Below are 72089 nucleotides of genomic sequence, written 5' to 3'. Positions count from 1 at the left end.
CCTAACTCTAAGGTACTACAGTGCTGAGAAGCATTCCGGAAAATTTCCTTTGCAATGAAGAGGTTACTCACCTCATAAATAATGGGGAGCAAAAATACTCCCAAGTCATATAAAACCCAGCAGCTTTGGTGTTTCACTACAAACACAAAACTCTTCAGGGTTTTTTTGAAATCATAATTTCAGTAGGACCGGTGTAAAAATTTTAAATATAACCAATGATTTGGGAGCCTAAGTCTCATTTAAAAAGAAAAGAACACTTGCCCTTGGAAGACAACTACTTGGCCATTGCTGGTACTAGGACTCATTCCCTATTGACTGGCTTCCCTATTGACATGGTGCTGGCCCAGCACCACAGGCCTAAGGACTGCTCTTCAGAGATGCCCGCTTTTGCATCTGTGTTATTCGCTGTGAAGTTTAGGTGCTGAATTTTTGTGGTCTTATGTTGACATGAGGCCAACTGCTTCACTTTCAGGTGTTCCAGTAACTATAGGAGGAGTCTAAAAAAGGTGTACTGGGTCTTGTACATACATACCTAAAAAGCAGATTTTTAAAAGACTGTGATGCCAGAACAAAATGATTTGGTTCAATAAGGCCTATTTTCAGGCTTTTAGGACCAAGGTCCCACTAACATCAGTGGAAACATCATAGGTTTCTAAGTGCCTAACTCACTTCTGAGTATGGAAATCAGATTCCTGTTACTTGGCTCTTTTGAAAAAATGTTTTCTCAGGAGAAATGTCCTTGTTTGGAAGATAAAATGAAATGATCCTGAAAGGAGCATTACTCTCAGGTGCATATGCTGCGTTCCACTGTGACGGGGCCCCAAATTGTTTTTAATGTAATGTTTTACATTATATTATAATGACACCATTCATGACAGTACAGCAGTGCTTGTATTCCTTTTCCCGTATAAACCCCCTGCAACTCAACATTTTGTTTTACTCAAGATCATGTAGTCCAAGCAGTGCAAAATAGAGAGGAAAACCACAGTCTCATCACAGTTTGTACAGACAAAGAAACAGTTTACTCCTTTGTAAAGAAAAAAGGTCAAAATGCATCACTTTCAGGAAAACACAAGAAGATGTATATATTATAGACGATAACCTTTAGCTAAGTTGTAAGCTTCATGCTTATTAAATAATTGATAGCACATCAGAGCTTCAGGATAGCCACGTTTAACATTCTGAGTTTAAATAAAAGAGCTTGTGATAATGATTTTTCATAAAACATAATATGAAACACAAATATTGACACGGAGACCAATAGCATGAAACATTCCCTTTTTTATTAAACAGATTATTATATCTAAAATAGCTCTGAAGCTCTCTAAAATCTCTGGAAGAGGAAAATTAACCACGTTATCACTGCGAAATATCACTTCAACGTTGTATTTGCATCAGAAAGCTTGTTGAGGGTTTCTTCTCTTAAAAAATGCAGCTTAGGTGCTCTGTAGAGTGCTCATAACCACAGAATGATATCAGTAGCTTTAAAGGAAATGATGAGCTGATTCTTAACTGATGTAAATCACCAGAGCTCTGCTAGGGTAAGTGGAAAACTAGTCACTGGACAATTTTAATTTCAAATAAGATGCAGACTGCAAATCAAACAAAATAGTTTCCATATACTTTCCTCAAACTGCAATGCAAAGAGGAAAATTCACTTTACACCCCTCCAGTTTCTGTAGGTGACTGTGAGATTACACATTCATTTGGCAGGAGGAAATGCAAAAACGCCCCTCATTTTCCTTTCTGCTTCACTCAGGTAAATCACTGGTAAAGTTAGAAAGGTTGCACTGTTGCAAAAAAATAGTTGGAAGGGAGCAAGTAGTCAAACTCGGAGATGCATCATCTCTGATTGATTTGTCTGCATCTTTTATGCCACGTAGGAGGAGCAGAGTAGTAGAAAAGCCACACTTCTGCCTAGAAAAAGACCACTGCCTGCTGCTGACACAAAAGCTGGCTTCCACCAAGCACTTTCTGAGTCCTTTCAGGGTGAAAGACAAGAAGGCAACATGGATATGCGGCCATGGTGTTAAGGCGAGTGCTGGCAGCTGGAGGCCCGTGAAAACCTGGGGAGGGCTGCTCTGCCGTTGGCTCCCCACGGGCTGTGCGCTACGCCGTGGGTTACCCACTGTGCCCCTCACCCTGTACAGCCCCATCGTTGGCACTCGCCCTCCCTGTGCCGTTCGGAGGCACCTGCAAATCCTGCAGACATCTTTTGGCTGCTCAAGTAATGTCAAAGAATAGTCTAGAAATAAAGCTGGCAAAGTTAGGTACTGATTTTTCCAAAATATGGAAAATCCTGAAGCAAGAATAACATCCAAGGTGTTTATTTACAATAAACGAAGGCTGATTGCAGCTACTTCTAAGATTATTTGCTGTTAGAAGCCTTAATCCAACTTCTTTTCTGTGCCCAAACCTGTCCTATCACCAAAGGTAGCCTGTTTTAAGCAGGCTCCTTGCAGTAGCTGAAAAACCCCAGCCGCCACCCAAGCACACGTTTTCCTTGTTCTTAAAATATTAACAATTTCTAATTTCAGACACAAAGCCATTTTGCACCCATTAGAGAGGCTTTGTGCCTTCCACGTGACGTCCCCGCACAACAAAGCCATAGGAAAAGGAGGCAGCCGCTGCAATTCCCTGCACCAAGCTGTAAAACAGCTCTCAGCACCAACATCTGACTACTTAGTGCATTTTAACTAGCTTAAGAGCGGGGTTTCCGGGCCATTGTGCCGTAATGAAATGTGCGCATGAGTTGGAGTCATTGACAAGCACATTTTTAAGTTGCCAGGTCTGGAGTGCTCTCTGCAGAGCAGAGATTCTTCTTCTAAAGCGGTGATATTCCTCCAGGGGCAAGAGAAAGAAAAAGCCATATTTTTGCATAATCACAGCTTTCAGTAGTACCAAATTCACCGCTCTATGGGAAATTATAAGACAGAAAGTCTTAGTAAGTATGAAGTCCTCGGCACTCTGACATGTTAATGCAGTGGAAAAATTGCCTTGCACAAAAGAAGGAACTAGGGCTATTTGGTGTTATTTTTCCATTGCCAAGCCTCTTTGTTCAGATTCTCATTGCGGTTGCAAAGCAGAGCACCTAGATTTGAAGAGCTCCTGAGCAGTGCGGCTGAAACAAGGCTTTCTGCTGCTGCTCAGCCCTCTGTCAGCAGAAGTCATGGTCAGGCCTGGGAAATCCTGCACCTTCTCTCCCAATCTGTGAGCTACAAACTGGTGTCTGTCTCCTTCTACCCAACTCATCGGCTGTGTCCGTGCTGCCTTTCAGGAGCGCTCCCCGGTGCAGGACGCAACGCCCCGACCGTGTGGCACAGTGGCTGCTGTGTGCACAAGCCGGCCGGAGTCTGCCCTGGAAAAGCCAGCCCCTGGCTCTGCAAGGTGAGGTGGGACCAGGGGGCAACCGCGTTTGAGGTTCCCACCCTGTGGTGCGGGCATGCATGGGGGGCAGGTCATGGAGCAAGCCGTGCTTGGCCCCACACATATAGTCACGGCACAGCGGTAACCACCATAATTCAGTTTCTCGTGTTGCCCATGCTCTTTGCAGAGCTGGCTTTCGGAGGGCTGCCTCCTTCCGCTCTAAAGAGGCAGCTGCCTCTTTCCTCCCAGAAACTACTTTAGAAGTTCTGCCTCTTTCTTCTACTTAGAGCATTAAATAAATTGATTTTCTAAACATCCTTTTTCCCTCTTTTCTCCATTTTTAAGGTTTAATTTCAGCATGTTAAGCCCTCAACCTACATTTCTGCCCTTGCATCTACACACCCACTATAATCTCTAGGAACCTCGTATTTGAAGAGAAGCAGCAAAATAACAGCTATATCCAGATATATCCCATTCACTCTTCACATACAGAATACATACAGCTGTTTTCTACAGCTTTAACTTGCCTTATGGTTTCTTACTAAGCTCCAGCTCCTAGAGTCAGGTGAGTATGTGAAAAATTTTGGGTTGTATTAAAAAAAAAGGGATGCTATTACATGAGGTTGTGGAGAAAAGCTTGAAAACTGGAGCGCTCACTGCAGGCAGAGAAACCAGAGTACAAATGAAAAAGAGCTGCCAGTTGTAAAAACAAAATCGCCAAATCTCATACCTGTTAGCATAATCTCAATATTTTTATAATCTGTTTATTCCTGCTTGCCTGCTTGAAGTTCACAATACAGATAAAAAGAACAAGAGAGAAGAAATGTATGTGGAAAAGCACTGAAGGAGGAAAGAACAATTTGCCATATGATCATAGAATCACACTGATAAGATCAAAATTATAGTCTTGATATAAAAACATCAGTTCTGTGAGTGCCAGGCCACTTAGGTACTTGATAGTCCTCTTCTTCCAGCCTTCACAGTAACTATTCTTCTCCTCTACAGGTTGCAATGGTCATTTTTTTGTTAAAACCTTTAACCCTCAGGCCTCGTTAGCCTAGCTCTTGCTCCCCCTCTGCTGAAAAGGAGGAACATGCAGGCATAACCATTTATATAAGAAGTAATTTTTAATGTTTGAAAATGTAAAAAGAAAACTGTGAAAAAAATATTTAAAAATTAGACCTCTTTTTTGCGCAATAGCAGAACAGTAGCATTCTGCCTCCAAGCTCTCAGATGACACACACAGTCTATTTATACTTGGGATGAAGGTTACAGCATGACGTGATTTTGTCCCTGCTGGCAGTCTGGGTATTGTTTAATTACCTTTTTCAAATTTATTGTGGCTTTTTGCAGATCCAGCCTTATTTCTGCCAGCATAAATGCTATGTCTTGGCGACTGAAAAGCTGACACTGAGAATTTTTGCACAAAAACTGCATGTATGTATTACCACTTACACAGTGCAAGTATTTTGCTTTTGTCCACTAGGATGTAAAATAAGGACTGGAATAGCAATTTTTTCATTTTCATGTCACTTGAATTTAGTGTCTGGTTTGTGCCTACCATAGATCTATTTCTACAGCAATATCTATATATCTATAAAACCCATATATTTAGCAAAATTAGCAAACAAAGTCAATAAATAGATAGGTAGAAAAGTGTCTGAGTGTGTGTCCAATCTTGCAATGGAGATTACAAGCAGAGAAGAGCTACATAAGACCTCTGTATTTGCCTAAGCTTCAATAATGAGGAATGTGAGAAAAAGAAACCTCAGCCAGGGATGAAGAGGCCACTGATCCCCCAAAAGAAAAAAAAAAAAAAGGCTGCTCATTTAAATAGGGCATCATTCAGATAACCAGGGCACCAGTGACCCAGGTGTTGTGCATGCAGTGCTAAACAGGCTGCCTTGCCTGGCCGGCGGCAGTTTGCTCCCTGATGCGGGTACGTGAGAGCTCCTAAGCGGGGCAGCAGCATTCAGTGCGCGTGGACGTTTCTGCAAGGCTCAGCAAGGCGTCTAGCCTTGCAAAAGACAAATCAGATCCGCATTAAAATAACACCACCGCACTGATAGCAAACACTTCGATATGCCAGTCTGAATTTTGCTGTCTTTCCTTTTTGCCCTCCTGAATTTACCCATATTTTCTACATCACTGCAAGAAACTTTGCCATTGACTTTTTTTTTTTTTTAAGTAAAAAGAGTTTGGTCTGGTTTCCCAAGCCAAGCAGGCCACATTTCTCTCAAGATGATGGGTCCCCAGGGAGCCAAGGGAAACGAAGCTAAATCAAGAGACTAGCAAAATTTACTATTTTGTAGAGCTTTGAAAGTTTTCTCTAATCTAATGAAACATATATTTATTTAATTTTTGTTAGCTCTTTCAATGGTGCCATAAGAAAGTAATTTATTTTATTTAGAGGCTTTGTAACCACTGCTGGATTTCATAAAAGGAGGATGAACTTGCATTTATTGAGGTTTAAACAGAAGAAAAGAAAGAACTTGAACTTGGTGAGAAATTCTGTCTTCTTATGTGTATTACATGTGGAGATACAGCTTTAGGCACTTTCTTTCATAACAGTGTGCAACATTTTAATGTAATAAATCCCAGTCACACACAAAAAAGATCACCCAGTTTTGTGTGTCCAAAAGAAGCATTCATTCATTCACTGCTGTCCTGCTTTCACAACAACAGATGATCTGTTTGATTTGGTTGATTAAGATTAACTTCCATTTGTATCAGTCTAATCAACTCAGCTGCAAACAGTGGTTAAAAAAAAAAGGGCACCTAACCCTTGCTGGCTGGAAGGACCTTCTCTCCAGCCAAGCTGGATACAGGGAACCTATCTTGAACTGTGCTGCTCAGCTGATTGGGGCAGAATCACTGGAGCCCACTAGTTGAATTACTGGATGAACAGTCACGAAACTTGAATCTTATTCCCAAATTAGGTATTGACCTTTTGGAAGGACAACCATACTCCCTAGGGCCTCTGTTTTCCTGTAATAATGCTTACTAACTTTTGTAGAGTGATTTGAAACCTTCAGGTGAGAAATACTATGCAAGTGCTATAATATCACTAAAAAAAGGAGGACTAATGATTCCTTTTGCAGCTTTTGTCTTTAAAGAGTTCCCACAGAGCCAGTGTTACCCATGGAGACTGTTCTTTGGTATTTTGCTGTTGTGTTTACCCTATGAATTTGTTGCAAGATGGGCTCCATTAAGGGCTTATCATTATAAACCTGGGCTGAAACTCGTGCACCTAAATACTGGTGAAAATCCAGTCACTACTGTAAATCTTATTACCTGTGCTCTAAACATTGCCAAGTAAGCTTTTGCCTTCTGGTTGCTGTGATGACATTTTTACAAGACACTGCCGCCTGTGAAACCAGATGACAATGTTAATGACCCATGTCCTTGTTCCCTGCTTCCCTTGCTTATGCCTCTTGTTTCTCCACACTCAATTAAGGAAGGGAATTGAGGTTAATATTCCTGTCCTTGAAATTAAATCTATCCTTGCCCCACAGTGCAATTGATGAAAACAATTTGGATACAGAGCCTGTCATCTCTAGGCCACTAGTTTATTTAGCACGCGTTGGTAATGACTCATACCATTAATTTGTCTGCTGGTGGCAAACACAAAGTGAATTGGCGACGTTAGCCTAGATTATAGACGTTCATCTTGCAAAACCACTGCCACAACTTAACACCCCTGCTGCTCTTTGAGAGGAAGAGCTGTGGTGACTACAAGACTTTTTGTTGCAGTTCCTCCTGCAGCCTGCCTGGACACAACAGGGGTAGACATGGTCTTTGCTGCTCTTGATGCAATTAATTCTAGGATAATTAGAAAAACCGGGCTATCGTATCTCAAAACTTTAGCCTTGTTGCTAATAACAGGGCAAGTTACCATGCTATGCACTCTTATCATGTAAACTGCATGTCAGTTATAGATGTAGCTATTAAGTGATTTTAAGGTCCTGGACATATTCAACATCACAAACACAGCAGACCCAGGTCAAATAGGTATATGCATCATCTCTGCTTTTTCTCATTCACAGATGCTGACAAATGGGGATTTTGGGGGGTATTCGCTAATGCTAACTTAAGGCATTTGAGGATAATCTCTCCCAGATCCATCTATACTCCATGGGGAGGCTGACTCCCAAGGGAGAGAGATGCATGTACTGCATCACCCACTTCAGGAGCCCAAATTAGGTTACCGCTTTGAATTATAATGGAGAAACACATCTCTCCCTTGCTTGTAGTGTGAGCCTCGTGGGAGACAGTGTCTTTGCTAATACCCCCTCCACCCCTTCAGTTACCTGCTCCAAGGCTGTGCTCTGAGAAAATGGCCAGTATGGGAAGACAAGTCATATACTAAGTAGAAATAACATCATCCCTCTATAACCCTGATCCATGTTCTGGAGAAAGCTGCATATATTAAAGCTCATAGCAATGGGACTTTCTTCCATTCACTACTGTCTTTGATATGCTTGGGTAGCCTTTCTGACCCTGACAAGCACATACAACTCCAGAAAATACAAAGAAAGCTGTAATTTATTTTCCTTGTCTCTTCAGAGCAAAACAAAAAAGATTTTCAGAGTTGTGGCTTGTTTTTAATCATGTTGAAAATTTCTGAACTTTGCTGTGCCTCAAAGAAAGTGGAGCCAGCATTAGTGCATTATCATCACCCATACAGCAACGATTAGGTCTGAGCAGATACCACTGGGAACATTAGCTCAAGTAAATACCAGACACTGGAGCATAAAGGTTCAAGAGAGCTCAAAGTGCTTAGTGTTCATCATCTGATTCTTAAGGGATTTGTATTTCTGCCAACTTAATAAGTGAACAGCATAGCCTGTGATTTGTTTGCCGTACTGTACAGCTATGTTTTCATGCAACTAACCACAGCAACACTGATGTTGCGTTCAAATTTTGACTTGCTTTTGGAGGCAGCTGCTTTTCTTCTCTTCCATTCGCAGCTTAACGCAATCAGGCTGGGCAGCAGGGCAAACAATGTGGCTGGTGACAACGATCCTTGCGAATCTGTTGTGATGATCTTGCAAATATCTTCCCAATGGAGAATGCTGTTGTGGTGGAGGCTTGAACTCAGATGTATAAGCGTCCTGCCCAAACACTTCCTGTACTTTAGGTATATTTTAGAGCTACTGCACATTTGTCCATTCCACAGCAGGAGGGACATTAAACCAGAATGTAACCACTCAGGATTTTTAAACTTCTCTTTAGGGCTTTTTAAAACATTCAGCTCCTTCAGAGTCATCCTGTAAGCAAAAAGGCTCTTGGGACCTGGCAAGACTGGCTGTCAGCAGGATACTCTGGGTAATTTTTATATTACACTGCCAGCTTGGAAAGCTCTTTTGATTTGTTTAATGAGAGATCTAAGCCTCAGATTTCTAAAATATTCATTTATGTACTATTTTTTAACTGATTCTAATACAAACAGGTATGTTTTATCTGTGTACGTGGGAATAAGTGATTAGGAAAAATACAGTCTTGGTGCAAGACACTAATTCAAACCAAGAAACCTTAAGATGCAAGTTGCATGTCACTATAAGAAACTTTCTCATTGCAGTTGCTGCTGCAAGATTAATTGGACTTTCCGGTAAGCACAGAGGAATGGGAAATGCATTGGACAGAAGAATGTAGTCTCCTCCCTATCCCTTCAGGCTCTGTTATGGATCAGGGGTTGCACCACCGCGGGAGCCTGGGATTTGTTAGTGCCTTGCAAAGAGCAGGTAGTTGCAATGGTGTGGTTGTGACAGTGAAAGGTTCTGAACCAGGTGACATTTACTGGAAGGGAATAACCTTTTGCAGACCAACTGATGAGAGCTGGAACAAAACAGACTTTTGGAGTTTTCTTTCATAATCCCCCTTCTGCAGGTATGAGGATAATACACCATTTGCTTCCCTGCCCAGACAGTTTTAGAAATTTGGATTAACATGCCAAATTGATTACAAATTCAGTTAATTTTTCTTGCTAGTATTTTTCCTCTCTTTCTTGCAAATTTTTGATATTTCAGCATTTTGTTTAATTTCAGAAAGGGACTTTGAAATCAACCACTCAGGCAAATGTTGCTTAAAAACTTGTAGCTTAAACACCCACCATTAGACTCTGATGTTCTCCCTACTGATGGTATTCTGAAAATAAGTCGCTTCATTGTTACAAAACTTGCTTCCTCCAAAAAAAACAAACAAAAAAACAAGTAAAGGCTAAACTTCTTTTCTAGAGCCATCCTCTTTGTAATCCGATTTTATTGCTTTCTTTACTAACTGTCTGAAGAATCTCTGTACAAGAGTCTCACTGGCATTGACTAAATTTGTAGGAGCTGAAAAGAATACAGAAAAGCTAAAGGTGCGCAATTGGCTATATCAACTAGCTTTTTCTTGGTTTGAAACTGGGCTCTGAGGAAGAAAAAAATGATTGAGCCCTTACACAATTAAAAAAATAGATTTTTAAAGTTCATCCTTTCATGCATCTTGCATTATTTGTCACAGTAGTATCATACTCTAAAGAAATTAATTTCTTAACCTGCCGTTCTGCTCCAAAAGTAGTTAGGTAGAAGGTTATGCTGGTGAATATATCTACCCCACCATCTTGCTTAGGTTGCTGACTTGGGGCCAAAGTTGTTTCTGCTGGTGGCTTTCACAGGAGCCCACTGGCTCCTTCCAGCCTGGGAAACAGCCTCTCTTGCTCTGCCTGCTCAAAGCTGGCAAAGGCTGAGGACTTGCCCAGGTGTTGCAGGAAACATGGTCCTAAAACAATAGAATTAAAGCAGCTGACACTGGAAACTCAGTTTGGCCTGCAGCACTTTTTTTTTGGCAGGTCATGATACGCGAAGTAAAGAATAAGCGAGTTAAGCTCAGCTCCCCAGCTGTTTGTAAGGCTTCTGATCTTTTTGCTTCTAGATTGGTGAAGTCAGAGCACTCGGGAAAGCAACCACGAAACAAATGTAAAACCTTCACTGTGCTACTTCTCATTTCACCATGTTGCTCCTTTGGTAGCGTGCTCAGAGCAGGCTCTGTGCAAAAATATACCAGTGCCTTTCCCTGATCTCCACACGTGGGATACATGGGATACACACCATGACCTCAGCCCTTTTTGTTGTTGTTGTGTTTTTTAAATAAAACAAAACCCTCCTCAGGCATCTCTTGGAGCACAGTGCTTTTGATGAGAGTGAAAAGATTGCCCTAAACCTTGAGCTTTTGATACAGCTTAAAGCTGGGAGCTTGAATGCTCCCAGCATTCAAGGATACCTTGGGAGTGGTGGCTAAGGACTTATCTCTAATGAAAACAACAACACAACCCTTACCAGCAGGCCTATTGACATTTGGTTATTGCACTATGCTCTTATTTAAAGTACAGCTGCACTAATCAAAATGGCTCCCTCTGTCTTTGGTCCTATCTGTTCACTTTACTGACAGAAATAATTTGTGACTAGCAGCCCTGCCATGCCCAAGCAGACCTCCAAGCAAGTTAAATTAGCTTCACCTCCTGCCTCAGGAACAATTTGCAGCCATGTCCTCTCCCCGTTGCTAATGATGATGTAAGAAACTTTAATAAGAGTCTGATTTTCACACGCTGGGTTTAACTTTTTGTAGACAGCTGTTCGAGGAGTCCTCTGGCGACTGGCAAACGTGGACTCTTCTGTGGCGTTGTGAGAGCAAAGACATCCACAGCACCAGTTCTGTGGTGGTGGTTTGGCAAATATAGATATCCTCAGATTGTGGGACAATTCATTCCCTCCATAAGCCCGAGGTCTATAGCTTTGCCTACTTTCTGAAGGGAAGCCGAGTAGTCTTAAATGTGTATTGTATTGACATCAGTTATGATGGGCAAAAGGCTTACTGGAAACAGCTCTCTTCCCTTCCTTCAGCAGCATGTTGTCTCTACCCCCCTTTTACACCCTGGCTGCTGCGAGGACTGCAGCGGCAGCTCTGCAGTTCTGCTCAAAGGCGGCCCAACACGTAAAATACACTTTGTCACTCCACATGAAAAGGGGAGGAACAGAGCTGGTTAGAGGTGCTCTAGGCACCTCTACCACATCACATCATGAACTTCAGTCCTCCTAGAATGCTAGGGATTTATTTTTTCTAATATTCTGCTATAAACTAAGATTGTGTCCTATCCTGTGTACTTACCCCATAGATAATATGAATACAAGTTGCTCCTTGATCCTCTCCCTAAATACCACAGGACAGCAGCCTCCACACAGCTGCTACACTCTTCCCTTCAACACTAGCAGGAGGGAAAAGAGCGGCTGGGGAAAGGGAAGGTCCTTGAATTTACACCAGTTTGCACGCTTGCGTTAGTGAATTTGGATTTATGCAGAGAACAGCAGCAGCTAAAGGGCAGGCAGCGGTCGGCTGTAAGGTGCAGCTCTGAGCTGCAGGCTACCCGCCACCGATTCCTATTTCGGCCTTTCCAGGGTCTTGCTTGATAATATGGCTTATGTTTTTAATGTCTCAATGCAACAATCTGCTCCTCTCCTTCCATCTGTAAAAAGCAACAATTCCCGAGTGTAAGAGTAGTTGGGCTGCCTTTAACTACCACCGCTAACCAAGGTAGAAAGGGGGCAATGACAAAACACATGTAATTACGGGAACAAACTCCAAAGGATAAAATAGGCTTATCTCAAGTTTTTAGCTACTTAGCGTAAAGCACACAGCTGTGAATAAAAAAAAAACAAAACTTTTTTTCATTAATGCTTGTTTAGGTTAAAGCCTTAGGCTTAGCTTTGTTTTTGAAGTATTTTAAGACAATATTTTATTATTATAAATTATATGAAAGTAGTTGGTCTAAGTTCAGTGTTGCTTTTTCATTAAATATCCCTCCATGACCAGAGTGAAGGCACAGGTTCAAGTCAAAACATTTGGAGCAGCTCTGTGAAAGCACAGTGGGAAATCTAAATTGTCTCTGTAAGAAGTTGAAAAGGGTTAAAAGTTCACGGGAAATAATCAATGCACTCTTGCAAACACACATCCGTATTCATCCTTCTTTTTGGAACTTCATCCTCCCAGTGTTAAACCACTACTTCATCAAGTGACATCTGCAGAGTAAATAAAGCTAACTTCAGAAAGCTCATCTGCCTCAGCTCAGCAGATTTTGGAATTAAAATTTTGTTATAAACTCTGATTTTATAGAAGGCATTTTTCTATACCTATACAAATAAATACACAATAGCGTGTGTATGTGTGCGTATACATACACATAGGCTTACTTTCATAAGATTCTCCTCTTCAATCAGTTCAGTATGGGGGAACTTCTGTTCTCAAAAGTCAGGTGTGCTGCACCCTGCTGTGCCCCTGTCCTTTCAAATTTGCCTGCAAGTTTGAACAGTGCACTGGAACTGCCTGATTTGGTCAAAGGAGCTCAGAACAGATTTGGAGTAAACGTTGTGTTCTTCATAGGCAGAGAGATAATTAACAGCTTATAACTGCCCTGAGTATTTCAATGGAAACTCTCAAACAATGGAATACATAAGGAATAAAACAGAGAAGTTGCAGGGAATGGAATTTGTCCCAACTGAACAATGAAAGAAGAGAACTTATTTTTTTGCAGGCCATCAGTACTAAAGATGAGGCATTCTTAACATGTCTTGATATCCAGTTATGACCAGGACTATTCACCCAGTGCTCTACTGGGGCGCACAGGAAGGGAAGAGCTAATAGGAGAAGAATTTTCTTTCGATGGTGGGAACAACTGCATGACAACGAGCCCCCACCCAAGGGGGGATTCCATCACCCATCAAGGATGCCCTGGCTCATGCTGGGGCATTACATGCTTGTTGAAATCTCTCAGCTTTTATTAATTCGATTCCTGATAAACGTAATAAAACCCTGTAGCAGAAAGCCACACTGCTGATTCCTGAATCATATGAAATCATTCACCATTTTATGTACAAGTTTTGAATTACAATCTTCAAGTTCTCATCACAAAAAAAAAAAAAAAAAGCCTAAAAAAGCCTTTATGGTAGAACTGCACAGTATACAGAAGCATACTTTTAATTACACATTATCTTACACAACACATACTTTAACAAAAAGCAGAGTCTGTTACCTTTTTGAGAAGGCAGTGCCCAGACAAAACGAGGTGTTTCACCTTGATGATCAGAGCAATGGCTTTAACTGGACATAAGAGGACATGAAAAACTTCCTGAACGCTATGAAATAATTTAACAGAAAAATAAAAGTACATTTGTAAACAACTTTAAAACAAGATCCTTATGGAAAATGATAAAAGTCACTAGAAAGATAAGCTCTAAACTCTGCTTAGCACAAATTGCTATATTCTACCTTTATAGCTTTTTATGATATACAAATTTGCTCACACAGAACACCTCACTGAGAAATCAGGACAAATAATTTAATTTTTGGTAGAATTAAGAAAGGGCTAATTTGAAGGCAAAAGGCCGAACTCCAAATTCCCTTTGTACATTGTAAGAACAGCAATACAACCTAACTATTGAATGGGGCTGAGTTCAACAGTGTATGGTAGTACAGTACTTATTTTACAATCTGAGACCCTTTTTAATGTAAACTTTCAAAAGTCGTAAGTGACTGTTAGAAATGACTTTTGTATTATGTACCATTAAGTTAGCATTGCATTCACTTCCATTATTCAAATTTGCCATTAAATGACTTTTCACACATAATACTGATTTACTTCAAGCAGTTACTTTATCTGTTTTATGAGAAGGCAAACCATAAAAACTGTCCTGGGAAATGATTTTGTGTATGTAATTATCAACCATGCATCTGCAATCAAGCATTAGTATTTACATTGCTCTGCTTCAAGCTTAACCATATGATAAGCAAGCTGCCAAACACTGACTGTGTCCATTTTGGTAGATGGACAGATGTATGCAAACAGCAATGCTTTGGATAACTTGTGCTATTCCTAATACTAGAGTTATTTTCTCTGCCAATTACATTTTGCTATAAATATGTGTGCCCTTAAGTTGATCCCGATATCAGTTTCAGCTAACTAATCAAATTATCTGCTAAGGTTTTGGGAATGATAACCCTTCCTTTATTTAAATGAAATGAGGGAAGGGTTTTTAACTCCCAAAGCTTTGCCAACAAAAGATTTATTTTCAAGACAGAATGACACTGTTCAGTAAACTATCCTTCATCCTTGTTGTTCACACATAAGCACAATATTATTAATGTTTATTATCAGGTAGGCAGGAAGGGGAAGAGAAAATACTGTGAGATTTTCCCATTAATATTTTACCAAGCTCTGCTCATGGGCTCCTATGAACAATCACTCATTTTACATAAGCATAAATCAAAATTTAGATTATCCCTATTTTGAGGATTCAGCAGCTAAATTTCAATTTTCTATTTTCCTTTTGCAAAAGAGTGTTAAAAACCCCACCCACAAATGAGTATGCCAAGAGCTTATGAAAGGAATAATTTCTCATTATAAGTGCCTCATTTTTGTACCAGCTAAAAGTTAATTCATAATCCAAATAATCAATCTGCAGTGTAAACAAGTAGTTATTTTCTCCCATGTTATAATGGTAAATGACAATACAAATCGTTACATATTCTGCTTCAGTTCATTAAATGCAATTCTTCAGTCACAAAGGCAGCAGGCATTCTGTGATGGGCTTGCTTTGAACTATGTTCAAATGAGTGGAATAACTGAGATTCCTGACGGATATCTAAGCCATTTCCCTCATTTTCTTAATAGCTTCTGCTATTTGCATACTCAAGTCCATTTCATAATTCGCTTTTTAAAATAAATGCATCTCCCCACACCCTTCTCTCCCTATCCAGAACAAACTTATTTACATTTATTGTAAATATTTTTCAGCAAATAAGTTGTAAGAAAAATCTAATAAATGATATTAAGACAATGAGTTTTAAAAACTTGCCTTTCTCAACTTCCTTCCAAAGATGCTAGAAGGACAAAAGCTTTAAAGGTTTAAAACACACTTTCACACATTTTTGACTCTTTCTCTCATTTATCCAAGAGACCAACTTTGCCCAGTGAATCACCTCCATAACTTTTGCCCAGTAACCAGACAAAACTACATTATTCCCCCAATAAAGTAAAGAAAATACAGCCTTTTACTTCAAATATTTTATGAATGCAAGATTACAAGAAACATATTAGTCAAAATGCAGGGCTATCAAGCACTGAACTAAGGATGCTGGCATCAGTTTGACTACCATTTTGCACGTGGAAAAAAATACACTACATCTACAGGTAAAAGGCATCACTAATGCATCATGAATTAATCTGGTCAGCCAACATCATCTCTGCAGCTTGGTGCATGTTTAAATCCCGAAAATAACTGCTATTGTACATCTGTTTGAGATGAGACACTAGAACAAAACCATTCTTAAACAGGAAAGTTTTTGTTTTGCTCTTATCGAGGTAACATCAAAAACTAAATACAAGATCTTACAATTTAGCAGCCACTTTAACACTTGTTAGGCTAGCCTTCACACAAGGAGCATGCATACAGCCACTGCTTACTGTACTTGCTTTAAATTGAGGGCTGTTGATTCAAGTCACTGTCACTGTTTTCTCACCTTATTTGATTAACCTGTTGAACTGAATGTCCACCATAGGAAAAGGAAAATTAAATGATGTTATAAGTGTAGCAGACAAATACAGACCACACCAAGAAGCTAACACTCATGAGTTGTCATAATAAGGGATAATAAAAAAAAGGTCAGTCTCTTCTGTGCATATTTTTCATTCAAAAGGTCCCAGGGAATCATGACGTGCCTGGCCGTTTCTGTTGCTGATTTCTGATGACCTCTAATTGTTTTTTGCATTGCTGATAGTAAGTTGAGAGACTTTTGTTTTCATCTAACAGCTTTTTATGTTCTTGTACCAGACGGGATGTATTTTGCTGGTCTTTTTCATCCTGGTCCAGTTCTGCTATTAGTTCTTGTCTATAGTGTAAAAAAATAAAATAAAATAAAATAAAATAAAAAATAAAAAAATCACATTTGCGTCCAGACAACTTCACATGTTTAAATCATTATTTGATTATCAGTCTGAATTCATGTCTGGTGATATTTTTGTGCAAAGAAATTAGTTCACAAAAAAAAAAAAAAATCTTATTCTTTTCTGTAGTCTGAAGAAAAGTGCTCTTTGAAATCAAATCCACATAATAAGCTTTAAAATAGCTGTAAACCACAGTCTCAATCTCTAAAATTATCCTTTTTATAATGGCTTTCAAATGCAATTTTACAGGTTACATTACAGCACCTAAGGATCCATGTAGAAATTCATAAATATACTCAACTCTAATTTTGCTTTAACCACATGTATATTTAAAAACTTAAAACTCCAACTTAAAAGGCAGAAATACAATGATTCTGCTAACTTTTCAGTGAAACACTTTTCTATTTGGAGCTGAACTTCTTAAAGTTCAGTGGAAAGCAGTATCAGGCACATTATTTTTACAACTGTAATTTCAGCTAATTTATGCAATAAATGTTCAATATGTTTTTAGTAGCTATTTTTAGGGAAACAAATTGTCTACTTCTGTATTTTTTAACTTCAATAAAGTGATAATGTTGCAGTTCTGTTTTTTCATAAATTGCTCTTTTCCAGCATATTAAGTATTTACAGACCGAACATTTAAAGAACGCTTTCGTACTTGCAGCTATCTCAAAAATTCTGTTATGATTTCAGCATGTAAATGTTCAAAGCTGCAGTAAAACGATTCTGCGCTGTACATACTCTCACAGCCTAAGTTCATAAGTTCTGCTAGAGCAGAAATTGTTTGACTCCTGGAAAGAGCACTGCAGGAATTTTGGTAACTTTTCGCTGAAACATTGTTTTGTATTTAGAGCTGTACTTTTTAAAGCAGTCAAAAGCAGAATGAGGCAGATTATTTCTAAAATGATCATTTCAGTTAATCTATGCAATAAGTGGTCAGTATGTTTTTAGTAACTATTCTAGAGGAACAAACACACTGATAAACTTGCTAAAAATTATCCTACAAAACTGTTGCAGCAAATAGAATGCAGTTTATTTTAACATTTGTTTATGAGGTGACAAGAAGGCAAGCTGCCAACAATGTTTTAGTAGAAAACTATAAAATAGTAGAAGAGAAAATTAATCATGTTAGTTAATTATTGCCATATGGTTTGTATTACTGTTAAGGAAGACTTACTAATTCAACCTTTAGAGAATAATTAATTATCTCAAACAGCATTAAATACACTAGTTACCATTTCAGATAATACTACTTTTTTGTTTAACACATAAGGGCAACTACATTCTGACTAAGGAAAAAAACTTGGGAGAAATGTGCACTCAGACTTTCTGGAAAGAAAGAAAAAGGAGGAACCTGAAGTTGGAGAAGTAACAGTACTGAAAAATAAACTCATTTTTACTTAACTTACTGATCCTTAGAACAACAGAAATAAAAACAAAACTATGAATTTCAGGCTAGCTTCAATATCTCCTAATGAATTTCTAAGAATTCTAATAATATTTGGGAAAAAAAGTGCTCTCAGAATGCTAAACAAAGTCAATAGATGATAGGAGGCTGACCATACAGTAACTCATTTTTTTCCTATTCTGTCTGCTCTTCCTACTGTACAAGCTAATCGGATGCACCTATTTTTCTCATTAGCTATTCCACAAACACCAAGATGAGCTCCTCATTAACAGTCTCTTGCCTGCAGTGCCTCAGACCACTGGTGGGCAACAAGCTGGTTCCTTTGTCTAGCATGCGAGTACATATGATCTCTCAGAACGGCTCCCCGACATCAGGAAGCAGAAATGAAGGGAAGCAGAACACAACAGACTGTACTGCAAACTGAACTTCTGATTCAGCAATAGCTTTGGCCCCTATCCAACAATACATGCAAGCATTCGCTTAACATATACATGTATACAGTCCTACTAAGATTAAAGAGATTATTTCTAGTGCACAGGGGTAAGAAGGTATGTAATGGCTTTTAAATATTAATGTCTAAACCCCTGGTAGAAAAACAGAGGATGCACATTGATATTACTGTTTTGTATGCAATCAACAAAAGCCAGATATAAGGTAAAGATTAACTGCCCAATAAGTGACACTGAGATATTAGCCACAATTCTATAATGTATCATCTAAACGATTATCTATAAATTACAATGGAAATCTTTTACTGGACAGTGTGTGAAATAAAATTACAAGGTTCTTTAACAGACATCTTTTACTTGAGATGATGTAAACATTACTGGTACATTACATACAAAGATGTGACACACTCTTTAAAGCAGGACTCATCCAAAAGGAAAATCCTGATGTTGATCAGGACTTTCAGTTACCTGCTCTGAATATATCTCATCCGTGGTGAGGAGCTCAGTTTTTCCAAGATTAAGTCTTCAAAACAACTATGGTCTATGAAATGTTACTTCAGAAAGCCAGAAAGGATGCTCTCAGATAAATAACTTAGGGTAAAAGAAACATACAGAAGAACAGAAAAGGTTCAAAACATTTCACTTACTTTCTCTGCAACAGCAATGCAATTTCTGTCTGAACTTTCATGTACTCTTGTGCCATTTTACAGTGCTGTTCAAACACAGCCATAGATTCTTTGGAGTTTGGGCATGGTGCTAGAGGCTGAAAATAAATCAGACATGTTAAAAACTAATCAACTGATATCCCAATACATAGTGTGTTAGAATGTGTCTGTAATATATTTGTATCAACTTTTAGAAACTAGTGAGCTTTTAAAAATAAGTGTTAAACCATACCCTGGAAAATTTTACAGCACTGATGTCAAAGTTCACTCAGACCTCAAATCTAAATCTCTCTTTGTTACAAGGAATAATAATCAGAGTAGTGTTTGATCACACACAAAACAAATAAAATGAATACAAAAGTTTGACCTAATAACACCCAAATAAACAATGTCTTATTTTGACAGTCAGACTTGGATTTCATTTGGTTTTAGGGATCGTATTTCCCAGGGCTTGTTTTTAATAGCTTGATCAAATCTGAGTCAACCAATCTCAGATTACATAATATATTCTTTTTAGCTTTGGTCAAAAATTAGACAGGATATAAACACAGGTAAACACATGGCACTCTATGTTGCAGCTCACAATGCATGCATTAAAATGTAATGCAAAAAAAAGTATCTAATAAAGCACATATTTCTTACCTGTAACTGATGATCTAATGTAAGATATGCCATTGGGATGGAGTTATCTGACCCATTGGTCTCTGTAACAATACCAAGAAAACGTTAATATAGTTTCAAAATGAGTTAATCTGATTTTTAAAGGGCACAAAAAAATACTGAAACATTTCACAAATATATACAATCTGAATGTGGAAAGGCAGATGGAAATATCAGTGTTCCAAATCCAAGGCAGATGACTTTATTTGTTTTTCTGATAATGTTAAATGAGAACTTCAAATGTATGGTCTATCACACCAAGAAGAAATAAAGATTAATGTTATCATTCTACGTTTCTAGAAGCCATGTAACAGTGCACAGATTTAAGAAAAGTACTATTTCTGTACAGTTTGCAATCTTGTTCTCTGTTTATATATAAAAAAAAATGCCATTCCATTCTTGTTTATGAAGGATCAGCCAGCCAGCCCGTGCATCTAATGATTTTAAATTAGAAGCTATGCAAACCAGCTCTGCCAAAATAAAATAAGCACAAACCCCTGCTCAGTTTGAAACCTACTCCCTGTGAGGATTGTAAATATCTTTCTCACAACATGCTCTAGGGCATCTTCTTTGCTCTGTAGAGACACTTTGTGGGTTGCAAGGAACCCAATAACCAATCCATCTCCTGGGCCTGGCTGCTCTCTTCTTACACTGCAGTTCCACTGGGTTTCTCTAGCTCTTTCATTCCAGATATAACATGTTTCTGAATTATAGATCTTATCTTTTGGTAACCCACAATCTGGGGGGCACAAGGTTACTGTTAAGCTTTAAGAAACACAGGAGTAAAGATACATTGAGAAACTACTGATTTCATAGCTGCATTACTTCCACCAGGGGATCATATGGAGGAGGGTAGGTGGGGAAAAAAAAGGGGCTGCTTACCCATACCCCAAAAGCACCTGCCACACAGTAGTTGTGGTAGAGAAACTAAGGTGTTGCCCTCAAAGACTATGCTATCTCCAAGAGCAGCTTCAAAAGGAAACAGAAATAAGAGGGTGGGAATGGAGAAACAGTGGTTAAGTGTATGTTTGTAAGGAAACTGGAAGGTGGTAGAGAAAAAAACCTAAAACCAGAGACTTAATCACCACATCTTAAATCAGAACAATATAAAAGTCCTTCCCTACATTAGACAATTGCCATATATGGCATACTGCTATAGGAAAGGAATTATTGCAATGTTTCAAATACACCAAGACATGCAAAATACTTTAGATTACATTCTTGAGCGTTTCAGGTCTGTATCACAGAACTGTAACTTTTCTTGTGATTGTCCAGATTTGACCTTGTCCTCCTTTTATCATTTTGCTTCATTAATTTAAGTGTTGTCCTTTTTACAAAAAACAGAAATTATTTCTCTGTTCAGAAATGAAAAACAATCCTTTGTTCATGAACTGCATAAACCTAATTTGAAAAAATACATGCATGCATGTTCTGCATTTATCTAGGTATAGGTGAGGCTTTTTTGCATGGAAGAAAGTTGCTACAGTAACAGACCTGACTTTTAATCTAGTTCTGTGCTGCATTTAAGGCCAAAGATTTGGGACATGCTGCCTTTGCAGTGGCACAGTATCAGCAGCTCTCAGTTCCCAATGAACTATTGATTCAAGTCATGTGTAAGAGCTTGCCTCTGTGTGAGGCAGCAATTCTTGTAAGTGCGCACTGCCTAAAGGAGCTCAGAACCTACGTTGCACAAATGAGGACCCAGGCTGGGCTGTAGCAGAGGGCAAGGGGTTTGGGAATTATGTGTTACAAGGCAGAGAGTGTGATTATGAAAAGTGATAATGGACAGAAAGAAGGAAGTGTGGAAGCAAAATACGAGAGGATGTTCTCCTTCTCCCACTGAAATGGGAAAAAAGAAAAACACGTATCTTACATACAGGATCACCTTGTATTTGCTTAAACATATGCTGGGGCAAAATCAGTTGATATGGAAGTTGTCATTTTGCAGTTGTTTTACAGGAAAAGAATGGCGGAGTCACATCAGCCCAAAGATGAAACAGATCACCAGCAAAAGACTTCAGAATTTAAGGCACTGTAAAGTACCAACTAGAGACTAACATACACATTTTCATAGCAAAAGTGTAATTCTTATTTATATTCTAAAAAGGAATTTGTAGGGATCCATTGCTTTAATGCGGTCCAATATCAATCCTTTTCATAATGATGTGCATTACGAGTTTTAAAATTGAATTCAACTATTAAATTACGTTCACTCAAGCATATTTCATAACATAACAGTGATGCGAATGTAAAAGTGTTTGTATTTACAACAATTTTGTAAACACACTATTTATATTAATTCATTTAAAAATAATGATTTGTGAGCATGTACTTTGCATAAGCAAAAATACAACACACATAAAAACAGAATTAATGTATTCTAGCTCATACTCACCTAAGTAGCACTTCATTCCAGAAGTCAGAGCAATGAAAGCTTTATCTGTGCATTCACAATACAAACGCACAAGACTAAAATGCTGCAAGATGTCTATTCCCCTCACTCCCAACAACACACTGTAGCCAAAAACTGTCGCTCAAAGATCTGCACTAAATAGTAGCATCACTGTATATGAACAATAATTTGTTATAGGCAAAACAGAAGCGTTTATATAATTTAATATAACCTACACTAAAAATTCTTATATTCAGTGTGCAAAACAAAGCAATAATTTTATAATTTAGTTTAAGCAGTACTAAAACAGCCTGGCACTTTCACTGCTTATTTTTATTACTGTCTACGTACACAACAAAATCAAAGAAATATTTCTTACTTTTTACAGACTAAAAGTGAACTAAAGAACAAAGTATTACCTGCATCATCAGGTGTCCATGGGTTACGAGTTGGCTTTTCAGAGGTTGGTCCCGAGGTAGTGATCATTCTCACACTAGGACTAGATGACCTGCTGCTGTTTCTACTCTCCTGAAAGGATAAAAGACGACAAACTAAAATGGCAATGAAAGTCAGAAGATTGTTCAAAGTGTTCATTTTACATAACAGCACTAAAATGACAAACTAACATGAGGAAACCTGAACCCATATTCCCCCCAATGTAGTGGAGGGGGGAGTAAAAAATCTAAAAGCCTTTTACCCTGAAAGCATTTCAAATAACTTGATAAACTTTACATACATTACAGGGATAATTTCACCTTCATTTCTACTCAACCTTTACCACAAAAAGAAATGGATGTGATTTTTCTATTCAGCATAAGGAAAAGCAATGTTGAACAACGACATTACATCCAATAATTTTCACAACTGTTCAGTAAAACCTATCAGTTCTGTAACATAAGAAAGGAATAAAGTTCATTTCCAATGCTAATCAATAAATGGCACTGCATTCAACTGAAGACAGTGCAGTTTTGTAATTCTGTACTAGGCTGCAATGTATAAAATCTACAGGTTTTGTTATGATTCCTATGTTGACTCGGAGGTTGTATGATTCATCTTCAGAAAACATAAAAAAGTGTTAAACCAAAAAGGAACAATGAATTAAAGCAGGGAAATTAGAAAATGAGGAAAAATTCTGCCTTTAATTAAAAACTAAAACAAAATTCTGTAGGAACTTCTTCAACATACAACCTGACTTCTCAAATCCTTTTGTTTCCCAAAGCATGGACTCTAATACATTAGACTTCATTATTCCACCTAGTTCCCTTTTCAGAATTCTTATTCATAACAGATATTCTTATATTTCATATATCCTCTCACTGACAGAAAATTAACACAGTAAAAGACTTTGACTATAGACCTTGCCCCTCAAGTTTTGCAGGAAAAACTGTAGTCAAGAAAAAAGATGCTGTTAAAACACAACTATTTTGAGTACGGTGTGTTTACCACGAAATGATTAATTAAATGTTCTTTTTTTTTTTTTTTTTTTTTAAGTGAAGTACTCAAATATACATTACCTGTAAGCTGGATTTCTTTATGGCTCTAATTTCCAAATATCTTAACTTTGATTTTTAGAAGGAAAGACTTCAGACAGTCAAGTAACAATCCAAAGAGTGACAAGACTCTACACACCAAAATATTCACTATTTCAGCTATGTTAGAATACGTTTCTCCTGTAATTGCTTCAGTTTAAGAGGCTAGGAAAGCACACAATTAAACTGCACACACGAGACCTATAATGGTAAATGACCATACTTTCTAAAATGAAACATCCTTCTAAAATGAAACATCTTTATAAGAACAATAATTTAAATCTACTGGGTAAAACAGGGAAGTCAGAAGCATGGCTCAATTATCACCTTTCCAGAGCTTTAAAAACTGTTTAAAAAGCAAACCTTATTTTGCAGCAGTTAACACTATTCCTGTGCCAATGCTGAACGTTTTATCTTGTTTACTTATGCAATGACAAAATGTTTGCAAACGTAAGTTGTTCCACTTCAGTACAAATAATTCTTAATTATAAAAGAGAAAGGATGTTAATAAATAGAATTTACTTATATACTTGCTTAAGCTATTTAATCTTCCCAAATGAGTTCAGTTTTCAACTGCTGAGGAAACTCATATATGTGAGTGCATTCTATGTTCTCAAGGGAAATACGTGCACTCATAAATACAGAGAGTAAATAACAAGAAGCTCTGTAAGAACAAAGGAATTGCCAAACTAGGACAGCAATGTATCCATTAGCCTTGTATTCTTTGACAGAGCCACTGCAAGGGGTATCAAGAAAAGTGATTTAATTTTTATTAACCATTTAATGTTTTATTTTAGAAGTCAGAAACAGGGCAATATACTATCAGTATTCCACAGCCATTTCCAGAAGGGATGATACTAACTCTCAGGACAACACATTAGTTATTTTTAAGAAGCTTTTGTGCTGAAGTCTTTGTTGACATTAGGAAGATGTGTTAACTGTTTACTGCCAGAGTGATCAGATGTGAATGATAAACACACTTAGCTGATGTGAAAGATCATAAGATTGAGCATATTTAACAGTGCACAGTAACAGATATCAGTTGTTTCCTTTAAGGGAAAAAAAAATAGTGGAATATCTACAGTTGATAGCAAAGGGGACCTGAAAAGAACTCTAGCTGAAGTAATTTAGCAAAAACATGCTGTACTAGTTTGCTGAACTAGATTGTTTTGATCCATCGACAGAATAAGACCATTTCCTTGATAATATTATTTAGATGAAACTACCAGAGATAAAGGATTCATAGGTGAAGCACATTTACATAGCATCACAAAACCTAAGGGAAGTTCCCCAAACTGACCAGCTGTTTGATTATCATGCTTGAGTTTGGGTGTTGAGCCAGATGCATTAGGCCTCCTGGAGTCCCACTAGGCTGCAGCCACCTCCCCTGACATCAGCCCCTCTGACAGCTAAGCCCTGGCTATTCCTTAGCAATCAGTTTCTCTTATCCTTTCATGGATAGCTTTCCATCCTTGCTTCTTCCAGATATCTCCGTACCCTCAACGGACCCTTTGCAGAACCCTCACCTGGCAAGCAGTGTATTAACACTTCATTTCTTCAGCTTCCAGTAATAGTCAAAACACAGGTTTTATGCAGGTTATAAAACTCAAGTTAACCTCCACTGTAGGTAACGTTAAAAGGTTTTGAGAGACGAGAAAATGGGCTAGGCAAAATAAACACACTTTTCTTTCCCCATTTTCTCATTCTTTGTGAATGTCCTTTAGGCTTAAGACAGAGTCCTCTTAGGAACTCCAGAATTTCCCACCTCCCTTCCCCTTCTACATGTGGCTTTGCTTATGGGAGCATGATGTCTTCTGTCAGCTCCTTCCCACTGTCTCAGAAATTACTGATCAAACCCTTTTGCTTTATTTCCTTTGTCAGGGTACTCGCTGATCATTTTTGCCAGGTCACCAAACCCATGTTACATTGTCAGCTTCTTAGTTTCCATCTCTCAGACACAGACTCTTGAGAACCTGGCTTACTCTGAGAAATAATTCCCCCCTCTAAGAAAAGTACCATTTTTCCATGTTTAATTTAAATGGGTAACCAAATTAAAAAAAAAAACAAAAAAAACAAAAAAACACCCCTCCCAAACAACCCCATTGCTACAAGCCCTGCCTTCTCATCTTCTGTAGATTTTATCTTCTTATGAAGGAAGAAAAAAAAAAAGTGCATCTGTGACCAATTGCATAATCTCACTGACAGAATGATTCATCTATATAATATCAGATTCCACAAATTATCTCACTTAACTTGCATGCATGTGGGCATGTACATACAGACCTTGCTTCTCAACTGTTCAATACAGTGCATGGTTTTCTTTAATATACTATATATTTTTCCACCTCAAAATAAACTGTAAGAGTTATTAAGGTCCAGCACTAGTTGTTACAAAAAAAATCATCAGTTTAAAAGAGATGGTTTTGATATTAAGATAGTCCTGTGAAGGATGACATACCAAAAAAATCCCCAATAAAAATCACATAGGCAGGGACACGGGTATCTTACTAATCATCTGATCACAACCTATAATTCTTTCAAGATTATGTCAGGTATGTTTCTCAGTCTATTTGCATGAAATATCAGATTCTGGGAAGATGATTCTATCCAGTCTAAACAGCGGGTTAGCTGTGTTCATCAAGTCACTGAAAGTTTTTAGGGCTGCAGTCCAGAGCCTGCACATTTACTTCTGTGTTATGAAAGTGTTAAGCAGTGTAATCAGAGAAATACAGGACAATTCTGTGAGGTTTTAAAACACATGTACAGGCAAATGAGAAGGTAGGTGAATCACTTCAATGGAAAAAAAGTGTTTTACATGGAAAAATGAGTATCATACTATATGGATGGAAACAGATGAAAACAGTATTGGACTGTAGAGAAAGGGTAGTCTCAGCGCTGCTCAGGTCACTTGGAGTAAGATTCAGTCTAAGGTCACCAAGTACTACAGAAATCTGTAAAAAACTGGACTTAATGCATATGCATATTTTCAACACTGAGCTTCTCCAGAAGGGCTGATCCAATGGTTGAAAACCAACCGGCTTAGTACATTTTTGTATCCAAGCTCTTGACATAAAAGTAAAAGCTGAGTAGTACAATCATCTGCAAAGCACTGTCACTGTCTGTTGTTGATAATTTCAGTAAGAATACTGGAAAATAGAAAATGCCCCAGGTCTCAGAAAACAATAAAAATAGTAGTCACAAACCAACCAAAGTCCATGTAAAAAATAGTTCTTTATTTTTAGCCGCCCCCCAACTATGGTTGCGAAAAATGAGATTACTACCTCTTTTGTGTGTCTCCAACTTCTCTTGGAGCCATTTTACCTTATGCAAATAATATTCAGCAAGTCACAAACGGAGATGCTAACTCCTGTAATAGTATACAGATAAGAATAATCATAAGATATACAAGAGGGTCAGATGTTAAAGCAGGGAGATGTGAGTCTGGTCTGTGTTTTCCCAGGTAAGCACCCCAACCACTGGTGTACTGGTTATGAAGTCCAGTGTTTCTCTACACCTGAACAAAAATTCCATTCTCAATTGGAAAAATCCTCTTGATAAAAAAAATGCCAGTTGTAACAGAATAATTTTATATTGACACATTGGCAATTTCCAGAAAAACACATTTAATAAAAATATTTCTGATCACCTTTAATAACCAGCATTTCAGTGAAATGGTGTTTTAAAAAAAACCCCAACCCAAACCAAAAAACCCTCAGCAATCATTAAATTTTGAGCTGGACAGGGGCTTAAAAAGACAAGGTGCAAGAAGAGAAGCACACAGTGCTACGGCAGATCAGCGAAGAAAGCTACGCGGAACAGTGGGTGTAAGAGGGACTGGAATGTAGAGAAGAAGGTTGTATGCAATGAAGAGAGGGAGGGGGTAGGGGATTTTCACATTAAAAAGGATAACCTATATATGGTATGGTGCATATGAGGAGACATGATAAACTGTCCAGAGCTAAGCTAGTTAGAGACGAATTTTTTCTCCTTTGCCTCATAGATGGATTATATGGATAGCAGCTGAAGATTTTTAATAAAAATTCAGGGGAAGGAGGTCCAGAACTACAGAAACTTATAAAAAGGAACCCTGAACTTTAGAAACCAGGTCTTTTGCCATAATACATTGTGCTTGCTTTTTAAAATTGTTTTCTGATTTTTTAAAATATATGTATCAATAGTTAGAAGCTGTTTCAGCACTTTTCTACCTCTTCTTACACCAAAAAGCAAAACGTGAAATTCATTATTTATTTATATGGGTAGTGCATGGATGTTCTCCAAAGTGCATTTTTCATGCTTGTTAAAATATGTCATTTCCCAGATTTTATCATAGTGTTTCCAAAACTGTATAAGGCAAAAGAAGGTAAATGTAATTCTTTCATTTAGATTTCCAATACGTAGGATATCACAAGCAGGAAAGTAAAATGTGATACTTATACTTCTATAAAGCCTTGTCAGAAATTGGTGAGTTAAACAGAAGTTTTCTATATCCTCCTGGTAACAAGCACAATTTAGCTGGAACATCTATATAAGTAGCAGAGCAGCTTTCAAAGAAAGGTTCTGTAAGAGTTATTAAGATTTGAAGTAAATGCTGAAATTACATAATGTTTTCAAATATTAATCATTCATTAAAATGAACAGAATTGAAAATTTTATTAAAAAAGCTACACTTAAATATCTTTATACAGCAAACAGTGGAATTTGGTATAACTGATAGGCTGTCAAATTTTTTCCAAGTCTTGCCTAATTTTTGTTCCACAGTTAACTGAATAGGCTAATCTAGTTCTTTACTAAATTTGGCAGACTCATTTCTTTCTAAAAACCTGCCTTCTTTAATGATATTATAATGTATTTAAGAATCATTCCATTATTTTCTGATAGATGTACACAGTAAGCTGGACTAATAATATCTGGGGTTTGATGAGGTTTCTGTGGCTACCACGCTCCACGAAACTAAAGAAAGATCAAATGTTAATCTCCCTGATAACTACACACCCCTAAAATTACCACCTATTTTAGTTTATTACAGTAGGATGTTTAATATGGAAACCTGATTAACCTGATGAATACGCTAAGCATTTTTCCACATCCAAATAATAACAGGGATCTCAAAATTGCTAATTCACACTAAGGACCAAATATCCTCTACGAGTTACTGAAAAGACAAGGTAGCGATTAAACCACAAAATAAACACAGTCAAATGAAACGTTAGCTGTACTTTTCACATTTAAGATGTTTGTAGTTAATTCAAACTTTACACAGTATACCACTGTGTCCGTTACCATGGCACTTAAGATACCAGATACAAAGCTATGCTATTATAAAATGTCTTATTGAGATAGTGATTTTTTTGTACTGAATGATAGCACCCTCCTGTACATCTTTTTGAAGAAACTGGAGTGATACTACTAGAAGTCACTTTCCAGGGTTCAGAGATCAATATTATAAATTTATTATTAATGCACATGCTTTTTATTTTTATGCAAAAGGTGAATATAATCTATGCATCAGTGCTTCAGACAATCATACGGAGTAATTACAATTGTTTTCTACATACAGAGAGGTGAAAAGCCTTTCCTGCATGATATCTGCCTTAAGCCATATTGAGTGGCTATATATAAACTATTTGTATACAAAAGGGATATATGCTGCATGTGAGCTACACAGCTAACACTTCTCATCTAGAATCTTATTCACAGCCTACCCTCATGGATTCTAATTTAAATGCAATGCAAATGACGCTCCAGTCTGTCAAGCTAAAAGATCCCAGGTCATCCACATCATTTCTACATAAGTATCAAAGGTGAAGATTCACAGAGCAGTTTCCCTGTACAGATTCCCTGTGGGCTTTACTGAAGATAAAGAAGACTGAAAGCTTTTACCTGACTGGATTCTGTTCCAGCAACACTGAGATCTTGAATGGATCTGCGCCTCTGCTGTCCGTTTCCTGCTGGGAAAAAAACAAAACAAAAACAAAACAGTGAAATCTATTCAGAGCAAAATAAGAAGGGTGCGACTGTAGCAGAGGAGCTTGGAATTTGTACAAATCCACAGAGAGAAAGTGAGAGAGGGGGAGAGAGAGACAGCTGCAGAATTTTAACTCAAAACATGCTGGCCTGTCAACAAAAAGTATACCCTAATACAATAACCACTCCTACCACATGAATAGCTTCTGCACTCTACTCCACCATCTTCTGTCACATGTATTTGACCAGGCTTAGTACTCGGGGCAGGAGCTGATGACGACATCTATTTCAAGTGCGTTACGTTATGGGGATTTCTAAAAGCTAGACTGCTAAGATAACATGCTGTCAGCTCTAACCTGTTACTCTTTGGTATGCTTAAGAAACATAGCAAGGACTTCTGTCTGCGTTAAGCTCCCCTCACTAAAATTAATTAAGACATGAAAGTGCTTTCTTCTGGTCAAAGTGAAAGCTCTGTCTTCTTCATATGAATAAAAATATGTCCTAAACTACGTCCTATTCCCATGCTCTGAGAAGCGTGAAAAGGAGACTGTTCAGCTAAATCGCATCTTGCTGTCAACCTCCTGAGCACAATGCTGTAATCTTTTCCTCTTCTCCTTCCACCTGTTAGCAATTATCCACCAGTGACAGCTATACAGAGCAGTTTAAATTGCAACACTGACACTCAAAGGCATTTCCAGGAAACCAAGTCTCCTTAAAAATAAAGTAGATTATGCAATAGAATCCCCCTAAGCACTTTGATTTTTATTGCTGTGGTTGTTTATATTGTCTCTTGAGAGCAGGTCAGCTGTCCAAAAGGAAACACCAAAATGTCCTGAGTGACAGCTGACAATGCTCAAAATTCTTGGTCTTAGATCTGCATTACATAACTTTTCTACTAGTGGGTAGCATTCGAAACATGTACTACAGCAGTTGCAGCCCCTAGCCCCTGTAGTATTCAACAACCAGCACAACTCACTCAGCAATGTCTTGTAACAGGCATCTAATTTTTTAATTTCTTAGATATTTCTTTTTTCAGCATCATTTCAATATTACTGCACAGCCTTTCTTGAAAGATGTTTTGATTCATAGCAATTACTACAAAAATGTAAAACTATTTACCTGATATTAATCCATATTTTAAGGAATCATAAATTAAAATTCTAAATATCAGTTACTATCGCACATAGGAACACGTTATCGCAAAGCAGCAATACAAAATTCTGTGTCACTTTACCAGTTTGTCATGACATTTGATATTCTAAAATCTTTAGGAAGTGCTACGAGAAACAAGCATATCAGAAAACTGAGAAAGATTCTAGACTGGGAATATATTCTTTGCACTGACTATAAGTGAATTTGAATTGCAGCTTTTCTGTGGCCTTGATGTTTTGCTTCTGAAATTCAGAGAATGTAGATACTTACCTAAGCAACAATGACTATACTGCATTTAATACTTTTTTATGAAGACATGAGAGTTTATGTGAATGACAAAGGTATGTCAAAATTTTTGAATTTATTTTAAAATATCTACCTGACCATTTAAAAACAAGATTATATATTTAAAACAATTAGGTACTATAGATACTTCATCCGACTGCCATAGTTCATCTCAATACTCAAGATATGGATGATCCACCCATGACCGACACAATTATGTGCACATTTCATTCAACAACACCGTTCTAAAATTAGCCCAGCTGAAATAAGCTTGCAAAAATATCTGAAATTCTCATTTCAGATTAGCAACATTTGTGAATTTAAAGAACCCAGCACATGTGTTGCTGAAGTATTAGATCATGGTTGCCAAAAAGTTAAAATAATCAGGGTGGGGTGGCAGAAAGGAAAGAAAATGCTTTTGGGGAAGGAAGAGGGGCCAAAACTATTGTGTATTAATAAATGAACATCTTTAAATGAAAAATCTTCAAGTTAGTAGCATGAAGGAAGAGCAAGCTCTACTAGGCAATGCCATTTGAATTAGTGTAACTACTGCAGACATCTGGCAAATAGTTTAGACAAAGCAGAAACAGACTACAAATCAACAAATACTTATTGCTCCAGATTCAATATTAATTTCAATTGAAAAATAGAGTATACAACATGAAATCTTTATTTGAAGTTATTATTCCTACTTCTCTATGCTTTCCTTGAGTGGTTTTAATCTTGTTCTTACCTCTACATCCATTTAAAACTTAATTTTTCCTCTTTGTAAGAACTATAACAATTTTTTTAAGTGCCAAAAAACCCAAAAACCAAAAAAGCAGTAGCAGTATGTAATATACAGATGCACCATGTCAGGATTTCAACAGTTTATAGGATTTTAAGATTATAAAATTAACAGACATCCAATTACGCATTTGTTTTGAAATGACAGCTTTAATAAAAAGAGTTCTGAATGCCTGACCACCATCTGAAGTCATGGAAAAACTTTTTTTTCCCCCAAAGCACTTCTGAAGGAAGAGGGAGAAGGAAGAGGGAGAAGGAAGAGGGAGAAGGAAGAGGGAGAAGGAAGAGGGAGAAGGAAGAGGGAGAAGGAAGAGGGAGAAGGAAGAGGGAGAAGGAAGAGGGAGAAGGAAGAGGGAGAAGGAAGAGGGAGAAGGAAGAGGGAGAAGGAAGAGGGAGAAGGAAGAGGGAGAAGGAAGAGGGAGAAGGAAGAGGGAGAAGGAAGAGGGAGAAGGAAGAGGGAGAAGGAAGAGGGAGAAGGAAGAGGGAGAAGGAAGAGGGAGAAGGAAGAGGGAGAAGGAAGAGGGAGAAGGAAGAGGGAGAAGGAAGAGGGAGAAGGAAGAGGGAGAAGGAAGAGGGAGAAGGAAGAGGGAGAAGGAAGAGGGAGAAGGAAGAGGGAGAAGGAAGAGGGAGAAGGAAGAGGGAGAAGGAAGAGGGAGAAGGAAGAGGGAGAAGGAAGAGGGAGAAGGAAGAGGGAGAAGGAAGAGGGAGAAGGAAGAGGGAGAAGGAAGAGGGAGAAGGAAGAGGGAGAAGGAAGAGGGAGAAGGAAGAGGGAGAAGGAAGAGGGAGAAGGAAGAGGGAGAAGGAAGAGGGAGAAGGAAGAGGGAGAAGGAAGAGGGAGAAGGAAGAGGGAGAAGGAAGAGGGAGAAGGAAGAGGGAGAAGGAAGAGGGAGAAGGAAGAGGGAGAAGGAAGAGGGAGAAGGAAGAGGGAGAAGGAAGAGGGAGAAGGAAGAGGGAGAAGGAAGAGGGAGAAGGAAGAGGGAGAAGGAAGAGGGAGAAGGAAGAGGGAGAAGGAAGAGGGAGAAGGAAGAGGGAGAAGGAAGAGGGAGAAGGAAGAGGGAGAAGGAAGAGGGAGAAGGAAGAGGGAGAAGGAAGAGGGAGAAGGAAGAGGGAGAAGGAAGAGGGAGAAGGAAGAGGGAGAAGGAAGAGGGAGAAGGAAGAGGGAGAAGGAAGAGGGAGAAGGAAGAGGGAGAAGGAAGAGGGAGAAGGAAGAGGGAGAAGGAAGAGGGAGAAGGAAGAGGGAGAAGGAAGAGGGAGAAGGAAGAGGGAGAAGGAAGAGGGAGAAGGAAGAGGGAGAAGGAAGAGGGAGAAGGAAGAGGGAGAAGGAAGAGGGAGAAGGAAGAGGGAGAAGGAAGAGGGAGAAGGAAGAGGGAGAAGGAAGAGGGAGAAGGAAGAGGGAGAAGGAAGAGGGAGAAGGAAGAGGGAGAAGGAAGAGGGAGAAGGAAGAGGGAGAAGGAAGAGGGAGAAGGAAGAGGGAGAAGGAAGAGGGAGAAGGAAGAGGGAGAAGGAAGAGGGAGAAGGAAGAGGGAGAAGGAAGAGGGAGAAGGAAGAGGGAGAAGGAAGAGGGAGAAGGAAGAGGGAGAAGGAAGAGGGAGAAGGAAGAGGGAGAAGGAAGAGGGAGAAGGAAGAGGGAGAAGGAAGAGGGAGAAGGAAGAGGGAGAAGGAAGAGGGAGAAGGAAGAGGGAGAAGGAAGAGGGAGAAGGAAGAGGGAGAAGGAAGAGGGAGAAGGAAGAGGGAGAAGGAAGAGGGAGAAGGAAGAGGGAGAAGGAAGAGGGAGAAGGAAGAGGGAGAAGGAAGAGGGAGAAGGAAGAGGGAGAAGGAAGAGGGAGAAGGAAGAGGGAGAAGGAAGAGGGAGAAGGAAGAGGGAGAAGGAAGAGGGAGAAGGAAGAGGGAGAAGGAAGAGGGAGAAGGAAGAGGGAGAAGGAAGAGGGAGAAGGAAGAGGGAGAAGGAAGAGGGAGAAGGAAGAGGGAGAAGGAAGAGGGAGAAGGAAGAGGGAGAAGGAAGAGGGAGAAGGAAGAGGGAGAAGGAAGAGGGAGAAGGAAGAGGGAGAAGGAAGAGGGAGAAGGAAGAGGGAGAAGGAAGAGGGAGAAGGAAGAGGGAGAAGGAAGAGGGAGAAGGAAGAGGGAGAAGGAAGAGGGAGAAGGAAGAGGGAGAAGGAAGAGGGAGAAGGAAGAGGGAGAAGGAAGAGGGAGAAGGAAGAGGGAGAAGGAAGAGGGAGAAGGAAGAAAAAAAATCAATCCTGTGGCAGGGGTTAAAAAAAATTATACTGAAATAGAAACATACCCTACGAAATCATATGCCACTTATGGTTCAAATGCTTACTGTAACACAGTTCTAGAAGTTCCAAAGACTTAGAGTATCTGTGGAGTCATGCTTTCAGCTTTTCTCAACGTACCTATCTTGTGGGCAAGAGATACAATTACTGGAATGTCCAAGCTATATTCTGTTTAATGACACATGAATATATAAACTGTAAGGGTACAATGAAAGTGGAACAACAGGAAAAAAAAAAAAGCTAAGTACAGGTAGGAGGAGAGGAGAAAGGAGGAGAACAGGCTCAGAGGAAAGTATCACTTGTTGAAATATCTAGGAGTTGAAAAATCAAGAGAAATAATAAGGCATTTTTAGGGTCTTATACGAGTTTGATGCTGCAAAGCATTACTTGTAAATGGTAATTTTAAATGTGTTGATAAGAAAATACTTGAACTGCTAAGGTATATGTTCTCTTCCATTCATTTCCTTTGTTCTATTTTACTTTTCCTTTCTGCATTTTCCCTTTTTTCACCCTCCAGCTCTTTCTTCCTTTTCTCACAATATAGTTTCTTCTTTCTTGCATTACTCTCATTTCACTCCCTGTCTTCCCCAGCCTACTGCCTCTTAGCCTCACATTAATCTTTCCCCATAAACATCACAAACATACTTCCTGGCCTCAGAAACAACAAGCTGCTTTCACAAACACAGATGCTGCTTGTTCTCCTCATTAAAATAATAACATATTGTTGGCATCCCCTCAGCCAAAGTACAAACTCACTCTCCCTCTTCTAGCTCTCCCGTTCTCTCATTCAGATTCTCTCTCACTCCCCTCTTTTTCACTTTCGTGCTCGGGAATCTTCCTCTTGGTTCCTCCTTGATCTTGTTCTCCCTTTCTGATTCATGCATACCGCAGATAAATCCCTTCTTCTTAGCCACCACCCTTTTTGGACTTCTGTAAGAATCAAATCTCACTTAGACGGTAGTATGGTCAGTGAATGTAATAGTGTGAGAAGACAAAAAGGGTAACATTTTAAAGAAATGAAGACACTGATCTCTATTCTAGAAGAATGAAGTGATTTGGGGAGACAAGGGTGGGATTTCTGGCTTATACTGGTTTAACAATGTATAGAAAAATTACAGACTGAAGCATCTATGATTCCTATACACTTTCTAAAGATACTCAGCCAAATAGCTCTATCTTGAGTAATCATTTATGCAGTGTCAATGCTATAAAAATCCTACAACTCTGTGTGGTACAAAGTTTTAGATGACAAGATTACAGAGACAAATGCATACATACTATATGCATGAGATGTCTAATGTTGCCAGTGGAAAAAAAATACTGTACTTTCAGGTACCCTTGACAGATGCTGGTTTACTGGTTTGCATCCAAAAAGTGTTCTGCATATCTTTCTTGGTCATGTTACAAATTATATTTATATTTTTTTCTTTAAACATGTGGCTATTTAAGCCTTTGATGGTTCCTTTTTTTTTTTTTACATGTATTTATATATAAAATATGTTGGTGTGTATTATTTATGCTATAAAGGAAAGGGATACTGCACTTGGCATTTGGTTGCATATTACAACCACTGAAAGGTCATCTACCAAACTGTTAGACTAAAAAGGAATTAGCAGATCCATTTTTTAAGTTTTGTATACTAGTCTCAAAACATAGCATCATAAAGGAAAGAAAGTTCATACTTATTTTTAAAAAATATTTAGAAAGAACAGCAAATATATATTGAAAATTTCTACTCCTGCAAACCTATTACCTTGATCTGATAAAAATTTACTTTTTACAACTTAAGTAGCATAATCAGTTCACGGACGAAAAGCAGCCAGGGAAACATACCACAGAAAACAATGACAGCAGATGTAGCACTCATACTTCGAAAATAGCCCTACCCCAAAGCAGCTGACTCATGGGAACATGCCTGCGTGCTGCCCTGTGCCCTCACGGCAGCAGCTGCTTTGCCATGTGCTCTGCAGAACTGCACGCAGCAGTGGCGGCAGCGAGCGTCTGCGCTCGCGCTGCTCTGGGCGCTGCAGGAGCAATGCGTGGAGCCAAGTGCCGAGGAGCCAGGTATGTGGCAGAAAAGCAGGTTAATGGGGCGCGAGCTAGTCCGGTCCCAGTCTGGGGATGTCAGAAGTGTAACCAGAAAGGGGAAAGTGCGTTAAGAGGCCAGGACCGAAGGCCATGCTAAGACAGTAGGGAAGAGAATAAGGTGAGAAATAGGCTACATTATACTGTCTTAAGAGCAAGAAGCTTTTGAGAAACACTGCTTTAAGTATACAGATACACAGATATAGTTACTTTGCCATGCAGATAATCACATCCCTTTCACATAATGATTAAGCTCTACTTTAAAAATAGGAAGTGTTTTTTTTTCTGGCCCTGTGATTTGTACTGGAAAGCTGTTCTGACAGCTAGAAATCTTTTAATATACAGCCCAGACTTATTTGCAGACAATTTATATCTTTTTTCCTTAGTGCCAATACTGTCTTTTAGCTTAAGTAGTTCTCTTCCTAGTCTTTACCTGCAGATTCATTTATAGAAAATAATTATTCATTTCTCAGCTTTCATTTTGTGGGCTTAAAAAAGCCAAACTTTTTTTAAATTTTCTTCATATTCTCCATACCATCCTAGTAGCTCTTCTTACTATCATTTCAGAGTGCAATTATGTTTCTTTTATATGGCTGACCAGAATAGTGTATTGTATTCCAGAACAGACCACCAAGGGCTTATACAATAGCATTAATGCTTTTTTTAAAAAAAATCTCTCCTGGAAAGAGACCTCTGGAAATGAATCCTAAGATTTCACATACTTTTTTTTTTTTTTTTTTTTTTTTTTTACAATGACATCATATGAGTGACTTATTCTACCTTGGATTCATTTGCATGCATATACTATGGTCCTTTGCAATCATTTCCACTAACAAGCTCTCATCTTATTAAAGGGACTGTTGCTACTAGTCTTTCAGTGTATTACCCTGAATTTTTCCCTACTTCTAGTGTTTTTTAGTCAGAACACAATTCATCCTATGTGATACTCCAATCCTCTTCTTTATTAATAGCGGCTCCTGATAAAGCATTAACGGCAAATTTCATTGGCACTCATTTAAGGCTTAAATTCCTTAAGAGCAACCTTTGAGAAAATTCATTCATACACTTGCTCCAATGCTATACAGTCTTCTAATTCTACAGGTTGATATTTCTTGCTTATCTATCCCAAATTCACCTTAGAATTCTTATTTTGTCAAGTTCAATTAATAATTAAAATTGTCCAGATGAAGGACATCTAATTGAGTCCCTTTGCCTAAGCAAGACAGACCTCAAAAAAGGTATCAGATATGTTTGGCACAATCTATTTTGAGAAAACTACGTGGCATTAAGTTTCGTTGACCTTTTTATGTTTAATTTTTCTTCTCTAAAAGTCTCAAAGTTTTTTTAAAGCCTCGTGTACTGTTATAGGCAGACAAACAGGGTAACAGGTGCCCAAGCAACCTCTAGGGCGTATTTGCCATGCTCCCATCACTTACTGACAAGGCCAAGCTTGACAGACCTCTTCAGAATGCGGCTTTGCTTTCTCTTTCCTCACTCAAGATTTCCTATGTGTCATTGAAGGCCAGGACTGTTTGAAAATACAGTAGAAAGCTATACTAGTATAATTTCTTGCTGCTTCATTAGTCTCAATGTAAAAGAGGTTTTGTTTTTACTGACAGTGCTGTATTTCCTTGGTAGCTACTTTTTGCCAGCTACTTTTTGACATTCTATGTTTTTATACATAATCTTCAATAAAGTTATTTGAAAAAAAACTTCTTGTGCAATGCTGTATCTTTTGCATTCAACTTTGAAATACAAAACAAACCGTTTCAGTTTAGTACCCAATATTTTTGTCACTGGGTAATAGTATACAAAGAAATTTACTAAGATTCACATATGATCAAGCTTTACATGGAAGCTTCATCAGATGACACATATTTAGAGTACGGGTCCACAGTTTTTAATGGATTTCCTGATTAGCAACAGATACTATTGCTGGCAGCTCCTGACTCTGACAAATCATTTTGAAGTGACTTGCATACCACTAATGGTGCACCTATCACAGTTTGGGATTGATTATACTTATTTTTAGGCTTTGAGAAGTATGAAATGAAAGAGATAAATCTATTTTGATTGCAAAAAAGAAATGGGAAAGGAAAAGATATATTTCTAATTAAATTTAGACTTAGGATAGATGAGAATTATTCATTAGCATTCCAACTGAAATTACTGGCTATGGTGCTGATTATCCTGATTTTCTTCCTGTCAGAAGCCTGTCCTAATGATTTTAGTTTGCATTAACTTAAACACAGTGGAAATACTTCATGCAAACCCATTTCAGCTCTAGAAGATTATAGCTGAATATAAAAATTACACAGATTAAGCTCCAATCTTGTTTAATCTCAAGTGTCACGTGGATTTGAAGTTCTGTACATAATGTACTTAAGTCTTTTGTTCTACTAAAATATTTGATTAGATCAAAAAAATGGTTGCTCGAACCCTACAAAGATCAGGGCAAGATAACTATCTGGGCAGGAATTTTTCAATTTAAGTCCATTTTCACTAAATATGAGGTTTTGTAATAAAATACTGCATAGATTCTTACTATGCAGCAAAAGTATTTAGCATCAGAATCATAAAGAAAAACAAACCTTTACTGATAAAAAGTTACACTAAGAGATCATGCTTCTCCTTACAGAGACATTGTGAAAAAATTTATCAGGATATTTCTAGCTCTGCCCTAGAGCAGCTGGAGCAAAAAGTATTTTTAGCAGTCTGATCATTATTCCAGCATCTTAAACAATAGACCCGTTCATCTGGTCTGCGATACCTGGTATGATGATCTCAGGGACATCCAGAATGTTGCCAAATGAAGCAGTTTTACGGTGGCCTCGTTTAGGCTTGGAATAGGCTGAAAAAATACACATATACAATACACATGCAAAACACTAAAATGGCAATAGCAAAATTACTGAATTCCTAATATTGCATTTTTCATAAATTTTGTTAAACTATTGTTCATGCAGAATATGTCATGCAGAATAAACTGCATTGCCTTCCACTCATGCTTTCAAATAGTAAAGCAACTGTTAAAAAGCAAAAATGCAGAACTAGCCATCAATACAATGTGTAATTAGTTATAGTTAGCAACACAAAAGTCAAACACAGAAAGCAGCATGGCAACAAAGAAGGGAAAAACCAAATGTAGTTATCCAAACAGGGAATAAATTAAATTATTTCAGGTCACCTGTATATTCAGAATAGATAAATATTCTTGATTCCCTGAACTTGTATTATACTTTCTCTTTAGTGTCAGGCATACACTATTTACAAACAAGACTACTAGTTGGATCTTTTGTTTCCTTGAATCATCATTTCCTGTTAGGGGAAATCTAATTTGTCTCTAAATTGTGCTTAGTATTCTATTAGATGTCATAATCATTCCTGCCTTCTATTCTTTTGTTCTATTACTCAATATTTTTTGTTTTGAAAACAGGATATCACCACCAACCTTTTCATTTTTGAATGATGTTCAAGAAACATTATATATTTTGGAATAAAATCTAACGGTTAATTTCTTTTATTTTGCCACATGTGTAGTTTAAGATTATATAGTTCCTATCTGGAGAAAATTGTATCTCCCAAATGTAGTGTTGCAGCATGTCCACCTCAAACTTGCTATCCAATATTAATGTGCATTATGTAATTTGTTCTTACACTTAATCTAACAATAGAAGAAAAAAGTCAAGTTAAGAATTATTTAATCTTCTTATTTACTCTTAACAACAGCCTGATCTCACCCCAGCCACAAATTTTTTTTTCAGGTTCACAGCATATCATCTCTGTCACACAATTAAAAAGAAAAAAAAGCAAAAAACTAAACCAGTGCTGTTTCAGCTCTTTTTAAAAAAAGGTCAGATGGGTTTGGTCTCATTTCCAGTAGACCACTATTGCCTAAATTTGTTCTTTTTTTTAAATAACCAGTATATCAAATATACGCATTTGTTATAAGAAAAAGAAACCCTACAGTCATAACAAAAATCTTAAAATATTCTGAAATAATAATTACTATTCAAAACAATCTACTTATGAAAGAGAAACCAGGAAAATTAAAAACCTCCCACAATGTAGGGTCAGAGTTATCTCCACTAATGTCAAAAACTTGCATTGACTTTATAGTGTCAGAGACCAAAGTGAGTCCTGACATATTTAAAAATAAAAACAACATGTTATTATCACCAGGTAAGTACACAGCTGCCTTCTGTGTTAGGAAACCTTTAGAGATATTCAGGGTGAGAAGTGCTACACAGTCATCCAGTCAAATACTGACAGTACAGAAAACAAATCTTAGAGTAAGGCCTTAAAATAAAAACATTAATGTAAACACTGTTCAGGGCAAGATAGTATTATGTCATGAGTATCTTCAGTATTTAGTAAAACAGGATCCTGGAGTAATTATAATACAATAAAGAACAAAAAAAATCAAATAGTCATGATGCAGAAGATAGCCAGAATACAATGCATATTTCCTTATTCATTATGGTTACTCAATTACCCTAATTTTAAGATTGGTGGAAAAATACTAGATGAACTAAGTAAACCTGGACTAACCAAGGTAATTTTGTCTCATTATTTAAATCTATGGTTATGTGCCATACAAAAAAGTTTCATAAATGAAACTTAAACCGAAGTTTGTATAGATTAATAAACAGTATCTCTGATGAAGAGAAGAGACAAAGAAGTGTTTGTCAAGTATATAGATTTTTATTAATTTGCTTTTCTGGGAAAAATAAAGATTGTTTTCACCATAAGATTATGTATTTATACTTACACATAAACTCCAATTCACTCAAGGATTCAATATTTAGACAGAATAGTTTATAGCTACCTGAAGCAAACCCAGCAACACACCTGTAGCTATGTGTGTGTTTTTTAAAAAACAAAAAACAAAAAACAAAAACCCAAAGATATAAGCACTTTGTTATTCTGATAAATAAAATAACCTCCTAGTTTCTCCTTCTGAAATCCATTTCTGTCAAAGTGGATTTTAAAACTTATTAGAGAACATGCCAAACTTTAAACCCACCTTTTCATTCCAATATATTAGAATAACCTTGAAGGAAATATTATCCCAGTAATAATTATGATAGCAGAGATGGAATAACATTAATTTGGATGCAAAGGCGAAAACTTGTGCACTTGGAATAGGACTGATATTTAAAAATCTCAGAATTATTTTAGAAAGCTAAAAGTCTAATTCAACAAATGTAATCGTTCTGTAACCTTAGAAGTACCCAATTAAAAAATTCAACCTTTTGGACAGTTGAGTGCACAACTGTTAAAGAAGCTATTTCTTCCTCCACACTTAAATGACAATGAAGAGTACATGCAAAGTTTAAATACTTTCATATGGCTAATCTTATTAACCTTCTGTAAGACTACTATGTTTTGCATCTTCCTTCCTTCCTTCCAGTTCCTCATTCTATCCCCCAAACACCCTTTATTTTTACCTGTGGTGGAAGCTATTCTTGCTTCTATTTCAGACATGTCAGCACTCATCCTTTTGGCTTCTCCTGAAACAAGGGCTGACTGTGGTCGCCCACGAACATCTGACAAGCTCTCCACACTGCTCCCACGAGATGGGGGTAAACTCAAACGGCCAGGATCACCCTGTTTCAACAACCACATTTTTAAAAAGAAAAAAAAATCTGCAGGAGCCCTTCCATAATATGCTCACTATGTAGGTTAAAATATATTTTTATAATTTGCATTTAAAAAATGACAATATTTAAAATTGTATAATTTATAAAATGAAAATATTTTAGCTATTATTGGTGCGCAGAACCAAATATCTTGCAACTTTCAAAAGAACCTAACTTTACTCAGACTGAAATTGAGTAGAACTATGCCAATGTTGGCACAAGAGAATCTTTCTAGTTTTCCATCCCAGTTGAAATAAAACTTAGTATTTTCATAATTCACATAAATGCTTAATCCTTTCATGTCACACTTATTTTGGTGCTAACTTAAAGAAATGAGTTTCAAATATAATTTTTTTTTTAAATTAAGGAATCCTTTTAAATTAAAAGGACTGTTTTCAGATTTCAGAGATATCTTATCAGAGCTTCCCAATTTATCTTTTCAAAATCATTCACTACTCTTCTTGCCTTTTATGTTCTTTACTATAACTAACCGACTCCAGTTTTGTACTACTTTTGAAAGAAAAGACACTAATGTTTTGTTAAGTTCAATATCTTCAAAGCATTTCTTGAGGGAGGATCACTAACTTATGTTAGTGACCAGCTCAACTTACCACTAACTTAATTTAGTGAACTAACTTACTCTGAGAACCACCTATATATTTCCCAGTCAGGGTCCAAGACTACCTGCAAAATATTCCTGATGCAGCTAGAACAAATGGTTATCTGGAAAATAATTTTTCTTTTTGATTTGCAACTGCCCAATGTGCAATTTTTGAATTAAAAAAGCAGAAGTGTACAATACAGTCTTGTTGCTTTGAGCTCCTTACTGACTCATATTCTTTGTATTTCTCTGCTTTGCACGGGTTGTTTCACTTTGTCCTCATTTCACTATGGACATGCCAGCCAGCTCATTGCTGTAACTGCAGCTATCGCCTAGAAGCAACTTCTGGTTACTACTAGTCACGAAGGAAGTGTTATTACTTTTCTCTACAGGAAGCAAGAGTACAAGGCAAAGAAGAACCTAGTTTACTCTCTATTCCTGTCTATGTTTACAAGTGAAATGTCCTCCTTGCTACAACCCTTTGTAAAAAAGGACTGTGAGTGAGCAAGCAAAATCATATATCTCTATGGACCATCAGGATATGCAAAAAACCACTCAATACAGTTAGAGACCACTGAATTTCAGTAAATTGAAAAACAAACTAAAATAGATATCTAGCAATTACATCATTTGTTCAGCTAAAACCTATTTCATTATTATGGTTCAAAGTTCCATGCATTTGCTTACCGGCTGCTTAGCTGTATTTTTCATTTGCTGCGCCAATTTTGATTCTAAACGTTTAATAGTGTCATTGGTAGAAGTTCCTTGAAAGTCACTTGGTTCTATGTTAGCATCACTCTTGTTACTTGTGTTTGTGGAAGTGATGTCCATGAATGAACCTAGAAATCAGCAACATTGAAAAATATTTAGGAAACTACCTTTCCACTAAAAATACCAAAGTGTATTCTTTACTGGGGTCTACTCAGAAGCCTAACTTTGCTTTAAAGTAATTTTTTGAAAACTTTTAATGAAAGCCACACTGCAAGATTTCCACAGATCCATTGATATAAACATGTAAAAGGGTAAAAAAGCCAGAATATTCTACTAAGTACTAGGATGACATTTTGAACTCAAGGTTTAGCTTTGTCTGAAATTGTTGCGGTAGATGTTACATTAACAATATAATCAGCAGCTTCCTTCACAATTAATGACAAGGTTCATCATTAACCATGCTTTAGAATAACAACAGAGAAACAAATACCCGAAAGTAACAGTCAGTATATATTGATAATTTAAAAAGATAAATCACATCTTAAAAATCACATACTGAAGAGTGGAGAACAGCTAGTAAAGTTAGTATAATGCTACAACTGAAAAGATTCTGTAATATAATTTGCAAGTCACTATGTTGCAAACCAGTCAAGGAAACTTTATCCAGCATAATAGGATTTTGTTTAGAGAAGAAGAAGAAAAAAAAACAAACAAAACACAAACACAAGCAGTGGAAGGTGAAGACATTTCAGGTAAAAACTAACGGATGAAAACTACTCTACAAAATGAGAGGACTGAATGATCTTTATTTCCTATTAGAATTTTTTCTGGGGGCAAGACTATCTGAAGACCTAGCCCAGGTTTTGTTCCATTCACCTTTCCACTAATAAAAGGCATTTTTGTACTTGGTTTATATTAGTATACTTATTGCAGCTTAACATAAAACAACTGCAAGTTTAAATTGCGGAGATCATAACTGAAAGCAGCTGCAGTTTCTAGAACAGTAAAAAATTAAAAAATGTCAGCTCCTAAACATTACATATGAGTGAAAAATATGTCAAATGTTAGCAATCTTCATGAAAAAAGGGAGACCTTAAACCTGGACACTCTGAGATAGCCTTTATCTATATGTTCATTCTCATTCATGGTCCACTTCAGCAAAACTATGTGGATAAAAACACTGAACATGATGTGGTGTAAGATATTAACAAAATACTGGACTCTTGCCAATGTTTAAGATTTTGGAAAGATTAGCTTTCCCAATTCAAGTTCAAAATCAAGGTGCGACTGGGCTTTATAAGCCACCGGTATCATTTCATGTTCCTGCCCTTTTCTCTCATTTACACAAGTGTACCTGTACTAGTGGCAGAGTTGCTTTGGCCTTCATCTGAATACTGGCAAGGATACTGCAGAGGTTCATCAGCTCCTGGAAAGTACTGTGAAAAAAAAGTAGTGTTTTAATTAAAAAAATATAATTAAAATTTGTTTTTAATTTTTTTAAATAGTAGTTTATAAAAATAATTTATAATTTACTTATCTAAAAGAGAAGTAAATGCAATTATTTTAAGAAATACATTACAAAACATGTATGACTTTTTTATTAATTTCTCTATATTTGTTACAAATTAAACATTTTAGCAGACTCTCACTGATAGCTCTTTTTCAGTCTGGTTCTATAAGAATATCCTCAAGAAATCCTGCACTGGTGGCAATCATAATGAAATCACTTCCATGATGCCATCTATGCAATACCCAGTATAACATGGCATAAGGATAGAACAATGAATATTCCATAATATTAAATATTATGAAAACTTGTTGGGTTGATAAGATATTGAAGGACATTGCCAACAAGTTGAATTCCTTATTTCTTAAGGTTTTTCATTTGCAGTATTCTGTGGAAAGCTTTTTGGATTAGAAAAAGACGTGAATAAGATGCATGCTGTGCTCGCAAAGTGTTTTTTTTAATCCAGTATTGTTTTCTACTTTTAGATTATTTAACAAAATAAAAACTTCTGCCCCCATCTCCCCCCAAAAAAGATTGTTGAAATAACTGACATATGAAACAGTACTGCTGTTAACAAAAGTATTACAGCCTTAGATAAAATTTGTTCACTTTGCAGTCTTCAAGAACAGAATTATGCATATTCTGGTCTTCAGGGGACCAGTCAAAATCCAGGAAATGGCTAAGTGGCTTGCTCATACCTCGATTTAAAAAAAAAACAGAAAAAGAAACTAGAGAGGAGAGCTCTGTAACAGCCAAAATTTTGTTGGGCCAACTAGCATTGGTTTGATCTAGCATAGGTCCCGTAAGCAGAGGAATGGAATTAATCCTCTTCTCTGCCACTATGTTTCATATCTGTTTAAGGTCTCGCCCACAAATTCTACATTGATAATTTGCATCCGAAAAGAAAAGTGTGGATAAAACACTGAAAAAAGGCATACCTTTTATAATGTAATTTCCCAAAGTAATTGTTAAAAAACAAAACAAAAAACAAAAAAACCACGATTAGGATACTAAAACAAATTTTATACCCGCATCAAATGTGTCATTATTTTGACAATTTCTTCCATGGATGGTCGTTGTGAAGGATCCTTGGACCAACAACGGGTCATTAAACTCTCAATCGGTTTAGGTAGGTTTTTGATCAGTGGTGGCCGAGTACCTACAATTGAAGTTAGAAAAACTCCTTAATTCACTCAGTAGACCATAAGAAGGCTGATATTGACTGACCTCTTTCTGATATTTTGCTAAATAAACACAGGAAAATGTATAGCTAATTGTAGTCTGCAGGAACTGGCCTGTACTTAATTGTATCTTAAAAACAAACCAACAAAAAAAACCCAACACCCACCCCAAAACACAAAAGTTCCTTTGCTTACACTATGTACAAGTTCAGTTACATACAAGCACATAGAAATAAGTGAAACTTTTCTTTCATTAGTGGTTTGAATAAATTAACTGACAAGATGTATTGCAATGCTAATTACAATGGCTAATTAAAATGTTACCACTTTCTAAAAAGCAAAGCTGTAGTCAAAGCTAGGAAGGAAGCAGTAGTCAGTCTTTGGTTCCTAATACTGTACTCATAGGAGAAAAAAAAAAAAAGGTATTTTTGAGGCAGCTTTTGCTCTTAAGAACTTCCTGAAAAATTGCTAAGTACTGGAAGGATCAATTTCGGGCCAATTTTTCATGGCCTAAGACAGAATTTATACACACATTTTCAATTATATATTTTACTTCAAATGTATTATAAACTATTCAGCTTGTTCAAGTTTCTACTCTTTTTACTATTTCAACAACGAATACAATTTATAAACATGTAGTTGTATTTAACACAAGAGATGCAGTGACATTGTGTATAGAAAGCAGCAAGCATTTAAAACATGCTGGCCATAAAATGTAAGACATCAAGTAAAAGCGCCACACAGGTTTCAAGTAAGATGAAGCATGATAAAAATCTAGAGAAGTAAAAAAGGGAATTTTTTTTAAAACAGAATTGGCTCTTCTCCCCCATCTATTCATGCACTACAATTATATGTAGCAGGAAATGCAAGTACAGTAGCAATGAAACAATACAAAAACCTCATACTGGCAAAAAAGTGGCAGTGTGTAACTAATAAGTCTTTATGACAAATGTGCACATCTAGTGAGGTATAAAACTGAAAAACTATTTACTTAAGCAGCACAGAGTGTTTAGCAAATTTATGGGTCAAATACACAACTTTAAACGCAGTAAAATATTTTCAACTCACCATTGTGAACCGCCCACATTATGCGGAAAGCTGGACCACCAATCTCATCAAAAGGTTTCCTGCGGGTGATTACCTCCCAGAGAATAATACCCCAACTGAAAACATCACATTTTTCACTGTAATTGCTACCTGGAAAAAAGCCATCACTGTAAAATGTTTCTTTTCTATATAACACATTAAAAAGAAGTACAGTTTCTGTTGATAAATAGTTCTATATGCTTCCTCATACTAGTTTTGTTGAGAGAAAAAAAAAAGTTTTCTAAAGCGGTTTGATCCATGCTAACTTAAGTGTGAAAATATTTGACAGCGTGACCATTAAGAATGTCTCTCTCTGGAAATCATCCTTTCCACCTGGAGTCTTCCCAAACACGATCTATTAAGTTTCAAAACTCTCCTGCATATGGTGGCAACAAGAAAGCAACAGCTTTTAGACTCCTCCTCTCTGCCAACAACTGGCATCCGAAGATCTGCTGAGGTCACTTTTCAGAGGACAAAGCCTTCTGCAGCAGCAAACAATTGCTTGGTCCCATTGAAGGAATGAAGCTCCCATGCAGTATGAAGTGGCAGACAGACACATAGCCTATGATATGGAAGTAATGCTATTCTCCTGCTTGGGCAAGGAAATTCAGTTTTACCTTTGTGGCTAAGGAGTCTTGGACTAGCTGTAGAAACTGACAGTCCTAAAGAAGTATCTAACATAAAAAGAATATTTTATATTGTTTCATTATGTAACAGACCAAGGTAGGATAAGTAGCAGATGCACACAATCATTCCTTAATTTACCCAATTATCCCAAAGCAATTTTAAATAGTTTTTTCTAACAGGAGTTTGGAGATTAGAGTACCTGCTCCTTCAGTTAATCCTGATCTAAATGACATTATTTTGATTTAGATTATTTGATCTGTAAAAGGCTTTAGGTGCCCTAATATTTAAAACCACAGGAAAATTTCATATTAGAGCAATTATTTCAATGAGCACTCTAAATCTGCCATCTACATCAGAGACACTTCTTGCCCCTTCATTGCTCTTGTCTAAAAATCTTAGTCAGTATTAAAATAGAATTAAAATATTAACATTTATGCCATTGTTGATTTCTGATGCAGTAGTATATACAAACAAGTTCTTAGAATTTTAAAGTCAAATGTCTAAATTGTTAAGTGATTAATGACTGTTTCAAGATTAATTTGATATGCTGTGTCATAGAAATTACTACATGCCTTTGTATTTGATACTTATATAAAGTTTTGCATCATCATCAGTAAATATTTTTTGGAAACAAAGTACAAAACAACTTTAAACCCAAGGCTTTTGCTGTCAACCAAAAATAAATTTGCAATACAAGATTTACATTTTTCTGCCTTGTTGAATTTATATATGAGAGAAATTATGATATGTGCTGTAAATCCCTATTATAATATACTTTCAACTTATTTCATAATCTGTTTTAGATAGGGATTTCTCACTCTCAAAAAAATCTGACTTTAACACAGACTAATTACTTCTAAAAGAAAAACAGTCCTAAATTATACAAGTTCATTTAATTGTAAACAAGTGTTAGAAGAAATGTAGGTGCCTCAACATAAAGTGCCATAATGACAAATTTTTGGGTGCCAGAGTGCAACAGAATCAGCCTTGGGGGTCCTCTAAGCAGTATGTGCGAGAACTGGGTATCTTCAAAAGAAAGGCTCCAAAGACAGTCTTTGGGAGGAAACTCCTCCCCAGAAAGCTAAGTACAGACATGTAATTTGCTGCTCCTTTCTGAATAAGAACAAAAAAACAAAAGAGCCTACTTGGATCGAGAATCTGGGAAACCACTGCTGAAGTTAGGCACTTGCAAAATGTAGCAACAACAGGACTCCTGTTTCCTAAAGCAGGGAGATGACTTCTCCAAACCCCCTGCTATTCACAATGATAAACTTAAATCTAAGGTCCTGACTGGTTAAAATGTGTCTAATTTGCAGTCTAATGACAACTGGATTATTTCCCAAATAACCATGCAGCAATTTTACCTAATTACTAAATGTCATCAGTCTTCCCCAGCTATACTCCAAGAAATAGCCTGTTTTCCTACTTAACTAAATTAATTGTTAATGATGAGTTCCTTAGTATGTGGAAAAGAGGAAGTACATCAAACCTCTAGAGACAAGAAGAAACTATGAAAGAGACAAAAAAAAAAAAAAGCAGACTTAGAGTTATAAGAAAGTGGGGGATTGAAAATGAAGGCAATTATGTTCAATTTAGAGACACTAACAGGGAAATTCTAAAGATAAAAGCTGATCAGAACATGGAGTGAAAGTAATGGCAGCATATTTCAATGTCAGAAGAGTTTGAGATTACTTAAGAACCTCAGAAACAGCACAATCCTGGGGAAATAGCCCTCTGACTGTGTTTTAGTTGCATATGGTTGTAAAATAAGAAATAGCAGCAGTCTAAAGGTAGCGCTTATGTAAACCTCAAAACCAATAAATAACGGTTCCAGAGCTTCATGCAATTAGCTGTTTAATGTTAACACGATACAGTCTGTTCAGTGCTGCTCTTTGAAATTCTCCATAATTATTTGCCAATTTATGATCATACAGAAGCCATTGTCACTGATTTTTAAATAAACGATAGTCTCCTGCCAAGACTTTCTTTCACCTCTTACTTCAAACTTTAATAAGCCAATTAAAATAAAGTGCATGTAAACAATGCTCTTTTTTCTTATTTCAAAATTTTTTTTCAAAGTTACATTCCTAGAAAGAACACATCATATTGACACTGTAAATTACTCTGTTACCTTCAAAAACTTCAGGTGCCATCCAAGCAGCACTTCCCTTATTGTTGGTCATGTGTGTTTGAATATCACAGGCTGTACCAAAATCACAGATTTTTAGAACTGTCCCCCCAGCTACCAAGAGCAAACTGTCAAGAAAACAAACAAACAAACCAAAATTGTGGGATGAAATAGTCTGGTAATAAACCACTGAAATTTTATTCCAACAACTATCAGTTTAACATAGTTCAAATTCTAGATCTGAAAGGTTTGCTTCTCAATATTTAGCTTTATAATTTGAAAAAATAAGTAAAGGTCACTGGTGCCTAATCTGAGCATATGAAATAGTTAAAAAAATTATTAATATTTGTACATGATAGATTTTAAATAAATATATGTAGGCATAGTAATCCACGAAGCACATATTGACAAAATTAGTCTTTCATATGCCTGAGATCAAAACCTAACAATTGCGGTAATAATTTTACTAAAAGGAGAATGATCAAGTCTCCCATTAACGTCAGTCAATGTAATTATTTCTTTAAATGAAGGAACTCAAAGTTACATGTTAATAGCTGTCTAAATAATAACTGGGGAAACAAGAAAGAATTAGAGACTCATGGTGTGGTTTCACATTATAACTTTATCTGGTATAACTGCAGGCCACCACAAAAAGGGGATGATGCTGCTGATCCCCAAACCTGTTTCCTCCTTATCCTTGGAGTCAGATCTGAAGATTGTGCCCCTGCATGATAAGTCAGATTAACAAACCGGAGAGAATACTATTCACTTTTGCTTTGGTGAAAAGTGGTGAGAGATTCTGGCTGAGTATGTGGAACAGACAGGAGGATGGCATACAGAAGGATGATCATGCTGGAAAAGAGCTCAAATACACCAGATTAGGTATGGTGTAAAAAAACCACCTGATCTCCTATTGAACACCACAAACCATTGGTAGTAAAATTGAGGCAAATTAAATGCCTCTGCTTAGGAACATTGTCTCTGTTAAAACCCTCTTCCAGGATGGAGGGCAGAAACAGGATGTTTTTCCTATTTAACAGAAGGTAACTGAGTACAGTTTGTTTCCTGTACCATTCATCACTATTCTATAACTGAAGTCTCAAATGCACAGCTTTCATTTAGAATACACTATATCAAATAAAGTTAGTACCAATTAAAGGTATTTCTTCCAAAAACAATAAAACAAATATATTGCAAATGACCTCAAATTCAAATTGCAACAAGAAGTTAAATATTAGCTATAAACCTACTTTGGTGGTTTCAGGTCTCTGTGAATTAGAGCCTTTGGTTTCATGCTGTGGAGATACGCCACTCCTTGGGAACACTGTAAACACCAACTCATTGCATGTGCAGCAGTATAATGAGGCAGAGGTTCAGCACCATGTAGCACTGCAAAACAAAGGCACAAACTAAAAAGAACTTTATTGCATATTACAACAGGTACAATGAAGTTAACAACATACCTGTTAGAATGGTCTATAGAATCTAAGTAGTTTTTTTTATCAGTACCTCATCACTACCACTGAAAATCTCTTTTTCCAAATGTAAAAATAATGGAAATTGTCAAAATAATAACTTCCAATTTTTAATCTTTTTCATAATTTTTTCATTAGAATTCTGCTATACGGTAACTAGCAATATGAAACATGATGCTTATTTTCAGCTATACCTAGTGAAGTCTATATTAAACAAGTGCTTAGGGAATTTACAGGTAAGGGACAGTCTTGTCAGCTGTAGTTTTCCCAATGGAAAACTTTATATTTTGCAGAAGTCATTTAAAGATCTGGTATCAAGAAACAGACTAGTGGACTGAAAAATAATTTTTAAAGTATACTGTTTTCTATTTAGAATTCTTTTAAAAAAATACATATAAGAACAATTTTACATTTCGGATTATGATTTCCCTAACGCTAGCACTTCAGCTCTGGGAAGACACTATGTTGAAATGATACTCACCATTGTACAGAGAACCTCCTTCAGCATACTCCATAACAAGACACACCTTTGGGGGGAGGGGACAAAAAATAGGGATGTTTTAAATGTAGGGGCAGACAACAGATTTTGTAACCTGAAAGGAAAGTACTTTCAGAGGAACTGCAATGTGTCCATATCTGAGCTAACAGAAAATTTATCTATGAGGTGAAGAATCAGTTTGAATGGTACATATTTAGGTGTAAGAAACAGAAATTAGTTTCATACTTAGTTCTCACTGTAGGTTAGGAAAGAAGAGAATGACCCTCCCAACCCCTCCCATCTTGAAAAACAAATGCTGTCTTCAAATTGCAATTCATTTGCCTTTGCTGTTTTTTAGAGTGGCTTACAAAATTTTTTTAAAATATCACGACAGAAGAATTTAGCTAAAAACGGTGATGGAGCATTATTTTAACCAATTAAATATCCCATCCCAGAATTAGCTAAGGATACATCTGTCCTGTCACCATACTTGCTTTTCTGCTTTGAGAATTTGTAGGATTATTTGCAGCTGTGGCAGAAATAGTGACTCTTGAAGATGGCATAGATGGGAATTGGAACCGATTTACAAGCTATGAATCACATATTGCTAATATAGACTATAGATACAAATGAAATTACATATGTAGTATACCACCTGTCATTCTGGACAATAACAAGATAAACTGAAATTTAATAGGTGTCTAGAAATAGTGTTTGGGGTTTTCCTGAAATAATTTATTTTTTCCATAGAAAAATTAAACTAAAAACACCAACCAATCTCAATCTCTCTCTCTATATCCTTACTGTGGCTAAAATGTATAAAATGTAGATAAAATATACCTTTTGTGGGTTGATGCTTGCTTATGGTAAGCTTTATCAATATGACATAAGATGACTAGCTATAACTTACTGGGTTTAGACAGGCTCCATATAACTTGACAATATTGGGATGGTTTACTCGTGACAGTTGTCGAAGCTGCAATACAAATCACACCTCATTTCAAACCACAGAAAAGAAAAATGCTAAAGCTTTGTTTTCACATTTATAGTTTATATGTAACAACAGTAATTACAGTTTTATATGTCTGCATAACCCTTATACCCTGCATAACAGGGATTTTAGGAATTGAGAATGATGCCCCAGTTTATATTTTTATTTATGTAATTAGATTTCTGTCCAACTGGAACTGAATTTAAAAGAAATTTTAAAGAAATTAATTTTAAAGAAAATAAACTTATTTCATTGTGTAGTAAAATCACTTAGGTAATAAACACTACGCAACTATGGCCTTCTGAAGTTTTTGTGCTCTTCCTGGAGCCTCCTATGTTGGAATCAGGGTCGTCTGACTTCATAAACAATCTTTTACAATACAGAAAACTACTTTCTTTAAAAAACACAACTATAAAATAAACCATGTGATTTAATGTGATACAGTTGCAAGGAGCTGCTGCTGCTTGTACTAATTGATAGTGAGTGTTTAGAAGCACGACTACTACAGAGATGAGACTGTTTTGTACTGAACTTTTCTCTTGCAAGTATATAGAAGAGCATAGCAAAAAGTAATTTTTCCCTTTATGCAGATTTCTGAGGCAGCTTTGTGCTATCACATGCTGTTCTTCATCTGCATCATATGTGCTATCATATGCTGTTCTTCATCCAGTTAAGGGAGCTGATGGTATTTTTTTCTGTGCGCTTCAGAAGTTCTAATAGAACAGAACGGATTATTACATCTGCTGCTTGCACTATGTGGGTTTCCTGAATCCCAGTAAGTCTTAAAATATTTCTGGCATTCTCTTCTTAGATATCCTTCCAACACAAAAATGCTAAGAGACTGATCAGATCTACACCCTATTCAACTAGGCTAAAATTAATCACATCACAAGCTTACCATGGTAGTAAACAACACATAAATATTCACATAGAGAGGCCTACCACAAATACAGTTCCTTTAACCCTTAATATTAAAATGTCACTTTTTTAGTTCTAAGATTAAGAGATTTATTCTTAATCTATTTTGTACATCTTGAACATCCTAGATTCTTACCGACTGAATACTAATAAGCACGACATAAAACACCTCATTTAAATTATTTATCTAATGTTTGATTCTAGAACATATTATATTTCTTGGGAGGTTTATCAGCATATTTGAGCTCCTCAAGATCTTTCAAAAGAAGTAGACACTGAATGGATAAAAAGGTGATTTGCTCTTAAATGAGTTACATGTATTAATAAACTTAAATATAAGAAAAAATAACAAAACATTATTAAAACTGTTGAAAGTTTAAGAAACACTTTCAAGTATGGACCTAATGGCCCTATTATGACAGATAAAAGAGTGGGGTTGTACAAAGAGATTTTAAAAACTCCCAGACATCTGAGAATTTCTTCTGCAGGAAAGTACGAAGAGTCCCACAGTGGCTGCCCTCAGGAGTCCTGTTAGAACAGGTACGACTGTGAGTATGAGGGATGTAATAATATAGGAGGAGACAGCATGTAACATTGAGAAAACTGTGGACAAAGCAGAGGCTGTAAATTTAGAAAACTGGGATGCCTGCAGTTAATTTCAGGGTTCTTCAAGAACTGCAAATATCCCACATTCAGACAGAAGCTATGTAAAATATTCAAGAAATTTTATATCATTATTAGATTTGAACTGAAGATTAGGAAAGCAAATTCACAATATCCTGAATAACTGATATTAGACCCAAAATTGTAGGACTTGTGTGTAAAGTAGCTAACACAGATGTAGCTACAAATGCTCTAGATGATTAACACTGTGCTACTTCAACAGTGAACTGTAACTGTTCATATTTAAAATCTCAACACTCCACTAAAGGTAAAAGAATATTAATCTCCACAATGCTGTAAAAGAACAAGGAAAATCTGATTGTATTTTCAGATTACATTCACAGTTTTAAAAAAATCCAACCCTCTGACTTACCTAAACGTAAATGTCTATATCATACTGAAAAATGAGAAACTTTAATTCAGAGCAGGTACGACATTACTCTGGATCTGCTTATACTGCAGCACGTGGAAGCGTTTCTCAGCTCCAAGACTGCTGTATGTAGTTCAGCTACATCCTGACTCCAAACGGGGACAGAATCCAGGAACTCACTTTTCCCCACCTGTGTGCCCATCTCTTCCTCCTTTCCCTCCACAGTTTCCATGGGAAGTGAATTAAGGGAGCTACAATGTGCTCCAGCAGGTCTCCTGGTCTGTATGATGAGGGGTCCAGGACTGTGGGGGGTACCAGAGACTGCATCTGCCTTGTAATGCAAACATAGCTTTTGATACGCTAAATGCAGCCATGAACTTAACAAGAAAAGAAGACAAGCTCTACAAAACCCCCCTAAGGTTTTCCAGCAAGCTTATTGTACCTCTACAATGAAGGCTTTTCTTTCAGATTCGCTTTCTATTTGTTTAATGGCTACATCTTTAGCTCGCCATTTTGCCTTGCAGACCACGCCAAAGGCTCCTCTTCCAACAACCTAGAACATAACATGAAATACTGAAGTTAAAATTTGAGAAAAGTTTAGTTTTCTGAACAGAACTTCATAAATAGAAAAGCAATTTAACTTAGAAAACTGAAGATATACAAAAGCCTGAATTCTACAACAGCAATTTAATATTATGCAGTTAAAGCATAACTGGCGCTTACCTAAGCTTCCTTTAGAGATCATTTACAGAAGAAGCAGGAAAACACAAATATAAAACATTTTATTATTCTATATGCAGTGCCAGTATTTCAGAAAAAACAGATTTTAATTATTTCAAATGAGATCTGCTCAGATGACAACTAGGGAAATGATGGCAAATTTATTTTTATAAATTTGGCCAGTGAAATTATATCTTTATCTGCTGTATTCATTTCTGCTTGCCAGTAACAGGAATTCACACTTCTGAAACTTAGATGCATGTGCAAATAATTGTACAAGACTATGCTGAAATATGGCAGAGGAGTTCAAAGTGCTCAGAATTATCCTTCAGTTCTCACAGGTGCCTCAATAGCACGAGAACAGTAATTCTCCCGAGAGTCCACCAAATGAGCACAATGCCTGCATAACCCTGCTTCCTCCATTTTGGTTGATGTATACATTTTAATTTATGTGAAATTAACAGTGGCTAATAATATATATAAAAAAACCCAACAGACGGGAGTCATAACTCTTCACTGCAACTTCACAGAAGCAGTAGTAGTAACAGCTCCTGTATGCTATATTCAAAAATCTTTTAAAAATGTGAATAATGCATTGAGAAGAAGCTCTCCCACCACCATTATTTGGAAACATTCTTTGAAACCTAGCAGAGAAGGAAAGCAGGACAGAGAAACATCTTGTGTATTATATGAGGTTACTTCCAGTTACGGATCAGTTATAAACCACGACAAACTGAAATTTCACTTCTTTTCACTGCATTCTTCAGGGGAAAAATGGCAACACACAAAAATAACAGCAGAATATGCCTTTGCAATTTAAAGCTGAAACTAGACCCTCACAAGACAGAGACTAGCTGCTAGAGGAGGGCACAGACAAACAAGCTGTTATACATATGCCTGATAAGAGAGGTAGAGAGGAGAAGAGGGAGAGATGGAAGGCGCACAAAGGTATAAAAGAAGCTAAAGGACAGGAGCTCTTCCAACTCCCAAACAACGCGAGGGGGCCAGATGAGAAGGACAGGGAAAGAAGAAAGGGGGTACAGGCTTGCTGAGTGGGACTGAAATTCAGTATTTGGCCCCAGCAGCCTTTCCTCACCCGGTTTTAACAGCATGCTGCACTCATGTTATTAGTCCTAGATTTCAAATATGGATCTTGAGAAACAGAACGGACACTTTGCCCAACAAAAACTTTCTTTTTTTTGGGGGGGGGGTGGTTAGAGAAGGGAAGGGGAGTGGTAAGAGAAAACAACAAGGGTGGAAGGGAGGCATCTACAAATGCCAGTTATCATAGGAGTTTATTACGGCAGAATTTAATTTTACTGTCTTCCTTAAGATGGCTAAAGCCCTCCCATAAATACTACTTTGGTCAGAAAAAACACCGTGAAAAAACTCCCCTAATTACATTCAAAGTTCTTCACCAGAATGTCATAGTTATTTATGACTTTATCCAACAACAACAAAAAAGGAAAAGATGCTTTGTAAAAAAAGGAATATTCAAAGATTAAAACATAGACATGGAATAGAATTAAAGGCTGCATAACAGCCAAGGTTTCATAACAACTTATCAGCGACTTTGTCTCCGTCTGCTTGCGCAGAGGCTTGAACTTGAGGAGAGGACATGAGTGCACTGAGTATTTACCTAGGATGCAGGGAAAACAGAGAAGAGCAGATCCCACACTAGGCAGGCTCAGCCTCTGGGATATCGTGTGAAAGCCATCGCAAACTGTCAGGAGCAATGATGGATCCGATACAACCTCGAGGTTTACTATATGTGATATCCCAGTCTGTCTTTCCTACTTAATCTGGAAAAAGTGTTCATTGCAAAAACATCCTGTGTAAGAGGCAGGAATGGAGCTCATGGCAGCTTCCACTTACAGTTCATTTTCTCCCTTCAAGTTTTCACCTGATTTAGTCTTCAAAGGAGCAAGTCTTAGAAACAGTCAGAACAATTTAAACACTGTAAGCAAAGTCTCCTTCAACACCGTGTGCTAGAACCAAGTAACTTAATAGCACAGGAGGGAAGAGCTGTCTGAACTTTAGTTTCTTCGCACTCATTCCTTCTTGTCCCCTGCTGCTGGTGCCACACCATATGTTTGGGCAGTAGTGCATATTCTGAATTATATGAGGCACAGTTAATGGAATTATTGACACAACAAATCAATAAACAGCAGTTGATCTGTGGCACTGCATGTTTGGAAAATGATCTAAAAATAAATACATTCTTTTGGTAAAAGATTTTTGCCCTCTAGATGTCTTATAAGAGAAAAAAGGAAAATATAGGGTAGATTACAAGTTTAGAAATATAACACTAATGCTTCTTCTCCATAGAGTAAGTTTGTCAAGAATCAGTTGGTTATAGATTGAAAAGTATATATATACTTATTCTTCTCCCTATAAAATTCGCAACAGTAAAAAGTTACATTTTACTACATGACAAAATGGCATGGCAAAAAAGTGGCATGCCTGTTTTCCAAAAAAGTGTATCGACTTATTTAAAGAATATGAACTATATAAGATCCATAGAACACACATCACCTCTGCCTCTGTGTACAAATAGTATCAAATGCTGTATATAAAGATACATGATACTGACTGGTAAGTGCATAGACTAGAAATCATGCAGGATATAGAGACTGCAGATATGTTAAGCTGTTAAGGATGCATTTTATCTTAGGGGATGTCAATGATGATTTTTCCTCCCCAGAGTAAAACAAGAAAATGCATCTATGCTTATTCAGATGCACCCTATTCCTCTATCAAATTCAGAAACTTTGCAGGGAATTAATTTAAATTTTGTATTAGCCACACACTTTTTCCTATTCAAATATAAAGACACTGAAACAGTTTTTATCCCTAACCATTACATTTCCATGTTATTTAGCTCTGTATGCTGGATAGCTAAGTGCTTTTCATTTAAAAAGACCTTGCTGAACATATAATACAGCAATAAAATGGTTTAGGGGAGCAAGAGAGGCAGTTCCAAAAACAAGCAAACAAAACCCGCCCCAAAACTCCCAAACACCCCAGCCCTCTCTCCAAATCAACAAAACCTGTGCTTCCCAACAGGAAGCAATCCCTAAATTTTCTTTAATATCTATCTGTCCCTTTAGTTATTGGGCTATTTGAGAATGAAAGGTTCATGCAAACTGAAGTTTTGGATCTCTCTAAGCTTCAGACACAATGCAAGACTGAGAAAAATATATACTCATCAATACTGTGTGAAAACTGAAACACATTTTTAATTTTAGCATCTTCTATTTTTTGTATATACTGGTTCCAGCAGTACCAGTGAAGTATATTATTTTCAGTTTTTCACACATCTGCCCTTACTACACATGGAAAGTATATAGATTAAAAAACAAACAAACAAACAAAAAAACCCCACCAACCAACAGCAAAAACTGAAGTGCCTAAAGAACCCATGAACAACAGTTTAGAGCCTCTAAAATATACGGCTATCATTTTTACTAATCATCCAACCAGTCTCAAATTCCAGCTTTGATTCCTTTGTGTTTGCTGCACTTTATTAGGCAAGTTGAAGCAAATAGCCCCCACACCACAAATGACTGTAGCCAATATGCTGGCAGCACCTTTAGGAGAGTTCAGATTTGCCAGTTCTTTACAGCTAGCTTCTCTGACTAGTTCAGTTTATTTGTACTCAAAGATTCTCAAAATTCAACCCAATTCTAAGCACCACTTTCCCTTTCTGGGAGTCACAGAACAATCCAAAAAAACCCACCCCAAAACAACAACCCCCCCCCCCCAACCAGTCAGCAATCCCACTAATTTTAAGTGAAATGAGGTTTAAGCTTGGCAACGAGAAACAGTTTGCCAGAAGGTAACAGATTTATGCAAAGCTTCATATGAAAAGGGATGTCTAAATTAAAATCCATAGATTAAAAAGCAACTTTGATTCTTAATAAACAGACATAACTTATGATTGCCACAAACTGATACAGCTAGTTCTTGTTTAGGACATCATCTAACAGAGATGCACAACACCGTACTGCTGCTATTCAGTGATTCGACTACATGATTTAGTTCTGTCTTAAAAATCATTCTCTTTTCAAATACTTTAGAACATGTTTATGGAGCACCAAAGTATCATCATGCATCTTCCTAAAACTATGGGTGTTTCCACAGACTCTTTTTTGCTCTAAACACATAACTCTTTCCAGAGATATTAGCATTTAGATAGCTCACTCATTCTAAGAAATGTGTGCATCTCAAGCAGGAGATAACAGTTTATCAGGTTATACTTTCATCCCAGCTTGTTATAGACTGAACAGCCTTTTACATATCTGTCTCAAGAATTAAACTCATTTTAATTACCAGTAATTTAAAAATATTAACAAAGCACTTGTCTCATGTTCTATTATGGACCAATTTTTTTCTGTTACAGCAGCTGAGACAGGAGCCTCTCATTTTAAACACAAAATATGGGGTAATCAAGCACTCAGGATGAAAGACTCCAGTATGAAAATTTGGCTTGCTGGTCTGTCACAGTCTAAAATTACTGGTCTTCGAGAAATAAATAATCATTCAGCAGTCAGTAAAGTATTGCTAGAATCTACTGGGTGGGATAAATAAAGGACACAGAAGGGTTGTACTGTGGTTTTAGGTTTTTCCCTAGGGAAAGGCCTTTTCCCCTTACTTCTGGTAACAGTTATATTGTCATTCAGTTGTGACCTTAGCTGCTGCTAGACATGGAAATTTATTGCTATCTCATAGATACATGTTCTGTTTTCATCACTGGGATACAAAAGCCCCGTACTGTCAGGTTTCTTTCCCAAGCATTCTTTATGAGTGAAATATCAGTATGTTTTACAGAAAGCAATCTGATTCATTCAACCAATTTGCATGTGTACAAATAAATAAAATTTTACATTCAGTTTAGATTATTAGCGATTTACTAACCACTTACTGCATGCTAAAGTCATCCACATGCAATTGGTGTTGTGTAACTTATGCTATAAATGCAAACTCAAAAAAATAGCTGTAACATAAATTAATGTAGATGAATAAAAAGCATCTTCCACTGCTATAACTAAACAAAATTTAAACACTGATTTGAATTAAATTAGAAATGTATCTAAACTAAATTACAGAAATTAAGGCTCAAGTTTTCACCATCTACTTGTTTTTTCACCTTTGCTTCTGGATGCCCAACTTAGCATCTTTAGGGTTTACCTTCTGAAAAGGGCTGAGAAGTTGCAGGTGCTACTTACTTCAGATTCAATTCTGCTTAACACATTTGGTTCTTTAAAACCAAGCCTCACGCACTTAAATCAAAAAACATTGTTCAGATCTTGATTCATTCCTGCAGTCCTCTTTAAACTTCTTCCAGTTTTGCAGATGATTTTTAGAATGGGTATTCTACAACTGGACACAGTCCTTCGGGGATTTTTGTTTTTATAAACCAAAGTTAAATAAGCAGGTATTATCAGTTCCATGTTCAGCAGCAGTTTATATGAAGCACCTTTACTTCGTAAAACAGCAACGGACATAATCAGTCACTGCATCTCATCAACTTTTTAAACTATTTATAAAGGGGAACAAAAATCAGTTGTCTTGCTGTATACATCATTCTCTTGTCTCTGAACTGCTCTCCATAATTGCAAGGCACACATACAATTCTCAGCACACTTCTCAGTCAATGAAATTCATAAGTTAAAAATGTTTAACGTAGGTGAACATACCATAAATAGCTCACCCTTAGTTGCTGGCATCTTAAGCAGGTTCTCTGAAAAAAAAAACTTGGAAAGCTTACCTGCGAATCTTAAAAAAAAAAAACGCTTCCCCCAATCCCCTTAGAATTAACTACGGTTGTTCAAACAGACTGTGGGAAATAAACATCAATGTATATTACAGTATATCAGGACAGCGTTAAACAACAGCTTTCAAATAATTTATGCTTCCAGACAGTTCAAGAGTAACTTGCAACTGTGCAAACATGGCAATGGTTTTCCACTGGTCTACATCAGGCAGTGACGGGGCAGGGTCACAGCATACATGACCAGACCTGCATCTTTTGGCTGTGCAACCTAAGGCCAACACACATCACGTGATGAAGAGGTCTGCATTTTGGTCATGTATGGGACTGTTATCAAGTTACATGATGGCTGTGGGATTTTCAGGAAAGAGTGGCAGGGAGCAGGTTGCCAGGACAATTCACAACCAAAGTCTGCTCACTGCTTGGATGTGAAAGGTCTTGTGGGAACAGGATGGCAGTATTTTGGACAGATTAAATAAAAGATTTTAAAATAGAGCTATGGGGCATTTTATTGTTAGCTTAATTTCAGTTATATGAAGTTTTCAGATAAATTCTGTAGTTTTATTCCCTCAGTTTCTAATGCTTGTTTGTCTAATACATGGAAACTTAACAGAAGACATTCACACAGCCAAAAATGTGCATGTTGAAGCAGGGAATATTTCTGTTGAACCCAAGTTTTAAGTTGTTTTTCCCATTCTAGTTTTGAACATGCTCCCACTGTGTCACATAATTTTGATTTGACTCTGACTCATTGGTAATAATTATCTCTATATTTTACTTCAATCCTTAAATAATGAAAAGGTAGCCTGAGGTTGGAGACATGCTTGGCTTATAACTATCCTGTAGTGCTACTTCCCATATTATATTCCCGTATTATAGTCATGCACATGAAAGCGAAAACAAAATATGGTATATTCATGATATTACCCAGTAGAGCTCAGCCAAATCAAAATGAAAGTGCACTTATAGATCTTAAATTTATTAGCAAGGACTCAGGGCCTGCAAGTATTCCAGAACTTCAATATCTATTAATAAACCAGTGGCAGAGTGGAACTGCTATCTGCTGACAAGACAGCCTTGATAATACAACAGCAAAGCTGTGATTATACAAGCATTCATTTGAGTTTCCAGTATAGATCTCTTGACACTCTGTTTGGAAACATCTGATCTAAACGTCATAAAATATATTAAAATTTGGCCATTTTGAGTCCTTATAGCCATTCAAAAATCCTTCTAAATTTCTGGGTCCGCAGCAAGAGCGCAGCAAATCCTCACTTACAATGTATGTTATGTCTGCAAAGTTGATTATTTGCTCTGAAAACGCATGACATGTAAGAGGTTAACACCCACAGTCAAGAAAAGCAAGGTGTAACATGGTTTCTAGTTCATCTGTTTTATTGCAAAATAGATCTTCTTTCCTCCTCCCTGCAATGACATTTTGACTGTGTACAGCACTGTGGTATCCCTATTGCCTAGCAAGAATTTCTGGTAAGACAGGTACAAAGAGCAAAATGCTGCAACAGTTGCCAAATTTTCTCATGAAGTAACACTTCAATAGCTCTCCTGCTTACATTACATGAGATTGGTCAACTCTAACAGAGAAGCTACTTTGAGGATAATGCAACAATATAATTAAATAAACCATAAATTATGGCTTGGGCATCATCTATATGTATGTTTTTGTGCATATATTCCTGTCTCTGTAGGTGCTAGGTAGCCATGCAGGACACAGCCAAGTCCTGAACATTAAACTTTAGAATGATAAACTCCAGTTGCACCAATTACACATTACGCAGCTCCATTTCCTACAAGTAAAATGGCAACATAATCCTTGCTAATAGCCTTCCCAAGAGTGTTGTGAGGATTAAAACTCTGTATAGTGTTTTATTTGTTCAAAGTGCTATGTGTAACATATTATATGTGCTACTCACTTTAATGAGACATCCCTGGGCACTTTTTTATGATCTCTAAATTCCTACGAACTTTATTTTCTTCTTTGGGTAAAGCAAGCCATTTCTCCAAAAGTATGTGATGTGATCCCTGTGTTTTGTTAAATGTTACACAAATGTCAGTATACATCAAATGCAAAAATACTTTCAATTCCTGAGTACCATAAAATTCTCTCACTTCAAAACAGTTAAATGCATAGAGGGAAGAGACACAATTAGACCTACAGAATTAAGAATGCTCACAATTGCCATATTTACACAAAGGGGAAAAGGCACTCCTTTGGAAGACAGTTCATCTTCTGCGGATTTCCACTGTCTGCCATGGTGAAAAATTGAAGTTGCCATGACACTATTGGGGGGGGGGGGGGAAGTACTCTAGTATCCTACAGAAATACTATATATTTTACATTCTGTGAACTCTCCAAGACCGTGTGAGTACAGTACAATAATTATAAACATAATATGCAACAAACCACTTCAAAAATGTGGTTGTTATACATATAAAAGCCACTACACAAGACTAAATTCACTTCCACAGAAATATTTTAAGAAAAAGAGATTATTACTGAGAATGATGTTAATCTAAGAATACAAGCACAAAGCCTGTTTGAGCAGTCCTGGCTGTCCGTTATGTCCAGGCTCTACAGGTTGACCTCACCAAATTCAGTATGGGGCTGTGTGAAACAACTTTATTCCAGTGGAAACCTTGTTGCTGAATTTTTCTCACCTGATAAGAATATCTTGTGAGGCAGGCAGACTTAACAACCCCCCTGATATATATGTACTGAGCCCTTTAGTAAAGCTGTAAGATATGCTCTAATCATATCCATCCTACTTTCACAAGAAATCTAGACAGACAAGAAGCACCTTAGAAATTCTGTACTTTACCCATTAAATTCCAGCCTCAAGAATTTCAAGCAACAATTTTATCACGAAACTTTCTACATACGAGGAAGAAATACTTTCTTCAAACTATGCTGAATATCTGAACTAAACTGAACGTCACTTCCTGTGTAATATGTGCAGGTCACAAATTGAAACGTTACAGACCCATGACCGCCACACCACTAGCCTACACTGGAAAAAAAGTAAAGAAGAGCTATATGCACTTTCACCTAACGCAGCCTTAAAGGTGGGAAAATAATTCACAGCAGCGTGCCGATGGACGGCAGAAGGAAAAAGCAGGGGTGTACAGAAACAGAGTTTGAAAAGGGGGAAAAAAAAAAAAATCAGGATTAACACTCCCCTCTGGTAACAACGGTGTTCGTCACCATATTAAAACGTCCTAAAGAAAGGAAAACCCACGTTACACCACCTAGCTCCCGAGTCAGGGTCGGGCTAACCAGACTTTGCGGCACCTTCTGTGCCAGCCCAGCGCAGCATCGGGAGCAGAAGGGAAAACTCGCGGCAGGTGGGCGGCGAGGCCCCGCCGCGGCCCGGGGCAGCGCGGCCGGGCTCGCGGGCAGCCGCCGCCGCCGCCGCCGCGCCGGGCGGTCCCCGCGCCGGGCCTCACTCACCTCCTCCACCTCGATCTCTTTGTAGTCGATCTCCTCGAAGTTGAGGACGGGGGGGGTCTCGATCATGTCCGCGGAGGCGGCAGAAGACATCCCGCCTCGCTGCGCCGGGGCAGCGCCGGCCGGGGCTACGCGGGGCGCCGCGGCGGCTCCCGCCCGCCACGCCGGCGCTGCTGGCCGAGGGCCGGGCCGAGGCGCCTGCTGGGCCGCCGCGCGGGGCCAGGCCGCATCCGCGGCGGCCACGGGCCTCAGAGGCGGCGGGCGGCGGCCCCGCCGGCGGCCCCGCTCCGCATCCCGCGCCCGCCCGCGCCGGCTGCCCTAGGCCGCGGCCTCTGCGGAGCCTGCGAGGCGCCCGGACGGCGCGTCCCCGGCGGCGGCGGCGGCGGCGGGAGGGGGCGCCGCCCCCGGCGGCGGCGGCGGCGGGCGGGGGTGGCGGAGCCGCTCAGCGCCGCGCCGCGGCCGCCATCAGCGCCGCTTCCTGCTGCTGGCGGGGCGGGGCGGGGCCGGGGCCGGGGCCCTCCGGCAGCGGCTGCTCCTCAGGCCGCCGCGGTGGGGCCGGGGCCTGGCGGCGGCGCCCGCCTCCGCGCCGCCCCCCGCCCGCCCCGCCAGGGGGAGCCGCCGCCGAGGTCGGTGCGGAGCGGAGCGGAGCGCGGCCCCGCTTCCTCTTCCTTCCCTGGCCCCGGGGCTCTGGTAGAGGTGCTGCCCCCGGCGGGCGGGGGAGTTTTGAACATGAGCTCTTCCCATTTCCCTCATTCTTATGGCCGGGGAGCGGGGGGAGTTAGTGATGTACGCACACAGCGGTACAGGGCCCGGCCTCAGGAATAAACACCTCAGCCGCTCTCTTTCCTGCCCCCGTCCCCATCTGGTGGAAGTCCAAGCCCGCCGTTACCCATGGCTCATGTCCGCCTGTGCTTGTGGCTTGGGTGGCGCATCCATCTCTTGGTGCTAAAGCTCCTCGGCTGAGTCTTCAGGGACAACCCGTGGTGCGAAATCAGTGCTGGGACGAAGTGGATGTAGCTCCTGTGTTTCACTGAAACAGCTGTGCAACAGGCTTCATTTCGATATGTTTAGCCTCAGTACTATATATAAAATGTTATGTTATTATGAAATACTATTAATAGCATGTAATTTTAGTAGATCTTGTAAGCTTTCCTAAATCTTCCTGCACTAAAAATGCTAATGAATATTTATACCTCTCAGTAAAGTCTTGTAAATGAGAGAGAGCTAATTTACAGAGCGGACCTGAGGAAGCTGCATAAGCAATGAACTAGGAAAAAGATCAAGGAGCAACAAGGGTAGCGATGGTTCAGACGTTGCTAGAAAAGCTGAACTAAAAGCACTTCTGTCAGAGCTACTGCTTTTTGTGATAGTTTGCCATTTTGGGTTGTCTGCTGCCCTCTTGCCTTTTCTTTCACCCTAAGTAATTTGACCAGGATTTCCAAATGTCTAGCAACCCAGAAATCCCAGACAAGCAGTCATGGTGCATGTACCAGTTGACTCTATGTTGCACGCAGGATGAGACTGGTCTCCAGAACAGGTTGGACCAGCGTGATGACGTTGTGCAACTGATCTGTGTGTGCATGGAGAGCAGACTCGTGTCCTGAACATACTGATTTCCTGTTGCTTTTTCATTTTCATATATTGTTCAATGTAGAATGATTTAAAGAGGCTTCTGTTAGAATTGGGAAGGTTCCACATAGCCCAAAATCTGGTTAATACATGCTTGATCTAGCAATGGGTTTATTCAGGGGCCCTAGTTTCTCAGAAGTTGCATTTAAATCTAGATGTTGCTGCTGGCCCTGGTGCTCTCCAAATACGTAGTCTCTGGATGATTCAGATCTAGCACCAGCTTATCCCCGGGTGTATGTTTGAATTTCATGGCCATGAAAGCCACCATTAGTGCACATCTTGATCATACGGTGGCATGGAGTCACAAAGTGGCCAGGTTTGTACCTGGACCTGAGGACTTGAAGGAATTTCCTTCTCAAAAGAAAAGCGTATCCCTGTTGTATAAGCTGCTACTACTGTTTCAGGTGCTGAGCATGCAACATATTTGTTTTCAGAAGGTTGAGGGTGTAGATTTCTGAGGTATTGTGAAACTGCAGGTCAGATTGAAAACAGAGTCCTAACATTTAGACACCTTTCAGAAATTCAGTGCTGAACGAGTTGCCTCAGTCCCCTAAACTCTTTAAGAAGGGATTCACAGCAGCCAACACATGAAGTCAACGAACGTCAAGGAAAAGAATGAAGAAAAGAATGTGTGGAAATCCATCACTCCTGGTTTTCAGATGTAACTGCAAACTTGAGTCTGGTGCTAGGCTGGGATTCTGAACTTAAAACATTTTTTTGGATTTAGGCACGTAAGTTATGTACTGGGGAAGGTGAAATACATTAGTGTTTTTTGGAAAGATGGCTGGTGGTAGTGGTACTTTTGGTGGCAGGCGGTGATCTCTAGTAAAATTAACTGAATATTTGGCTTTATGTTATATTTCACAGGCCTCTTGAAGATATATATCAAGCAAGTGGCAGTTGCTGTCTTTTATATTTTAGTGGTGCTATTAACAGTGGTGCCGTTACCCTTTTTTTTTTTTTTTTTGATGAGAATTAAGAGCACAAAGGAGAGCATTCCAATTAGAGTTGTTTGTAAGGTTCATTTCCTTTCAGAAATTGATGTAGAAATATGTATCTCAAAAATAATGAGTTCTCGCTCTTGCAAAAGCAAAATCATTGTCATTATCAAAATGTCACTGTTGTGAAGATCAGATAGGGTTTTGAGGATGCTGCAATTTTTATGGTTACTTCTTTTTCTTTTCTGACTGACACAATCTTAATTAGCTGTGTGTTGGGTTTGAGGACTAGGTATAACTTGAACACTCCCAAAATAGAGCATTTTAAATATGTATTCAAAAAACACACTTGAAAGGTAACAGTAAACAAGATCACTCCAGCTGCATCCATTACAGCCTGTGTTTATCTGGAAGAAAAGCTGCTCTTGTGTTTGGAAGAAAAACCTAGAATTTAGGAAGCCTGGATTCTGTTTCTCAATTGCCTATCACTAACACTGAAAAGAAATCACATTACAAGGAAGTTAAGGACTTAAAGACTGTGTGAAGTCTCAGGATACCGTGGTCAGAGCAGAAATAAATGCCCCAAACTGAGATTTTTATAGCTATCCTGTCATTATGGACCAGGTTTAAGAACTATATTTTTCAGAAGTTATGTAGCAGGTCTTATAAAAAATATAAAGTAGGTCTACATGGCCAGCTTAATGGATTTGAGACTTAGCCCTAACATCTGAATATCTTATCTAAAATTTAAACACAATTTACAGAATCTTACAGCTTAGTGTTTGGGCACATTTTCATGAGGAGAGACACATCTGTATTTTCATGACCAGCCTCTGCCAAATTTCAGGTTCCAGCTCTCTTAAAATTTCCCCATGTAACTGTTGTAGGGTTTTTTTAAGAAGAGCAAACCAGCATGTTTTATGCTAACCTAATTTAGAAAAACAGCTAAGTAGTTTCTGCTTTTAAAAGATTTTACCTTGTGTCAGACATTTAGTTTACACAATTTTTGTTCAATTGGTTAAAACTTCTAAGTTTAGGCAACAGAAGAATGATACCGGAAAGCAATAAGTGGAAGGTGCTGGGTGTTCTCGACAACTGGCATACCTATAATAAGAAAGGTTCCCAAAAGTTCCATAATGTTTTTAACTTCAAACACAGGAATAGTTCAAGTTTCTGACAAGACTGACTTTATTTTCTTTTGTCAAATATTGTCATGTAAATGTTAGAGATAAATGGAACTGAAATGTGGAAGCTATGTCATTTCAGTTTGTGGGAATCGTGTGATTAAAGACCTTTACAACAGCTGTAGATGTGACTGTGAGTTATTAGCCTTGTCTCACCTGCGTGTTGGAAGGTGTCAGGATGCACACTGTACAAAGAAAATCTGCAGGAGTTAACGGGAGGGGAGTTAGCCTGGATGACGGAATGACAAGGACTGGTGGCTGAACTGTGTTGTGCATTGCCTTGCAAGTACAGTGCCACAGCATGTCTGGTGTTGAGTAATGTGAGGCACACCATAAAGCATGTGTGCCATGCAAAACCCATGGGGAGAAACCTGAAAGAAGCCCACTTCATGTTCCAGTCCGGGTGCAGTGTAAATATCTCATGAGGACAGATCACCCCAATGATATTGTAAGTTTTTCTGTTCAGTGTGGTGGAGTTCTTACCTAATCCACTAATGTAGCTTCTTTGCTCTTGTGTTAGTATTTCCCAACAGCAGGTTGCAATATTTTGTGTATGTCAAATTTCGGTGTGAATTTCAATCATATCACCAATTCTGCCTTGCATTAGTGGATTGCAAACTGTTGCAAAGCAGCACAGAGGTATTTCCTACTGAGACTGTGGAGAAAGCAGCCACAATGTGCTTCATGTTTTCTTATTCCTTCTTTTCCTTTCTGAGAATTCCCCACACTGAGTAAAATCTTCTAAAAAGGTATGAGTTTATTCAAATTCTTTCAATTAAGGTATGCTTTATTATTTACAGCAAAACCTATGTATTGGAAAAAAAGCCAAAGCCTTGCAAAGTAAACGTGTGGATTGCTTTGCTAAATACCAAATACAGCAATATGCAAGGAACTATATACACTTGGGAACAAGGAAAGAGGAAGCTCCCTTGTATGAAAATTACTGGAACTCAGATGGTCACAAGTTTTTCTGAACCTTGTTTTGCCTCTTACTCTGAGGCATGTTATATCTCTCAAAGTTTTCCAGCAGCCTAAACCCCCAAGAGAGCACAGCCATTGTGCAGTAAGGGTAAAGTAAAGGTGAAAGATGATCTAGATGTGGTTGCAAAACTGAATTCAGATTTTTCCCCAGTTGCACCTGGCAACAGGCAGTGACTGGAATGGGCTGACTGACTGAGTGACTAATGGGAAAAAGATATGTTCATTGATTAAAGAATTTAACACAGTCAGACAGGAAGGAGAGACAGACAGCAGTAGACTGGCTGATCTTCACCTGAGAGTTCTGAAAGACATGATATATGAAAATTCCAGTAGGAAATATTTTAAAGAAAGGCAGAAATGTTATCAGGTAACTGTAAAAGAGCAAAGGTATTTATGAAAGGTGCAAAGTGATCCAGGCATCTACATACATGTTGGTCTGCGCTCGGTAGGCTTTAAAATAAGGCTTTAAAACAAAATTTGAAGGAGAGAATAATAATGTGGAAGCAAATGGAATAAAGTGTCTCATCTTTTTAATCAAAGGTAGATTATTTCAGATTAACACAAGATCATTTTTGATAAATTCTGTGATATTTTTAGGCAAAGGGAATGGAATAGAACTATTCTATCTGGATTGCATTTGATATATTGCCTTGTGGGAAATTATTAATTAATCTGGACATGATAAGAATCATTAAAAGAACTGAAAGTAGGTAAGAAAATGGCTATGGGAGTAGTCAGAAGACAATGGGGACTGTCAGAAGGGAAGTACAGGAATGGAGAGAAGTTACTAATAGATTTTCTAAAGATTCAGTTTTGAGATCAATCTTGTTAATAATTCCATTAATGATGTTGACAAAAGAATTAGGAGAGTGAGAGTGATACTTTCTGGTGACACAATTGAGACAGCATGGTTAATGGAGAAGAGGACAGGAACATCATCTGGGAAGAATTAGATGACTCCAAAGACAAGAGAAACAGAAGTGGGCAGAATTTAAAATTTTAGAGTGCAAGCTCATGAAGTAATTTAAGGACACATAACATCATGTTATCCTACAACAGACTTATTGGGAGCAGATGAAGAAGAATACAACTTGCATGTTTTAACTGGTTTTAGGAAGACTATGGATCTTCAAGATGATGTTCCTAGAAAAAGGTTCAAATTTAGATATCCTGTATGTATATCCAATAAAGCTATACAAGGTCCTCTTGAGACCTCATCTGAAAGACTCTACAGTGCTGATTATCTGTGTCCTAAGAAAAATGAATTGAGACTGAACTAGCTGTTGGAAAAAGCTACTAAAGGTGGTCTGCATAAGATAGGGCTTATCACAGCAGGGAAATAAAACAACTTGGCTTGTTTAACCCAGCAAAACGAAGGCAGAAGGGATATATGTTGCCTCTTTAAAAAGACTAGAAAGATAATGATATTGGGAAGACAAACAACAGTGATGAAAAAATGATGTTCAAGCAAAAGGGAAAGTTGGCACTAGGATGCTGTTAATAAATGTAAATTGGAAACTTGAAGAAGGTTTCTAACCATGAGGGCAAAAAGTCTCTTAGCAGGATGGTGCCTGATCAGTGAAACTGTTTATTTGACATAACTACCTGTGAGAGCGGAGTACTGGATTCATTGCATAAGAAAGTCTCTTCCAATCATATTTTGGCCAAACAAGTGTCATTATAGCTGTAAATAATAAAATTAATTCTTATCATGGTCTTTTTTTTGGCTGAGTATGCATCAGAATGAACTGCTATGTTCTTAAGATGAAATAAAAATTATATTGACAGAAGTATCTGAGTAAGACTTTGTTTTGATACACAAGGTAGTTTGGAAGGAGAGATTTTGTTCTGAGATTCCTGGTGAAGGAATATCAATCTCTTTTTCATCTTTTTGGCATGAATTTCAGAATTGGATGAATCAGAACAAGAGGAGGGAAGTATGATTTTTAACCAGTATTAGAAGAGGAAAATGACAGACTTAGATGTTTTATTTAAGATACACACAAATTGGTGGAGTACCACAAAATACTGGAATAGTGGACTAAAAGTAGGAGGAGAAAGTGCTCATGACTTTGATCACATAAGAAGGATAAGAACTAATGCAGCCTGAGTGCCTGCTTAACAAAGCCTTCTCTAAATGAGGAACTTGTCTCCAAAATATTTCTGTTCTCCTGGAAGATCTACTCTGCTGTTTAAATAAGAAACAGGAGTAGAGTCCCTCTGTGCTTAGTTTCTGATTTTGTACCAACTAGAATTGACAGAAACAAGGAGCATGCAGAGCTAAAGTGCCTCAGTCAAATATGCTGGTGGGTTAAAAATATGCCATGTTGTCTACCAGTAGTAGTAGAATAAAGCAAATACAATCATAGAAGAAGGAGATAAGCTGCTCATGTTGTTGTATCACCTGTTTGGTAATGCAGTATGGACATTGTCTTCCTATTTACTGGGAGCACAAGACACATGATGCTCCCAATTTAATGAGATCACAGAGTCATAATCTGACTGGAACTGACAAATGATTTTCTGAAATTTAACTTCACGCCCAAAAACTTCTAGTCAGATAGTACTTGACCATGATCAGTGAGTACTTCATGAACACAATGGTTCTTCAACCCTTTATCATAGGAATTACGTTAACAGCCAGATCAATGTAATTGAAGTGCTGAGCCAATGAGCTTACTAAGGCCTAATTTCTGGCAAAACTTCAACAAGTTCTAGCATCTATGCATATACATTTTCAGTGAGCACAAATAAATCTTTTCCTTGGTACTAGACCAGTGGGTTAGATATCAGTGACACTTAAGAGAATTTCCTGTGGAGGGTCATGACAGGGTTAAACTGGTGGAAAGTTGCAAGTAACAAGCAACAGGAGCCTCAGACAAACATACCCAATGACACTGGTGCAGCTGGGAATGATACATCCTGAGAAAGTACAGATAAACTAGCAGAAGCCAGTGGGAACCAAGGTTAAGACTAAGACAGCTTTTCTAAACAAGTAGCAAGGTACAAGACATGATCGCTGCGTGCGTGATC

At 37.8% G+C, this 72089-nt stretch overlaps 1 protein-coding gene across 5 annotated transcripts; it reads right to left on the bottom strand.

Moving 5' to 3' along the window:
* Nucleotides 1–13237: 13237 nt before the first annotated feature.
* MAP3K7 (mitogen-activated protein kinase kinase kinase 7) lies at nt 13238–64494 on the bottom strand. 5 transcript variants are annotated; one of them, XM_067293978.1, is made up of 17 exons: nt 64328–64494; nt 54811–54921; nt 52337–52402; nt 51430–51475; nt 50724–50862; nt 49477–49601; nt 46701–46829; nt 45480–45610; nt 44299–44380; nt 42921–43072; nt 41441–41600; nt 38761–38841; nt 29326–29393; nt 22336–22444; nt 19507–19568; nt 18847–18962; nt 13238–16287 (listed from the first exon to the last, which is right to left on the bottom strand). In XM_067293978.1, exons 1-17 carry the CDS (start codon nt 64415–64417, stop codon nt 16107–16109), a joined length of 1848 nt encoding a protein of 615 aa, XP_067150079.1. In that variant the 5' UTR covers nt 64418–64494; the 3' UTR covers nt 13238–16106. The 5 variants fall into 5 exon arrangements, with proteins under 5 accessions (XP_067150079.1, XP_067150080.1, XP_067150081.1 ...); XM_067293979.1 differs by having other exon boundaries at nt 29326–29390; XM_067293980.1 differs by lacking the exon at nt 38761–38841 and having other exon boundaries at nt 64328–64493.
* Nucleotides 64495–72089: the final 7595 nt, after the last annotated feature.

This window comes from Apteryx mantelli, chromosome 3 (genome assembly GCF_036417845.1).
Source record: "Apteryx mantelli isolate bAptMan1 chromosome 3, bAptMan1.hap1, whole genome shotgun sequence".
Taxonomy (NCBI): Eukaryota; Metazoa; Chordata; class Aves; order Apterygiformes; family Apterygidae; genus Apteryx; species Apteryx mantelli.
The sequence above is the reverse complement of the archived record's forward strand: the minus strand, read 5'-3'. Positions and strand labels throughout refer to the sequence as shown.

Excerpts from the sequence above, each read along its gene's own strand:
- MAP3K7 (XM_067293978.1), bottom strand. The coding sequence starts at position 64,417 with ATGTCTTCTGCCGCCTCCGCGGACATGATCGAGACCCCCCCCGTCCTC. Across the intron at positions 44,381-45,479 it reads TAATGACACATTTGATGCGG|TACTTTCCAGGAGCTGATGA; the intron begins GTATAAAATTTG and ends TTTTTTTCACAG. Across the intron at positions 16,288-18,846 it reads GCATTGCTGTTGCAGAGAAA|ACAAGAACTAATAGCAGAAC; the intron begins GTAAGTGAAATG and ends TTTACACTATAG.